Here is a 72,089-nt window from a genome sequence, read left to right as displayed (position 1 = left end):
ATAGAGATAGCTTTGGATTTTCATGGAGAAGAAGATAACTTGATAGAGATTGATATTTCTTCCATTAAGGTTTAGGGTTTCCTAATGTATTACTGTTCCATTTATAAGCTGTGATTAGATGTTTGCCAAACTTATTTTTATGTTTAAAAGAAGTGCATGAAATGCATACTTCAAAAAAAAAACAGATTTTACAATTAGATTATCAATTATCAATTAGATTGTTGATTCTATTTAACTAAATAAATTATTAAAAAATTTTCAAAAAATTTATAAATTTTGGTTAAACCAATTCGTATTAATTTATAAATTAATTGATTTTCATCTTTTTTTTGAACTTGTATTTTAATCGATTCAACGAATTAATCCAATCTAATTAATATTATTTAAAAAAGAGAAACTAAGACAAACTTAGTACACCTTTAGCTTTTTGTTGAATCAATAGTTAATATTCGCAAAAAAAGTTTACTCTAAAAAATAACTTATACTAGAAATACTATCACATGCATATAGTAATCACAAATTTAGAACACAAACATGTATGTAAAAATAACATATAATAAATAGTGAAATTTATGGTTTTAGAATCAATTATTAATAACATATAAAATGTGTAGGTTATTAAAATGATAAAAATTAGATTAAATTGTTTATCATGTTGTAAACAACAATATTGAATTGATGTCGAGTTAATTTATGATACCAATTCAATCAAATTATTATTAATACTAAAAATTCTATCATACTCGTATGCGTATTAAACTACAAATTTAAAACACAAATGCTTGTTTAAAAGTAACATACAATAAACAATAAAACATATGGTTTAAAATTAATTATACAACTGATGGAGATAATAAATCGTCAAGGGTTTCATTAATAGTATAGATATACAACAGGTGGAGATAATAAAACGTGAATATTAAAAAATATATAAAAATATCAAAATAAAACTTTGGTTGAGTGATAAATTTAAGATTTTATTAATCAAATTGTCGCGGTTTGAATCCTACAATATGTATATTTTCTTGGTTTTTGTTAATACGAAAGGATTAAAATACTATCAAATAATATGACTTATTTTAGTTATAAGAGAGTATTTTTTTGTAATTTTCTAACCAAGTTGATATCTAATTAAACCGTAACACCAACTCAATAATTAATTTTTAAAAAAAAATAAAAAAAAATATTCTCAAATATCAAATGTTTGAAACGAACCAAAATATACTGAAAAAGCTCAAACTTTTTGTTAATTTTTTCCCAATTTCCAAATCTGGATTTTTTATTCGTTTTGGTTGGTTCTTCAATTTTTAGATTCAATTTAGTAACTTTTTTATTCGAAATTGATAGTACAGGTAACTCAATTTTAAAATTAGGTAAATTATTTTTAAAAAATTAGAATACTTTAATTTATGTTAATTTCAAAAGTAAGTAATTAAAGACCATTAATTATAGTATTAATGTCTTCTATCAACCGTACATAATTTTAATTGGCATAATAACAAATTTAATCTTCAATGTTGATATATATATATTTTTCAATGTTGATATATATATTTTTCATTTTAAAATTTATTCTAAAAATTTCAATAAATTATGCCTCAACATTTACACATATGTAGAAATGTTGTGGGATAAATTTGTTAAATTAAGACCAAATTGATAAAATATGTAAACTTTTAGCTCTAAATTTTTTAATATACCAATCAAAATTATGTATAATGGATGAAAAAATTAATATCGTGATTAATTGTCTTTAGTTACTTTCAAATTTTACATAAATTAAATTGTGCTGATTTTTTTTTAGAAAAATTAATTTATTCAATTTTAAAATTGAAAAGTACTCAAGAAATCTTATTACCTAAAATATTAAACCACAATGAAAAAATTTTTAGGGAGATGAAAAAATCACGACAAAATAAAACAAAAACCTAATAGTTGACCATGAGTTTCAATATTAAATTGAGTTTTTGTTATAGAAGCAAAGTTTATGTTTTTTCTTACCTTGTTTGCAATGGCCAGCCAACATCATGCCAAAGCAAGCCTATTTTGAAGAATAAATTAAAAAAATTAACCTTATATTTAACTTAATTATTTCATATTAATAAATAATAATTTTTTAAAAATAATTGTGATATATTTTTAAAATAAAATTGTTATACTTACACTGCGCACCCCAACACCCCAACACGTGTCTTCCAATGAAGTTGATCCTTTAGCAAACCATGTATATATGGCAGACCAAATTAAGCTACTATACCTTTCACTTTTTACCGCAGGCAAACCCAAACCTGGCAAACCTCACGCAACATCATACCTTCATTGGACTTATATGGGATGCACGTGGGAAGTTCAAAACTATTGATTACCCAGTTATCATGGTCAGGAAACTAAATCAAATCTCAATTTCAATAGCATCTAAACACGTAGGTAATCTTGTCCCCCACTATAAAAAGGCTTATGCAACAACTCACAGGACACTTCCTACATACACACGCACACACACTACATCTTCTTCTTTCTCTCAACTCAACCCTCCAAAAGACTACCTCGTTTTCAATGGCTTTATAACAGTCCATTTTTAGTGGTACGAAAATGACGATTTTGGAACCTCATTTTTCGATGACCGTGTCAGTAAATATTATTATTTAATATTTATGAGTCTATATTAATGTCATATTGAATTTCAGTACAGTAACTTTGTTGATTGAATGATTAATTAAGGTATAAGACTAAATCGTAAAAAATGTAAAGATTAATCACTATTGATTTTTATTTGTTAAAAGGGTTAATTAGTATTAAGCCAATGACCAAAGTGGGAATTTGGCCAATATTATTGATGGTGGACGGTTAGTGATGATACTTTTATTATAAAACATGCTAAGTTATATTTATATTGTTATATGTATAATAGTTAACAAAAAAAAAAGACACAAAAGCTTAAACATTTCATTTATCTTTATCTATCATCTTCTTCTCACGAAAAAAAAAAAGGGAGTTAGGGTTTGGTTTCAAAACTTTCGGTCCTTGATTGGTAAACTTAACTTAGTAAATTTCTTATAATTTTTATGTTTTTTAGATCTTAAGAGCTAGATTTAGCTAGCCTAGGGACTATTTCGTGAAACTGTTAAAGTTTATAAAAGTTATCATTGATGTGTTCTTGAAGCTTTTGTGGTTATTTGGTTAGATTTCAAGCTTAGATATGTAAAAGAACTAGTTTGTAAAGTAAAAGTTTTTAGTTTTGAACATAGAGACTAAAGTGAAATAATTTTGAATTTGGCATGAAATTTTTGTGAACATAAGTTTAATGGACTATAGAAGGATGGAATTGAGATGAATTCAAAATCAAAGCTCAAATTTGAAAGCTATGACATTTTTTTGTTTTAGGGACTAAATTGAAACAAATGTAAAACTTGATAAATTATTTCATAGATGAAATTGAATTGCCACACAACTGTATTATGCTGTTAAATGATGTTTGCAATAGATAATTAAGTTAAATTATGGTTTATATCGAGATTTACAACAACCAATATATTATGCATAACTTCTTCACGGTCTAAGAACTAGCTAAACTATGTTCTGATTCCAAACTTATAATGCCCTCAACCCGATCCGATTAATCGAATCCGAATACTAGATATTACTACACAAATAAAGACACAAGCTTAATCTACTTATACAATTTACAGATAATTACATCTTAATTACAAAATTTCAAACTAAAACACATAAGTATATACAAAGAGTAAATACAACTACAAGACATGGTAATTAAATTACAATGATAGCTAAACTAAAATCCTAATCAATTATAGATACCTCAAAGTATGAACCTCTAAGTAACATTTCAATCTTTGGACATGCCGCCAAGCTCGCTCTGTATGCATAATAGCCTGATATGCCACTTCTTGGCGTAGCCCTAGCATCGTCACTTTTGGCGTAATCCCACATCAACTCATCTATAACATACAACACACAGATAAGTTTATAAGAAATTAGTGAAGAAAACATCATTTACCTGAGTCATAGCTGCACATTGCAACTAATAATTTATATAAACAATTCCATCATTCTTAACCTTCAACTTTGTCTCTTGAGAATGCTTCCTCAAGTTTTATCCCTTTATACGCGTTAGATACCATACTTCACTATGAAACTATTTCCTTCTTATTCAATGTCTTCGATACATCACTTACATCCTTCAAACTCTGAGTTGGCACCTCATCATGATTCAAGAAGTAACACATACACAAATGACAAGTACTTCATTTGAACATACCAAGTTCACATCTTTATTAAGCATACATTTTCAATATTAACCTATTACTTCTCTATATCCCTTCAATTTGTCATTTTTAACTGTGTTTTAGTCTTATGAAATACTTTACCATATAGTCAATAAATATATTTCATCCTTATTGATTTCAGTAATTATATTTAGGAGCCATACAGAACTCACCACAATTCGCCATGAAGGCCTTATCATGGTACGCCATAAAGAACATCCTTCAAAGTTCTTTATTGAGAATCCTATTAAGACACGCCACAAGGGCATTCCATCTGGAGTATGCCAAAAGGGTTATCCATTCATAATTCGCCATTAAGGCTATTCTCTTATAGTGTAACACCCTAAGCTCGACCTAGACGTTATGGTCGAATCTAGCGATGTCGCATGGAAGGGATTTTGAAAAAAAAAACTGTTGTTGTTAAGTTAAAACCATATCAGTTCTTTAGCCCTTATCGCTATTATCAATTTCAAAACTCTCATTCTTTTAATTACTTAGAGGTAAAAAGTACTTGTAGCGAAAGCTTTAAGAAAAACGTTGTGTTTAGAAAATCGTTCTAGATTCTACAAAACCCTTGCTTTCGATAAAATCCAAGTTATATCGCGTTTTTGCAGTTAAAAATCATATAATCGTAGTTTAACCCAAATTAAAGTAAAAACAGTCCGAATTACATAAAAACCAGAATATACCAGAATATAAAAGTTTAAAACGTATCTATAACCAATTCTAACATGTGGTCCCCGAGGGCTCCTCCTCTACACCGATCCGCCTAACTCTGTGGATTACCTTTACAGAATAAACAGAGAAAAGTGAGTTTACGTAAACTCAATGTGTAACCCTATAGAATTAAGCATGCAAACAACCGTACAATCAAAATCAATCAGATACAAATTCGGGCTTAAGCTCATCACAGATACAGTTACATGTATGCATATCAGAATCAGAAATCAGATCCTACCCTTATCCTCTACACACCATCTCCGACCATCCCTACACATCATGTGGGGCTTAAAACACCCACCTAGCCCTACACACCATATAGTATTGATGCGGCACATAACATATATAATGCAGCAATGCTGCCAGATAATAGGCAAAAACTGCCTTTCAAAACACTTCCTATAGTACAAATCATCCCACCCCAAAACAGTAATAGAAACAAAACATACATACAGAATTACAGATAGTATATGCTTAACATGCTTATAATAATAGATAGCAGATACACATGGCACAGACATGCTCAAATCAGTACAACAGTCTAACAAAACACATAGTTTTAGGGTTTAGTAAGCCTTTACCGACCCTAAGATAGGTCCACAGTCGATTAGGACGACCCATGCGACCCTACAAAAAATTTCAGTATAATGGGTCTGGGCCTACACGCCCAGATTGCCCTTGTCCGTGTGGATCACACGACGTGGCCCAGTTACCACATGCCCGTGTGGAGTGCCCGTGTGGGCCTACATGCCTGTATGGCCCACACGCCCAATTTGGCCTAACCCGTATGGCCCACACGACTACACTCAAGCCACCACAGAGCCGTGTCTTGAGCACGGCCATGCCTTTGTCGACCACACAGTCGTGTCGTCTCACACGGCCTACCACACAACCGTGTGGCATCAATAGATTGTAATTTCGGCTATTGTTGAATCCTTTTATTCTATGTTTTAGGCACACACCTGTTATCGGTTTGATGTGAAACCACTTCTAAGCCTCCTGAAACCTAAAAATAGCATATCCAAATGCCCAATTTCAGTATCATCTTTGAAAACTAAACGGAACTATACTACAACGGAAACTCCCTATATCCAACAATGTATCCATATACTTACCTGTGACAGAAAGAAACCCTTAACGCTTAAAACGCTGTAGGAGTTCTAACAGAATCTTGCTCTTTCCCTACACAAATGCAAACCCAAAATCCCCGTTAAAACACTAGCCCAAAACCCTTAAGATTGAAATCACACTAAAGTTACTGAACGGCGTAATCAAAATATGTATAGAAGGGAGATAATTTGAGACAAAAATCAAAATGAAGAGGGAAAAGGGGAGACAGAATTTTGGAAGAAAGAGGAGAAGAGAACAAACGTCTAAAAAAAATTTGAGAGAAAAATTCTAAAAGAAAAGAAAATCAAGATGTAACTAAAATCCTTTGATTTTCTCCCACTAGCCCTACTACTTACAACTACCTCAGAAGTTAGGCTCCATTGAAACTCTTCCTATTAACCGAGTAAAAATAAACTCCCTTACTCACGCAAGGATTCAAACACAGGACCTCCAACAACCTAACTCCCTTATCACTCGAACCAGCAGGCTCATTTTGATATGAATTTACAGATAATTAAATATAAGCCCACTGAACAGAGACAGGCTTAATTCAAAAAAAATAACAAAATTTGCCAAGGGTAAACCTTAAACCTAGGTCCTCTCAGACACATCCAGAACACTTAACCACTAAAGCAGAGTTTGTGTTAAAATTTTACAGAAACAAAAATATATTATTTGGGGTGTTACAACTCTACCCTCTGAAAAGAAATTTCAACCTCGAAATTTACCTGATCAGAACAAATGAGGATACTGCTGACACATCGAGTCCTCAGGTTCCCATATGGCCTCTTCGGTACCATGATTCTACCACAGAACCTTCACTAAAGGGATAGACTTCCTTCTCAGCACCTTAATATCGCGATCCAGAATCTGAATCGGCTCTTCCTTAAAAGTCAAGTCTGATCTAACCTCGATTTCCTCAACAGAGACAATGTGAGATGGGCCAGATCGGTACCGCCTCAACATCGAGACATGAAACACATCATGAATACGGTCCAATTCAAGGGTAACTCCAACTGATAGGCAATTAGTCCTACACGTTTCAGAATCCGGTACGGCCCAATAAATTTAGGGCTTAGCTTGCCCTTACGACCGAACCTCAATATCTTCTTCCATGGAGAAACCTTAAGAAACACGAAGTCCCCCCAGAATACTCAATCTCATGCCTCTTTAGATCTGCATATGATTTCTGTTTGTAAGAAGCCACTTTCAGATGATCACGAATCAGTCTAACCTTATCCTTAGTCTCGGAAACCAATTCAGGACCCAAAACCTGACTTTCACCCATCTTAGTCCAACATAGAGGTGTATGACACTTAAGTCTATATAAAGCTTCATAAGGTGACATCTGAATGCTAGACTAGAAACTCTTATTGTAGGCGAATTCAGCTAAAGGCAGATAATTCTCTCAACTACCTCAGAAGTCGATTACACAACTCTGAAGTTTATCCTCCCGTATCTGAATCACCCTCTCGGATTAACTATCGGTCTGAGGATGGAACACATTATTGAAGTCCAATCTCGACCCTAGAGTTTCATGTAACTTATTCTAGAACTGCGATGTAAAACGAGGATCTCTGTTAGAAATAATTGACACTGGAACCCCGTGCAATCTAACTATCTCAGAGATGTATAGTTTCGCCAACTTCTGAAGAGAAAAGTCCATCCTAATCGGAATGAAGTGAGCAGACTTGGTCAACCAATCCACAATGACCCAAACAGAATTCTTCTCAATGGGTGTCAAGGGCAACCCACTAACGAAGTCCATCATCACTCGTTCCCATTTCTATAAAGGAATCTTGACTGGCTGCAACAAACTAGAAGGCAACTGGTGCTCAACCTTAACCTGCTGGCACGTCAGATATCGAGCCACAAAATTTGTAACCCCTCACTTCAAACCCAGCCACCAGTACAACTCACGAAGATCGTGATACATCTTACTACTGCCGGGATATATAGCATAAAGGCTACTATACGCCTCCCTCAGAATAGACTGTCTCAAATCAGAATCGTTCGGCACACAGATCTGCCCTCAGAAACATAATACACCATCACTATTTTTCCCAAAATTAGAAGTCGTACTACTCTCAACCTGTCGAAAATGCAAGCTCAAAGACTCATCCCTTAACTGTTTATCCCGAATCTGATCAATCCAAGTCGGCTTAACCTGCAACTTGGCTAACAAACTCCCACCATCGAACAAACTAAGACGACCCTCAGATCAATCATCGCTCTTCAGCTTAGAGCATCGGCTACCATATTATCCTTACCAGGATGATACTCAATGGTGCAGTCATAATCTTTGAGCAGTTCAATCCATCTACGTTGTCTAAGATTCAACTTCTTCTAAGTAACGAGATAATTGAGACTCTTGTGATCGGTATAGATGATACACCTCTCACCATACAGATAATGTTTCCAAATTTTTAACGCAAATACTACTGCAGCCAACTCGAGATCATGCGTCGGGTAATTTGCCTCATGCGTTTTAAGCTGACTAAATACATAGGCCACAACTTTCTCCTCTTGCATCAACACACATCCCAAACCAATATGTGATGCATCACTGTATACCACAAACTCCTTATCAGATTTAGGCTGTATGAGAACAAGAGCCTGAGTCAGAACAGTTTTGAGCTTCTCAAAGCTCGGTTACTGCGCACCAGTCCAAACAAACGAAACACCTTTACACAGAAGCTTGGTCAACGGGACAGCAATCAAGGAGAACCCCTTAACCAAAAGTTGATAGTATCCCGCCAGATCCAAAAACTGCAGATTTCAAACATATTCTTGGGTTGTTTCCAATCCAACAGAGTCTCAATCTTCCTAAGATCGACTCAAATCCCTTCAGCAAAAACTACCCCCCAAAAAAGTCACTTCACGTAGCCAGAACTCACACTTGCTGAATTTAGCATAGAGTTTTTTTTCTCACAAAGTCTAAAGTACCACCCTATGATGTTCATCATAATCATCCTCGGCCTTAGAATATACCAATATATCATCAACAAAAACCATGACGAATTGATCAAGATATGGCTGAAAAACTCGATTCATCAGATCCATAAATGCGGCTGAAGCATTAATCAAACCAAAAGGCATTACTAGGAACTCGTAGTGTCCATAACGAGTCCTAAATGTATTCTTATACACATCCACCTCCTTAACCATCAACTGAAGATACCCTGAATGAAAATAGATCTTAGAGAACACAAAAGCCCCTCAGAACTGATCGAATAAGTCGTCAACCCTCGGAAGTGGATACTTATTCTTGATAGCCAGCTTGTTCAACTGTCGATAGTCTATGCATATCTTCATCGTCCCATTTTTCTTCTTAACAAATAGTACTGGTGCTTCCCAAGGAGACACACTAGAACGGATGAAAGCACGGTCCAGAAGTTTTTACAATTGAGCCTTAAGCTCGGTAAGCTCTTTCAGTACCATACGGTATGGGGCAATAGACACCAGAGCTGTACCCGGTAGAAGCTCAATTCTGAACTCGACTTCTCGATTCGAAGGTAAACCTAGTAACTCCTTATGAAAAATGTTTGAAAAATCCTTTACTATTCTAATATTCCCAACAAAAGAATCCCCAGAATCAGAAACATTTACATAAGCCAAGTACACCTCACACCCTTTCCGTACCAGTTTCTCAGTTACTAATGCAGAGATCACATACGACAAATAGTCTCGACGCTCACTAATCATAAGCACCTCCACATCATCCTTGTTTCTCAAAACAACCCTCTTAGATACGCAGTTCAAACTGACTTGATGCTTCACCAACCAGTCCATACCAAGAATCAGGTCGAACTTCCTAAACGGAAGCTGCATTAAATTAGCCTGAAATATCTCCCATTGCACCTCTAATAGAATATCTTTATATAGTTTACTAACCCGAACAGACTGCCCCAACAAACTTATCACAGTAACCTTGCTAGAAATACTATCAACCGACAACCCTAGATTTTCAGAAACAGAACAAGCTATATAGGAATAAGTAGATCCTATGTCTATCAGAGCAACGTAAGGTACATCAAATATAAAGAACATACCGGTGATGACATCAGGAGCATCTTTTTCCTTTCAACACCATGCAGCATAAATCAAAACAGGTTACGTCGCTTCGGTCTGCCCTGCATCTCTACCCAGTGCTCTCTGTCCACGACCCAAACTGTTACCACCCCTAGCCAATCAACAACCTCTAAGTGGTTGTGGAACTTCTCTCTAAGGCTATATAGTACCTGAAGCTGAAGCTTGCATCTGATCTGTACGCTGTGGACACTCTCTAATATGAAGCACAAGAGAACCACACCTCAAACATGCCCCAGTCCTTCTCTAACACTCTCCCGAATAGCGTCTCCTACAATCTCCATAAGGCAGCATCCCAGCTGAAGTAGCAGAAGCCCCTACTCTCACTAGGGCATCAGATTTAGTCTTTTTCTTAGGCCTCTGCATAGAACTCGAGGGCTCTGAATCCCTCTTAGTCCCACCTCTCTCTCTCTCTCTCTCTCTCTCTCTCTACTCTGGCACTCCACGAGCTTAACATCTTCGGTGATCTTCGCCTTCTAACCCAGAACAGAGAACTCGCGCTCCCTCTGCAGTGCTATCAAGACTCTCAGATTATCTTTCACCCCATCCTCAAAATGAACACACCTCTCATATTCTGACGCCACCATACCTCGAGCATAGCGGCTCAGCCCTAGAAATCCAGCCTCATACTTGGCCATAGATCAGTTACCTCACGTGAGATTCAAGAACTCACTCCTGTGGGCATCAATGTAACTGGCCCCCCACATATTTGCTCTTAAACGTAGTCTTAATGAGCTTCCAAGTCAGGCGTTCAGGCTGAGTGCCCTCCTTAACCTCGTCAACCATCACTGGTAAGCCTTATCGCGAAACAAGGAGACTGCACCATTTAATTTCTGCTCAGGGTATAGTCCAGATCATCCATAATTCTTTTTATGGCCTTCAACCAATACTCAGCCACATTAGGGGCAACTTTTGTGGTACCTCTAAATAATTTAGCTCTATTAGACCGGAGTCGTTCAGTCACCGACCCTCGGCCCCCTGATCCAGAATTGAGTCCAACAACCCTCTCTAATATCCTCAACATGGCTTAGGACAGTGCGTCGTCCCCAGCTGAACGACTCTGAGACCTAGTCTCAGTAGCAGGTGACACAGGTGTCTCACTAGTGTCCAAATTCGGCATGTTGCCCAGAGATGAAGACTCAGATCGAGCCCCCTATGGCCTCTACCACGGCCTAGAGTACCACGTCCGCGAATACCTCATGCGCTTATTGTCTAGTTCGGGTTTATCTACATTAAGAGTTTTACGCATCAGTTCAATATTTATTAATGGATATTTTATGCAAAAAGTTTCAGAAGTTCAGAGTGTTTCAGATGTTTTAGTCTCTAAATGTTTCACTACAGTTTCAGAGATTACTAACTAATAGTGTTTTTAAAGTACCTATATACAGTATTTCAGAATACTCTATCTAACTTTCAGAATACTTACAGGATAGATGCTAGAGACTCGGTGTACTACACACTTAATCAGAGTGTTTAAAATCATTTGAAAACCAATTCTTTAAAACCAAATTTTGGAACCTAAAATCCACAGTCGAGTTTTGTAACCCTGCTTTGATACCACTAAATGTAACACCCCAAACCTGGCCTAGATGTTATGGTCGAATCTAGCGGTGTCGTATGGAAGAGATTTTGGAAAAAAACCGTTGTCATTAAGTTAAAACCATACCAGTTCTTTAGCCCTTATCGCTGTTATTAATTTCAAAATTCTCATTATTTTAATTACTTAGAGGTAAAACGTAATTGTTGCGGAAGCTTTAAGAAAAACATTGTGTTTAGAAAATCGTTCTAGATTCTAGAAAACCCTTGCTTTTGATAAAATCCAAGTTATATCACGTTTTACAATTAAAAATCATATAATCGCAGTTTAACCCAAATTAAAATAAAAATAGTCTGAATTATATAAAAACTAGAATATACCAGAATATAAAAGTTTAAAACGTATCTATAACTAATTCTAACATGTGGTCACTGAGGGCTCCTCCGCTACACCAATCCGCCTAACTCTGTGGATTACTTAAACAGAATAAACAGTGAAGAGTGAGTTTACGTAAACTCAGTGTGTAACCCCACAGAATTAAGCATGCAAACAACCGTACAATCAAAATCGATTAGATACAGATTCGGGCTTAAGCCCATCACAGATACAGTTACAGATATGTATATTAGAATTAGAAATCAGAATCCTACCCCCATCCTCTATACACTATTTTCGACCATCCCTACACACCATATGGGGTTTAAAACACCCACCCAACCCTACACATCATATGGTACTGATGCGGCACATAACAGATATAATGCAGCCATGCCGCCAGATAATAGACAGAAAATGCCTTTCAGAACACTTCCTCTAGTACAAATTATCTCACCTTAATAACAATAATAGAAACAAAACATACATACAGAATTACAGATAGTACATGCTTAACATGCTTATAATAATAGATAGCAGATACACATGGCATAGAGATGCTCAGATCAGTACAACAGTTTAATAGAACACATAGTTTTAGGGTTTAATAAGCTTTTACCTACCCGATGATAAGTCCACAATCGATTAAGATGACCTATGCAACCCTACGAAAAATTTCAATATAATGGACCCATATGCTCGTGTGGACCCATACGCTCATGTGGCCGACATACCCAGATTAGCCTTACCCGTGTGGATCGTACGACTTGGCCCAATTACCATACGCTTGTGTGGCATGCTCATGTGGGCCCACATGCTCGTGTGGCCTACACAACTATACTCAAACAACCACACGGTCGTGTCTTGTGCATAGCCATACTTTCATCGACCACAGAGCCGTGTTGTTTCATACAGCCTACCACACAGCCTGCCACACACCCGTGTGACGTCGATAGATTGCAATTTCGGCTTTCACCGAAGCTCATTTTTTTACTTTTCGGGTACACACCTATTATCAATTTGATGCGAAACCACTCCCAAGCCTCTTGAAACCTAAAAACAGCGTGTCCAAATGCCCAATTTCAGTATCATCTTCGAAAACTAAACGGAACTACACTACAACGGAAACTCCCTACATCCAACAATGTCCATATACTTACCGGTGACATAACGAAACTCTTAATGCTTAAAATACTATAGGAGTACCAACAGAATCCTGCTCTTTCCCTACACAAATGCAAATCCAAAATCCCCATTAAAATACTAGCCCAAAACCCTTAAAATTGAAATCACACTAAACTTACCGAACAGCGTAATAAAAAGATGCACAAAAGGGAGATAATTTGAGACATAAATCAAAACGAAGAGGGAAAAGGGGAGATAGAATTTCAGCAGAAAAAGGAGAAGAGAACAGACGTCCAAAAAAAATTGAAAGAAAAATTTTAAAAAGAAAAGAAAATTAAGATGTGACAGAAAATCCCATGATTTTCTCCCACTAACCCACTACATACAACTACCTCAGAAGTTAGGCTCTACCGAAACTCTTCCAGTTAACCGAGCAAAAATAAACTCCATTGCTCGCACAGGGATTCGAACACAGGACCTCCAACAACCTAACTCCCTTAGCACTCGAACCAACAGGCTCATTCTGATATGAATTTACAGATAATTAAATATAATCTCACTAAATAGAGACAGGGCTTAATTCCAAAAAAATAACAAAATTTTCCAAATGTAGGCCTTGAACCTAGGACCTCTCAAGCACACCCAGAACACTTAACCACTGAAACAGATACACATCTTGTGTTAAAAATTTACAGAAACAAAAATATGTTATTTTGGGGTATTACACAGAGTTCACTACAAAGGCTATTCTTTCATAGTTCACCACAAAGGCTTTTTTTTCCTGATGTGCTTACGATATAGATTTTCCTAAACTCATATTTTGTGAGGTTTGTCTATCATCGTCCTGGGACACACAAAGAACCTCATTGGGTAATCACTTTCCTTTAGTTCCTTTTTAGAAGGAGTCATTGTCATGTCTTAGTATACATGTAAGATTACCAGTCCAGGCTAAACCTTTAAAATGACAACAAATTACCAGTACAAGCTAAATCTGTGTCACATGTATCTTCGAGTCCGAAACAAATTTTAAAGCTCGGTTTTAAAACATATTTACTTGTAGACACTTCATACATCAAAACAAACTAAGCTTAATCTTTTTAATCCATAATAAGCAACCAATCTAACACAAATCTCATAATTTGCATTTTAAATATTCAGTACAACCATGCTTCACCTTACATTACTCATGCATTATTCAACACTTGCTTGAACTTATCAGACTCTGTACCAGATTTACACTTTATTCTCAAAAATATTCAGTCAATGATAGATATCATTTAGATCACTTAACTTACCTACTATACCTTTCATGACCTTGGCATCACATTTTGATTTGTTCCACAGGCATCAAGGTATGAACAGTACCACTCAAGAGCCAATTTAGAGACTCACTTGACAATCATAGGTAGCAGCTTGAGCCTCCAATCCAACATCCAACAAGGAACTGTAGCAACTACTGCTTATGAAAGATAAGAACACCATTAAAACTCACTCGTTTAACCTTTACCATCATTTCAAACCTAGATAACCCTCATACAAAGCCTTACTTCTTTATTTTACTATTCATGCACCCTTACAGACTTAATCTTTCATAACTTTAATATGTAGAGTCATAAAACTTACAATGTTATGGAGTAATCATTGATAAAACCTAGAATTTCAACTTCAGTGTAAAGGAGAAAGAAATATTGTTGGATCCTTAATATTCAAATAGTAGCACTTTCGAAGAAGGAAGAAGAAAACTCCCCCTTTTTCTTTAGCTTGAATATATATAACCTAAGTTCCCATTGGAACCTGACATGTGTCACAAATTTTTAATACTACCTTTATAAATGGTTTGTAACTATGAAATTCCAATATATATTTATATATTTTTTCTTGGTTCGTCCATTCATTTCATTCCCAACCAGCTCGTTAGAGCATAATTAGCATAGTAACTAAATGAATTATGCGTACGATACTTTTGACGATAATCCCAACTTACAAATTTCTTAGTACTCTTACCAATATCATCTTCTTTACAACTTAATACATTCTGAGAAAAATCCTTGCACAATATTTTGGTATCTACTATGCACCTGATCTATATGCCAAAACAACAATTTGGGCTGATAGATTGCATCTTACAGATTACTCACTCTACTCACCAGAACTTAAGACCCATCAAAACTGGGTGATACATGTCAATTCACCTAAAGAGGCGGAGAGTTAGAACAAGAATAAATTGGTAGGCTGAGTTTTTGAGGAAGTAATTGTTGAAAGTAACCTTAGGGTGCTAAAAGTTGATCTCATTTTCATTGTTGATAAAGGTATTTATAAGACAAACCTTTTTATCCATTAGTGTGATGTGGCAAATAATTATGAAGGAAGTTATCATCATCTTATATGTGAAGGGCATGCATCATAGGACCCAATCCATTATACATTTGATCACTACAAGGTTGTTATACTTACGTAGGTCCTGCATAGATTCATGGGCGTTTTCACACTTGATGGAGTGCTTGCATTTAGGAAGTGAATGTTTGGCCATTCTGAGGAGAACGGAGGGCTAGGAGCCTTCTTGGTACAATGGGTGGTTGAAAATACGAGGAAGATAATGTGTCCTTGTTTAAATATGGTAGTTAAGTAAGGCACCTTTTCAAGTGAGGCCAATAGATGGTCAACGCTATTTATGCCACCGACACGTGCTTAGGAGGTGGGGGTATAACAAAAAAATTTACCAATACCCCTATGGTATTATAATCCTCTAACCCAACCTAATGTTAGAGCTTCAACAATACAATAACATGCAAGAGAGAATGAAAGCTATAGAAGACCAAATATATTTGCAACAAATAAGATACAAAGAGCAAAAAAAATTTATCCAATAGCAGATAGATAGAAAGAGACAAGGAGACGAGAGAAATGCAATGAATGATAAGTTTATTGAAGCGTTGAGAGCAAATAAAGTTACTTAAAGGCAGGATTCGTTACAGATAGAAGCTAGAAATTGTCCATTCTACATACAGACATCAACATACAACAAGATGTAATGATGATGTTGATGATATTTTAGAAGTTTTAGAAGTTTGAGTCATCAGGGTTAGTTAAGAAGTATAAAATTGAACCTCTATTTGAGCAGGTACTATATCATTGCGTACCACTAACTTTTAAATTTCCAAAAGTGATGTATAATGGAAGAGTTGACCCTTAGGATCACCTAGCACATTATGTAAACCACATGAAAATCTTGGGTGCTTCAGATTAAGGGATACGAACTTGGTTTGATGATGATTCGAGTCATTTTAGTTGCCTAATCGTGAAATTAAGTAAGCATTAAATTAAATCGAAATAAGTTGGAAAAATGGAAAGATAAATTTGAAAAGGCTGGAAGCTAGGTTCAAATAAAGGTCTCAAAGATAGTTTAAAAGATGGATGGAAAGTGTTCGATTAAGGCAAAGGTTGAACCAACAATGTATAGGATTGTTGACCCAAGTCTTAAAAACACTTAGATGGGTAATGGTAGGTGAAAATGGAAAATAAAACCTTGACCGGCTATCTATCAAGATAGGAACCAAAGGTATAACAAACGCCACACTTTCGTAAGTGATAAGTTCAGATAACAAGAAAAAAGAATAACGCCACAAGTTGAGCTTGATAAGTCATTTCAGTCCAAGAGAGAACAATGAGAGTTGAATTCTCACAAAGAACAAAAGTTAATATACTTAGCAAAAAAAAGTCTTCTTAAATAATTACAAAAACAAACTATTTATAGGCTAAACATGTTTCAACTGAATGGACTCAAACTAATCAGCTTAAATGAGTTATTGATAAACTTAATTAAGCTAATTAAAACTAAAAGACCTTTGAGAAACTTTAACATATGTAACGGCTATGAACAGTATATTTAATCTTCCCAATCAGCTAATAATTAGCTCTAATGAGCTGAATGAATTTGATTCAATACTTGATCAGCTAAAAAGGTTATAACAGCCTTTTATTTCTTCTTGGGCAGCCGAATGGACAGCAACAACAATTGGCTTAAATTTGGCACACGAACAGCCTCTTTGCATGAATGATAAACCATAATATATATATTTTACCCCATGCTTGCCATATTTTTAGAAGGTTTATCATAAGATTTAATGAATTTGATGCTCCTAATCCTTTAATTTCATGTTTTATACTCAGGAGAGTTTAGGATAGCAAAAAGAGCAAGAAACGGGCCAAAAACGGATAAAATGAGCCTAATTTAGTGTTTCATACTGCCTAAGCAGTTCCACACAGGTAATCCATACGCCCGTGTGTGACTCACGGGTAGGACACACACCCATGTAATGACCGTGCTGACTAAAAACCAACCCAGAATTACACACGACTTGAGCACCTTCACACGGGCGTGGCACAGGGTCGTGTCCCTATCGAACCCAAGTCTAGTTCTACTCGAAAAAGGCTAATTTTTAGGGTTTTAAAGCATTCCAAAGTCTATATAAACAACCTAGAAGAGGATCAAAGGGGACACACAGAGTAGAAAGCAGGAAATACTCGAAGACAGCCATCGGAATCAGCTCAGGAGCAGGATATACTTCAAGACTGAAGATCTCCATTCAATTTCCTTAAAAGTTCTTTGGGTTTCTTTATGTTTTAGTTGTTTTCCCAATTTTGAGATGTTTTCCCCTATCATTATGAACTAAACTCCTTAAATACCTGAGGGAGATAAAACCTAAGACAAATCTTATTTCTATTTGAATTATATGATAAATACTTATTCTTATTCTTAATTATGTGTTCTTAATTCTTGCTTTAATATTTTAGGATATTAGTTCAAGTCTGATGTGCTTATTCATGGAGCAAAAGTCCCTGTTTAAGAGTATATATTCCATAATTAAGCGGAGTTGCATGCAATCCTAGAGGTAGGACGACATAAATCTGCCGGATTAGAGTCAAATCTAATAAGCGAGTCCATAGATTGAATTAATGTGACAATAGGGGTTTTAATTAGAAAGAGATTTCGATTAATCAACCTAGAGTCAGTTGTTTTTAGTCTCGAGAGAGATATTAACATAAATCAGGGATTTTTACAGATTAAGTCAAGTGAATAAATCGTCTAATTCTGAGGTAATAAGTGAAGTCTAGGTGGATTCTTACTTGGGTATTGTGTTCTCCATCGGTTTTCCAACAGTATTTTCTAACTTTTATTCTGTTGTAATCTTAGTCAATTAAATAATTAGTCTTAGTTTAAAACATGCCTTAATTCTTAGGCTAGATAATAAAGAGATAGTAATTACTAGTACTTTTAGTCCTTGTAGATACGATATTTCTGGTCTCACATAACTATACTACTGTTCGATAGGTGCGCTTGCCTTAGTCAAATTTTTAGTTAGTTTAGCAATCATCAAGTTTTTGGCGCCGTTGCTGGGGACTGAGATATTAGGAACGATTGATTTTTATTACTGTAGTCGTTTTTGCTTTTATTGCGATTTACTTTTTACGTTTAGTTTAATTTTTCTTTACTAATCTTTCTTTTGTTTGCTTTTGGCAAGTGTCTCTAGTTTATGACTAGAAGGAATCCGTCAGGACCTTTTCTTTTTAACAGTGAGATCGAGAGCATAGCCCGCAGAAACCAAAGAGAAATAAGACGAATCCTACAATAAATAGAGGAAGAGCGAGAGGACGATCTCCATACTACAACCGAGGAGATGGCTAATAATCAGAATAATTCAATACCTCCTATAGTTGCTGCAAATCCAGTAAATCAGAATCCTGCTCCTCATATTATGTATGATTATGCTAAACCTACTTTAACAGGAACTGAATCGAGTATTGTTCGACCTGTTGTTGCTGCAAATAATTTTAAACTAGAACCTAACATTATTCTAATGATACAATAGTTTGTTCAGTTTGATGGTTTGCAGGATGATACGTGATATTCGCGACATGTTTTAAAAATTTATAATTAATCGTTCTTGAAACTAACTATTATCACGATGAAGGCAAGTGTACCTATCGAATAGTAGTGTAGCCTTAGCAAGACCGGATTGTCAAACCCAAAGGAACCAAGAGTACTAGTAATTACTTCTTTTTTATTATCTAGCCTAAAAATTAAGGGATTTGTTTATCTAAACTATCTAACTAAATTAAGGGTGCATAGAAAGAAAATTGGGAAAAAGCTTTTAGGAAAATTCGATTGATTAAGACAATACCCAAGGAAAAATCCACCTAGACTTCACTTGATATTTGACTCTAAACCAGACGATTTATTCATTTGACTTGATCCGTAGAAATCTCTAAGTTATATTATTATCTCTCTCGAGACTAATAACATCTAAACCTAGGTTGATTAATTGAAATCTCTTTCTAATTAACGCCCTAGTGTTACATTCACTCGATCTATGGATCCCCTTATTAGGTTTCACCCTAATCCGGCAAAATTTTATCACCCTATCTCTAGGCGTGTAATCAACTCCGCTTAATTATGAAAAATTTACTCTTAGATAGGGTCTCTTCCTCCTCTGAATAAGAGCATTAACTAGAATCAATATCCTGGAATATTAAAACAAGAATTAAGAACACATAATTAAGAACAAGTCAAATATTTATCATACAATTCAGATAATAATAACAAGATCCGTCTTAGGTTTCATTCCCCTTAGGTATTTAAGGGGTTTAGTTCATAATTATAAAAGAAAACATCTCAAAAGAATAATGAATACAAAACATAAAGAAAACCCAAAACCCCTGAATGGAAATTGAAGGGAGATCTTCAGTTTTGATAATGAATCTGGCTTTTGAGACGGACCAATCGGCTTCCCTTGAGAAATTCCTTGCCTCCTACTCCGCGTCGCTCTTCTAAGTGCCTCATCAGGTGTTTAAATAGGCTTTAGAATGCCTAAGAGCCCTCAAAATTGGCCTTTTCTGTTAGGACTATACTTGGGCTCGGCAGGGACACACCCGTATGACACGCCCGTGTGCGATTACTTCAGCCCGTGGTCAAGGCTGTTGAATAGGCACGGGCATTTAGTCTACCCGTGTAAGTCATGCTTCAATCCTGCCAAATGGACACGGCCGTGTGACACGCCCGTGTGAGGAAGTCCAGGTTGTGTTGATTTCCCACATGGGTCCATTTTCTCTGTTTTCGGCCCGTTTCTCACTCTTTTTACTCTCCTATGCTCACCTAAGTATAAAACATGAAATTAAAGAATTAGGAGCATCAAATTCACCAAATCTAAGGAGAAATCATCAATAAATTTGTTAAGCATGGGATAAAAATATATATAAATCACGATTTATCACTGGACGAGGATCCAAACACTCATTTAGCAAATTTTCTGGAATTCTGCGACACCTTTAAGATTAATGGAGTTTCTGACGATGCCATTTACCTTAATGGTGTTTTTGACAATGCCATTTACCTTCGGTTGTCTCCCTTTTCATTAAGGAATAAGGCTAAACAGTGGATAAGCTGGTTACCACGAGGGTCAATCACTACTTGGGAACAAATGACCGAAAAAAATTTACTTAAATATTTTCCGCCGGCTAAAACAGCTAAATTGAGGAATGTTATCTTTTTTTTTTGTGCAGATGGATTTAGAAACTCTTTATGATGCATGGGAGAGATACAAGGACTTATTGAGAAGGTGCCCTCACCATGGGTTACCTCTATGGCTACAGGTTTAAACTTTTTACCATTGTGTGAACCTCTCAACAAGGCAACTGATCGATGCAGCTGTCGGTGGTACTTTGAACAACAAAACACCAGACGAGGCTTATGAATTTATTGAAGAGATTTCACTGAATAACTATCAGTGGCAAGTCATGAGAACAAAACCAACAAAATTAGCTGGTGTTTTCAACCTAGATGCAGTCACTATGTTATCAAATCAGGTAGAACTCTTAAATAAAAAGATTAATGGTTTGTATGGTTCTACTCAGGTACATCCAGTGATGAGGTGTGATTCAATTGGAGGAGGATTGCACAACACAGATTATCCATCCTTCAACCCTGGCACAGATTGTCTGGGGCCGTGTGACGAATAGCCATAAAATTTTCACGACAAACACGGGCTAACCATGAGCTACACGGGCATGTGACACGACCGTGTAGCCCAACACGGGCCTCACATGACCGTGTCCTATTTAACCCCCACAAAACCTAATTTTTCTTTTTACTTTTGTCTTCTTTCTCCTCACACCCTCCCAACCAGCTGTCGTCGTAGCTCCCTCCCCCTCTATCTCCGACCAACCACCGGTCATATGACAGCTCGATTTAGACCCTAATTGAAATGGTGGTTTCAGGACCACTAATCTGAGTCATAAAAATATTTAAAAATTACTTTCAGTGTTTATTATGTGTGAATAAATATCTGTGAAATTTTCGTGATTTAATTTTGTAGTTTGAATGCCCGATTAAATAAAAGGACTTAATCGCGTAAAATGAAAATTTGATGGTTAATTGTAAAAAGGCCAAATTGTTGTTGTTCCTTTAATATGGAGGCTTTATGTTGCAAATAGACCATAATATTGGTGTTGGACAGTTGTAGACAACCATTATAAGGAATCCATATTATTTATTTAAGGTTAAATAAGTAATTAAATAATACGATAATATAAGTTATAATATAACATAATTAAAAAGCCATGGTTCATGCTTTTCTCTTTGACCGAAAATGAAAATAGAAATAAAAAGAAAAATAAGCTAGGTTTCGATTGTATTCAAACTTGATTAAGGCATGAGTTTAGCTCGATTTTTGATAATTTTTACGTTTTTTGAGATTGTTGCTTCGAATACTATCCGACCCATGCTAGAATTTCTGATTTTGATGCATATTTTGAGTTATTCCATTGATGAATATTTGTGTTTTGTGATGTTCGATGATAAATTATGAAAGATATGTTTTGGATTAATATGTTTTGTATTGAAATTTTTGATGAATTTGAGTAATTAGGGCTAAATTGCAAAAATAATAAATTGAATGACTAAAATGCAAAATAAATGAAATGTGAGGACTTTTTTGGGTATGAGGAGTGTTCGGCCTAAGTATTGTATGAACAAATTATGCTTGTTTTGTGTTTTATGCAATTAGGACTAATTTGTAAAAATATGAAATATCATGGGTAAAATGGTAATTTGTTACGAATTTGGGAGCTATGTTAACGAATTTGTTACGATTGAGTTATAACATTTGAAAGTCAGTATGAACTATATGGAATATTTGGAATTTTCGATATAAGAATTGTTTATGAGACAGCTTTATAATAGTGACATTCGGGCTTTAAGCCTAGCAAGCCTTGTGCTGGTGAATTAAATCGGGCTTTATGTCTAGTAGGCTTATTGCCGGTGTATAAAATTAGACTTTGAGTCTAGCAGGCCTTGTGCCGGTGTGTGATACAGGCTTAGGCCTAGTAGGCTTTATGCCGGGAAATTATTATAAGTTTATGCCTAAAAGACTTTATGCTGATGTGGTAATTGAATACGTTAAATGAGCTAAAACGATCAAGTACATGATAGTTGGTTATCTATTCGTAAATAAGGTGAATTGATTTCTTGATATGTAATGAAAAAGGATACATGAGGTTGAGGCAGTATATGTGGTAATATGAAAAACATATTTGGTCTTATAGTTGTATATGGATGTAATGTTAAACTTTGAGTGATGAATATATGTCTTTAAATATATATGTATATTCGAATATATAAGATAATATGACTTCGAAATTTAAAAATATATTGATGTTATATACCTGCATATTCGGCCATAGAGAATTTGTCTTATGAAAGTATATGCTATACATATATATATGGAATTAACAGTTTGGAAATAAATGTGATTACAAATGCATAAGTTAATTTATTTATTGAAATGATTAGTAATTGAGATGTTATTATGCATTAATTGTTTAATTTGCTTAAGGCTTACTAAGCTAAGTTAGCTTACTCTGGGTGTATTTGTTTACTCTATTTTATAGATTTTGAAGCAATTTACGAGCTCGGGGATCGTCAGCAAAGTTCACCACACTATCCACAGCTTTGGTATTTAAATCATCGAACTTAAATTATGGCATGTATAGGCTGAATTGTGTTATGATGTGATGAGCTTTGGTTTTGTATAAAAGCCATGCGAAAATGGCTTATTTAAATGTTCGATTTTAGTTTTGGTTTGATCATGGAATAAGTCCACTTTAGTTATTATGATATCTGACATGATTGAATGACGTTTGTGATGCTTATTTTGTACGCATAAGTTGGTTGGTGATTTCGGTTATATCCATATAATTGATTTTGTTATGTCTTAAATTTGTTTTAAAATGTTTGTTACATGGCATGAGAGATTTATGTTTTAAATATGTCTATAGTTGGTTAATGTCTTGTAATGATAGCTATAAAAATATTTAATTGATAAAAATTTTTGGTTATATGTTAGAATGAGATAAAGAATATGGCTGTTCTATGGTTCCGCATTTATACACATATTCATGAGATTTATAGTTGGGTATAATATTTATGGTTGTGCATATGTGAGATTTTGGTTTGAGCATATGTCAAGAACGTAACCCAAATATATGATGTATGTATAGTTGCTATGTGTTTTGGCCTTATGATATATGATAGTTGTTAATTAGATCATGTGTTAGTTAAGTAAGAATCAGGACATATGCATGGCAAGTATTCGGTGTTCACTTATAGACCAAATTAATGATATGAATGACATTTGATTTGGTTATCATCGTAATTTAATTAAATTGGGTATTAGATTCATATGAGAAAATTGAATTGATGAAAAAGAACATGTGTACCTAACATTCGGTTATGACATGTTAGTTGAGCTCTTATAAGTTGTTATATATATATATATTATGGTTGATAAGTATGCGCACGGTCAATACAAAATAAGTCTAATAATCCAATAATGAAACTATTATTGTATACATGTTATGTATTGTATAAATTGTTTTGATATATTTTGGATTATGTTAAATTAAGTTGTGTTGTGATTGATATGATTATTTAAGATTTGGTATTTGATTATGTTATAAGCATTGACGTGATAAAAACTTTGAGTTGTAATTTATAACGCATATTTATTTGAATCATAAAATAGTCGGTAATGCCTCATAACCCTAATTCAGCGACGAATATGGGTTAGGGGTGTTACTGGTCACCCCCTCTCCCTTCCACCCCCACTTTCTTCCTTTCCTTCCTACCCCTCCCCTTTCTTTCCCTTTTTCTTTATTTCTTTCCTTTTTATTTCCCTTTCTCCCCTCTCCTCTTTCTTTCCCTTTTTTCTCTTACCTGCACAGCCACCAGCCCGCCTTCCTCCCCACCACAGCCCCCGCCGTCAGACCCTTCGCCCGTCGACACTGCCGTCCATCCAAAGGCCGGTCATCAACCATCACCATCGGCTCCCCTTGTTACTCATTACTCTTTTATTCCTATTATTTATTTATTTATTTATTTACTTTATGATCCTTTATTTACTTCATAAATATTATTATTAGTTATTTTATCAATTATTAGCTTTATTGATTTGCCCTCTAATTATTTTGGGTACTGTTTTAGACTAGTCTACCAAATACTCATTGGCTGAATTCATTGTTCCCTATTCTATTCCAATTTGTTCCTACCATTAGGTTTATTCCGTCATTTAGGTTTTGTCGCTTATTTCTGTTAAAATTAGCTTATTACGGTTCCTTGTTTTTTTTCCTTAACTATTATTATGTCGTGACTAGTTTTGTTCCTTATTATTTTATCCCGTTATCCCATACCAATACCACCATATTATTTTTGCATAATTGGATTTGCATACACATTATTTAGACATGAATTATTATTTAGGATTACTTAAACTTTGCGTTATCAGCTTTTATTTACAGAATTAGTGATAATTTACTGATAGTCTCTTTTACTTTTATAGGCACACTATGACGAACACACGTGGAAAGTCCAAAGTTGTTGTCCCCGTTTCCAAAAAGCGGAAAAGTCCCAGTGGAACCTCCTCATCTAGTGCTTCGGCCGCAACTTGCCACCCTTTGCTCCAATTTCCATCGAGCAACCAGGAGGATTTATATCAGCTTGTCAGCATACGACCCCTCGATGTGGGTCGTTACATTGATTGGGTCGCGCTAGAGCAGGTCCGTTTGGCTGATGATGTGCGCGCGATTATTACCAAAACCCTGTGGGATAAGTTCTTCACCATCATCGAGCCCACCTACTCAGAACTCACCTTAGAGTTCGGCGCCACATTTTCAGTCCAGCAGGTCATGTCAGTCCATGACGAGCCCGCACCATCACCTTTCGCTTTGGCGGGATGGTGCGACACATGAGTGTCCTAGAGTTTGGTGCTGCTTTGGGACTTTACACAAAGGACTTCGTGAGCGCCGATGACTTTCTTCAACTTCATAGACATATTCATTACTCGCCTTCACGATGTTGGACTGAGCTCACGTGCGGCCTAACTAACTATGACGCGAGTCACTCGAAGGCAACGCACCTCTCTCCGGCCCTACGGTATATTCACACCCTACTAGCTCACACTTTGACAGGTCGGAGAGAGAGCACATGAGTGGTTAGTACTTATGATGCATATTTCCTGTGGTGCATGACTACTGGACATGTGTTTGATTTAGCATATTTCATTGCACTCGCTTGCCGCAACCAAACTAAACGCCATAAGAAGGGCCCCATCTTTCTCGACCCTTACGTGACTCGTCTCGCTCGACACTTCGGCCTCTTCGACACTCCAGAGATGTCATCGACACTCACACTAGTAGGCCAGATGTCTCATCAAGGAATTTCTAGTATGATCCACATGAGGATTATAGAACGACGCTATGGATTCGACCCCCCTAAGTATAGACTCGTCCACTCTGATGATTAGGATGATCCAGAGGACATTACTGATGATGTCCCTCCCCTTCATGAGGACCCACCTCCACCACCATCACAGAGTCACTGCCCCACTGCTGCTACTTTGACAGAATATCTGAGCGACTCACTCACTTTGAGTAGCGGAGCAGTTCGAAAGCATCGATGCCACTCTTCGACAGATCACCACCTCCACATCTCTCATTCGGCACCATCGACCCATGAGGTATCCGATGATGAGGAACTTTGAGTCCATTTATTTTCTTATTACTACTTTTAATTTTAATTTTAATTTTATTTCTCTTTTATTTATTTTTGAAGACTTATGTTTTATATTTTGAACTATGTTTATCTTTATTGTTATTATCGAGTAATATCTTAGTTCTTTTCCATAGTTGTGTTTATTTTCTTATTAGTAATTCTGAATCATACCATTCATTGGCCTCATCTACAATTCTAGCCTTTGCTATTCCAAAGATTTCATCCAAAAATTCAGGGCAGTTTTGTTTCTCTCCCTCTCTTCTAATATTATACTTATATTATTATTATCTATCTTTGTACATTGAGGAAAATGTACACTTTGAGCGTGGAGAGGTTATTTATATGATTATCAGAAAATCCCTGATTTTTTATCTCGTTCTCAAATAATTTTCTCATATTATTATTAGAGTGAATTCTGATTGATTTATAATTTTTATTGATATGTTTTGAATTAAATCATAGGCAATTGTGCATTGATTGTTTAAACTTTAAGACATTAGAGAAGCAAGCATGATAAGTTGACTTTTAAGAATTAAAATTACTAGGTTGTTTCCCTAAATTGAGGTATTATCTTGAAGTTTTGAATTTACAGGATTGACATCAAATACCTATAATTTTCGTGAGATTTTGAGCCTTTTAGAGCATATAACTTTCTTTCTCACTTATTTTATTGGTTATAAGTGTGTCAACATTGATTTTTTATTCTAGAACTTGCTTCGATTATTCATGTCAAGACCACACATTTGATTTGATATACTGAAATGATAAAGGCACTTAGGTTTTAACCCATTTACCCCATAAAAGCCTACCTACATAATTGACCCTAGGTGAACCCCTTTGAGCCTTAACCATTGTTTCTTAATTTTCCCCCTAATGTTAACCCACAACTTAACCCTTTTTGATTAGTTAAGAATTTCTCCCTTTTTATTGACTCTCTTTTTATCGAGATTTGATTTGATTAGTTACCTAACTATGTTTGTTCATTTCAGTGCTGAATTATTTCTTATTATGTACTTTCCATTATTGTACTTGTTCTTATTCTTAAAAAAATGTATAATTACATATTGTTAGAAAAAGCTCGGATAAAGTGAAGTTATATTATTGAAGAAAAGCTCACTTCATTAGTTTGGGCACTTGTTTGTAATTCAGTAACTAGCTTTATTTTTCTAAGTTTGGAATTTATTAAATTAATCTCGATTCTAACCCTCTTTTTCAGCCTTTATCCACACCTCTGACCCAAGCCCCATTACAACCCTGTTAAAGACCTCTCTATTTGTGCATCGTCTCATTTGTAGTGGTGGAGATTTGATTTTCATGCAAGCCTATGGTAATAATTTCTCATGTTTGACTATTGAGTGCTTAATTATTGGACCTTAAACACTATGAGTGATTTGAGTGAATCTTTAGTGAGGATGTCAACCCTTGTCAATTTGAAATTAAAGGTAATTACTTAGATAAAGGGGGATACCTATGATTTTATGATTAAAATGCTCAACTTGGATTGTTTGAAACTTTGATATTCTTTTAGTTGAATTCTCAATGTATGATTATCTGTGGATTACTTCAAAACATTATTGATGAGAATTATAAGTTAAGAAGAATTAATTTTAATTGTGAGTTGAGAATTTTCCTTGAGGATAAGTAAATGCTTAAGTGTGGGATATTTGATAAACCATAATATATACATATTTTTACCCCATGCTTGGCATATTTTCAGAAGGTTTAGCATAAGATTTAATGAATTTGATGCTCCTAATCCTTTAATTTCATGTTTTATACTCAGGAGAGCTTAGGATAGCAAAAAGAGCAAGAAACGTGCCAAAAACGGACAAAGTGGGCCTAATTCAGTATTTCACATGTCCTAGGCAGTTCCACACGGGTAATCCACACGCCCGTGTGTGACACACGGGTAGACCACACACCCGTGTAATGACCGTGTCAACTAAAAACCAACTCAGAATTACACACGGCTTGAGCACCTTTACACGGGCATGGCACATGGTCGTGTCCCTGTCGAACCCAAGTCTAATTCTACTCCAAAAAGGCTAATTTTTAGGGTTTTGAAGCATTCTAAAGTCTATATAAACACCCTAGAAGAGAATCAAATGGGACACGTAGAGTAGAAAGTAGGAAATACTCGAAGGTAGCCATCGGAATCAGCTCGGAAGTAGGATCTACTTCAAGATTGAAGATCTCCATTCAATTTCCTTAAAAGTTCTTTGGGTTTCTTTATGTTTTGTTGTTTTCCCAATTTTGAGATGTTTTCCCCTATCATTATGAACTAAACTCCTTAAATACTTGAGGGAGATGAAACCTAAGATAGATCTTGTTACTATTTGAATTATATGATAAATACTTGTTCTTATTCTTAATTATGTGTTCTTAATTTTTACTTTAATATTTCAGGATATTAATTCAAGTCTAATATGCTTATTCAGTGGAGTAAAAGTCCCTGTTTAAGAGTAGATCTTCCATAATTAAGTGGAGTTGCATGCAATCCTAGAGATAGGACGACATAAATCTACTAGATTAGAGTCAAATCTAATAAGGGGGTCCATAGATCGAATTAATGCGACAATAAGGGTTTTAATTAGAAAGAGATTTCAATTAATCAACTTAGAGTCAGTTGTTTTTAGTCTCGAGAGAGATATTAACATAAATCAGGTATTTCTATGGATTAAGTCAAGTAAATAAATCGTCTAATTCTGAGGTAATAAGTCAAGTCTAGGTGGATTCTTCCTTAGGTATTGTCTTCTCCATCAGTTTTCCAACAGTATTTTCCAACTTTTATCTCTGTCGTAATCTTAGTCAATTAAATAATTAGTCTTAGTTTAAAACAACCCTTAATTCTTAGGCTAGATAATTAAGAGGTAGTAATTACTAGTACTTTTAATCCTTGCGGATACGATATTTTTGGTCTTACCATAACTATACTACTGTTCGATAAGTGCGCTTGCCTTTGTCGAATTTTTAGTTAGTTTAGCGATCATCAATGAATGATTGAAGAAAATTGATTCAAGGTGTAAATGGATGAATTGGAACAACCGTTAACACATAAAAATGTTTGAAAGCAGAATGGCTTGTGTAATCAACTCATTGTCCATTCAAATCTTCAAACGATTTCTTTAATAAGCTCATAACAGCTACTGGCATTTAATTCATCTTCATAACAGCTGCTGGTCTTTAATTCATTTCTCCCTTTAATGCCAATCCATGTAACAGCTGGTTCAATGATTAATTCACCTATAAGCACAATTAAACAAGTTAAATGTTTAAATAAGTTAAATGGCTGTAGCAAATTTAATTAAGCTGGAACATATTAATTGCCGAAATTATTTAAGCAACTAAAGAGAATTAAAAACAACTTGATTAATTAAACTAATACTTAAACAACTAAAGACAATTAAAACAATTTAATTAATTAAACTAAAATAACTAAACACATTAAAAGTTTATTCCAGCAACTTTTAAGCTAAAAAACGCATAAATTAAATAAAGCTAAATTTGAGTTGAAATCGAATTAAATATTCTAGCAAGTTGATGCTCAAGCTAAAATTGATTATTGTTAAGCTCAATGAGCTTGGATGAACTATGAACGAACTGAATGAGCTTGTAGCAAATTGCATGGGACACTTGAATCGAACTTCTTTGATTGTTCGATTATTCTGGCAATGGTTTCCACCCCAAATTCTATCAATTAAAACCTGCACACAAATTAACAAACTAAAATTAGATTTCATTTTGCACTTGGGCCCTTCACGTTTAAGCCAATCTGGATGGCGTCGAGTTGCTTCGTAACATGATGCGACCGGGTTCACATCATACCCTCCCTCTCGAAGACAATTTGTCCTCAAATCGGGCCATTTGCTCAAAAAACAATTTATCGTCACAAACCTAGAAACTACACAAGACTCGAAAATGAAACAGATTAGTTGCTTGCTCTCCCTCTTTAGGAGGAATCCAATTTAAAGTGTCACCTTCACAAAAATGAAAGAGGTTAGTAACAACATGGATGATGAACTCGAAGAAACTTTCTAAAACGTTATGCACAAATTGAACATATGTCCCTATGCCGGGGTCAAAAACACGAGTTGGCCTTACCTTTTCAAGATGAATAAAAAATTTCATGTACAGCCACATAGAAGAAACAAGAATCAATTCAAAGCTGTAATCAGGATGTATAAGTTTCATTTTCTTATTTAAAGTCCAAACAACAATTCAGCACACATTGTGCTCACACTTATCTTCACAAAATTTGCAAGGGTCAATCCCTCTCAATGTCGAACCAGAATGATAAACTCTCGGTTTGAACACACGAGATTGTTCACTCGTTCCAAAATACGGCACGAATTTCTTAATCACCAACAATTTACACAAGTGAAACAAAGAGAATTTGGGTATGTACATATTCAAACAATTATACATCGTAAATCTCATTCGAACAGACTTGCTCAAACATGGGGATTTTGCACAACAAATTAAGGAATTCTCATTATCAACACAAACGAGCAGATTAGGCACTTTAGGTGTCAATTCCTTACCAAATGAAATCTAATTTTGTTTGTGCCAATTCATTCTTACTACATCAACAAACTTGTCAACGTAATTGTCATCAATAGTAACACTCTTCATACCACTTTTAAAAACAAAATCACTAACAACAACCAGAGAATGACCATTAACCAATTTAAGGTGAGGAGATCTTTTGAAAATGAATTCATCGGTAATTTTATCAACAACATTCAAATGTGATTAACATGATTCAATGGCTAAAAACTCCTTACCTTGCTTACCTTTAAGTACTTGTGGTTTGATTTCACTTTCAATCTTACCTTTTTTGATCAAATGGAATCGTCTCGTATCGGGAAGGTAATGAAGTTGAAACTTGTTATTTGAATTTCTAGGCACCTGAAAAAAAAGAAACAATACGAGGACAACTCGCAGGTTGGTTAGTAAAAACATTCCTCACTTTTTCTTGTTCACTTTCATCTTTTCTACTCGTTTCTTTTTCAGGCTTTCTTTCTTTTTCTGTAATCTCCTTCATTGATGAAATCTTACTTTCACACATCAATTCTCTTTCATTTTCAACAACACTTGTTTCTCGTACTCTTTCTTTTCTTTCTTCAATCTTTTTTTCTTTTTCAATTTTCTTTTCTTTTTCACATTCTTTTTCTTTTTCTTTCTCTTTTCTTTCAAGCTCTATTTTTCTTTCAATTTCTTTTCTAATCATTTCTTTTTTTCTTCTATCAATTTCTTTTTCTCGCTTCCTTTCGTTATAGGAAGAAGTTAACATAAAAGATTCAGAAAGAGTAGACTTTCGTTGGGTAGAAATGGATGGAGTTACATTTGAAACACGATCACCTCTTCGTGATTGACTTTCTATAGATGAGTACTTTGATGCATACGAAGAATGACTTGTGTTTTCTCACTCATCACCTTGATAGGCTTCAAACTTGAAGCTTGCTTTGTTTCGTCTCGAATTACTCATCATATAAGAATCACAGTATGGATCTCTTCTCAAATAACCATTGGATATTTGTCTTCGTGATGATCTTATTTCCGTCTCTCGTCTTGAAGAAACTCATTCCTGTTGGTCTCGTTCCTTGACTCGGTCTAATCATTCCTTGATGGGTTTGAGCCTTTGATCAAATAGACGCTCTATTTCGTGCGTGAAGGCTTGGAGTGTAAAATCTGGCATGCCTCCACCAACATTCCTTATAGGTTGAAAACCACTTCCCTCGTTTGGGTTTATTTTCGGACTTCTTGGCATCTTAAGTTCACACAAACAAAAACCTCACTATTTCTCTCCAAAGAAAATTCACTCACTTGGCTTTTTTTCACTCGAATAGACTCACCACTTTCTTGCCTTTTTCCACTCAATCTGCCTCTCTATGTTCACAATGGACTACTTTGACTTAACAACAGTCGATGTGGTTTAGTTTACAAAAGTGATGTTCGGTTATGGGTAGATAATGATGTTAGGATGAAGGGTTGGCTAGAAACAAAAAGGAAATGATGTAAGTGTGGCTGAATGGTAGGAAAGATAGAGTAATGAATTCTGGCAGCAAATGAATTACAAACCTTCAAACCCTTTTTTTTAATATCCTCACGAATTTGTACTTACAAATACTGATACTCACACCTTGAATTTGTAATTGATTTTTTTGTAAAAAATTTTTTTTGATCTCTTACAATCCCATAATGCTACGAATGTTGATACTCACTTCAATTTCACCAGCTTTGATACCAAATGATACGAATCCGATTCGATGATGATTCAGTCGTTTTAGTTGCCCAATCATGAAATTAAGTAAACGTTGAATTAAATCGAAATAGGTTGGAAAAATAGAAAGATAAATTTGAAAAGGCTGAAAGTTAGGTTCGAATAAAGGTCTCAAATATAGTTTAAAAGATGGATTAAAATTATTCCGCTAAGGCAAAGGGTGAACCAACAATATATAAGATTGTTGACCCAAGTCTTAAAATCACTTAGATGGATAATGGTAGGTGAAAATAGCAAATAAAACCTTGACCCGCTATCTATCAAGATAGGAACTAATGGTATAATGAATGCTACACTTTGGTAAGTGATAAGTTCGGATAACAAGGAAAGAATGATGCCACAAGTTGAGCTAGATAAGTCGTTTCAATCCAAGAGAGAACAATGAGACTTGAATTCTCACAAAGAACAAAAGTTCATATACTTATAAAAAAAGTCTTCTTAAATAATTACAAAAACAAACATTTATAGGTTGAACATGTTCCATTCGAATAGACACAAACTAATCAGCTTAAATATGTTATTGATGAACTTAATTAAGCTAATTAAAACTAAAAGACCTTTGAGAAACTCGAACATATGTAACGGCTATGAACAACCTATTTAGTCTTCCCAATCAGCTAATAATTAGCTTTAATGAGCTGAATGAATTTGATTCAATGCTTGATCAGCTAAAAAGGTTATAACAACCTTTTATTTCTTCTTGGGCAGCAGAATGGACAGCAACAACAATTGGCTTAAATTTGGTACACGAACAGCCTCTTTGCATGAATGCTTGAAGAAAATTGATTCAAGGTGTAAATGGATGAATTGGAACAACCATTAACACATAAAAACATTTGGAAGCTAAATGGCTTGTGTAATCAACTCCTTGTCCATTAAAATCTTCAAACGGTTACTTGAATAAGCTCATAACAGCTGTTGGCCTTTAATTCATCTTCATAACAGCTGAATTCATTTCTCCCTTTAACGCCAATCCATGTAACAGCTGGTTCAATGATTAATTCACCTATAAGCACAATTAAACAGTTAAATGTTTAAACAAGTTAAATGGCTGTAGCAAATTTAATTAAGCTGGAACATATTAATTGCCGAAATTATTTAAGCAACTAAAGAGAACTAAAAACAACTTAGTTAGTTCAACTAATTATTTAAATAACTAAAGACTATTAAAACAACTTAATTAATTAAACTAAAATAACTAAACACATTAAAAGTTTATTCCAGTAACTTTTAAGCTCAAAAACACAAATTAAATAAAGCTAAATTTGAGCTGAAACCGAATTAGATATTCCAGCAAGTTGATGCTCAAGCTAAAACTGATTATTGTTAAGCTCAATGAGCTTGGATGAACTATGAACGAACTGAATGAGCTTGTAGCAAATTGGATGGGACACTTGAATCTGACTTTTTTGATTGTTTGATTATTCCAGCAATTGTTTCCACCCCAAAATTTATCAATTAAAACCTGCACACAAATTAACAAACTAAAATTAGATTTCATTTTGGACTTGGGTCCCTCGTGTTTAGGCCAATCTTGATGGCGTCGAGTACCGTCGTAACATGATGGGATCGGGTTCGCATCATTAAGGTTTCATTTGTTTCACTAATAATGGCTTTTGGAAAATGATTTCTGAAAAATTACTTACTTTTTTGGAAAAGCTAATATTTTCTGGTGTTTGATGAATCTGTGTAAAATATTTTCTATTATTTAACAGATTTCCTAAAAAATATTTCATAAAAGTTGTTTTCAATGAAACAAACATACAATTGAGATTTATGATAAGTAGTGAATTAATTACAAAGTGATTTAAGGTGAAATTATAGTAAACAATGAATCTCCATAATGTTAAGGATTAAATTGTAAAATGTGAAATGTATAATTGAAACAAGAGAAGAAATATGCATGAAATTTTTTTATGTGAAATAAGATATTATAATGAATTATTTGATTAAAGTGCTTATATGGTGAAAAATAAATTACATGGCAATAGAGACTAAATTGAAAAATGTATAAAATTTAATTGTGAAACAATTTAATATGTGAATAAGGAAATTATGTATATGTTTTATTTCAATTCCCAATTCTCAATTTTTTACTAATTGTTTTTTTTTTAAAATTTCCATTCAGCTTATAAAATTGAATTGTCAATTTTTACAAGCATGATGAAATGTTAAATCAGCATGAAAAGAATTCTTAGGGACATATGAAAAAAACAAAGACAAAATGAAAACAAAAACATAATAATTCATGATGAATTTCAGTATGAGTAGAGTTTTGGGTATAGAAGCAAAGTTTGATGACCAACCCAACATTAGGCCAAAGCAAAGACTATTTTGGAGGAAAAAAATAAAAGAGAAAGTAGCCTAAGAAGGCGACAACTATAGTTCGAATTAGTGCATGCATTCACTTTTAATAAGCCATTTTTCTTTTCTTAAATTGCAACTTCTTTTAAAAAAATAAAAATAAAACTTGAGATACAAGTGCAAGTTAGGAAACAGTTATGTCTTCAACTTTCTTCTCAAGTAAAAAGAGCTCTTTAATACCTTTTAATTTTGATGTAGATATCGAGAAAAAAAAATTAAGTAATTTTGTTTCTTTTAATTTAATTTTGAAAGTGAGTAATTAAAGATAAATAATAACGATCTTTATTTTTTCTGATAATTTATTTTACTTTTAATTTGTATAGTAACCGTTAATATTATACATTTTAATAAATTTTTTAATAAATTTAATCCTCAACATTTACAAATCCTATCAATTTGGTTTTAATTCTAAATTTGTTGATATTCAACGAGAGCTAAATTTTTTGTATTGTTTAAAATCAAGATCAAAGTTATAAAATTTTGTAAACTTTGAAGGTTAAATTTATTATTATACATATCAAAAGTAAAATAAATTTATTGAAAAAGTAAACGCTACAATTAATTAACCTTAATTGCTTCTGTTCGAAATTAATAACAACTAAAGTGTTTTTATATATATATATTTTAAAGAAATATTGATATTGAAAAAAAGGAGGAAGTTAAATAATTAATTAAAAATGGAAATGAAGTTTGAAAAAAAAAGGAGAAATTGACTTTTATACTAACAAGCTATCATTTCAATCTTAAAAATCTTTTTGAGGTTAAATGCTTTGAATATAGCTAAAGTTCATCCACCCAGTTATTGTTGGATTTCAGATTAATTGTGGATTATGTCAACTCTAACCAAGCTTTTCTCAAAAAATCTACTATGCTATAAAATTATTGGTTCTTACATGATTTAAATCAACTGGATTTCAGATTAATTGTGGATTATGTCAACTCTAACCAATTTTTTCTCAAAAAATTTATTGGTCCAATTATATTTACATATGTCTTAACCAATAACACAACAATTATGTTTTTGTTGGATTTTTTAATTAAATTCAATTGTTTAAATATTGAAAATTCCCTTATTTTTCTCTTCCAACGTCTTAATATATCCCAATTTTTTTCCGTGAAAAATCTTAAAATTATTCATAATTTTTAATTTAATGTATAAACTTTAGTTTAATTTAATTGTACACATTGAATTTTGATTATGGTTTAAATGTATACATAAAACTTTAATTTTTTCGATAAAAAAAAAACAACTTTAAGCAATTACATAAAACATTAATCTTAATTAAATCATAAATATTCAAAGAAATAAGTATATCTATTTACTTTTTATATTGGATAAAATATAATTATATGTGTATGTAATATATAAACATAAAATGAAGTTACATGAATAATTGTTTTAATAATTTTTGAAAATTGGATCAAATCAAAATTTCATGTATAAAAATGCACAAAATCAAAGTTCATATATAAAATTGCACATTAAACTAAAATTCAGGTATAACTTTGCAATTTATCCCAAATAATTCATATATAATTAAATATGTAAAACTTTGCAATTCTGCTTAAAATTGATGTATATATATAATTATAATCAGAATCAATCGTTACAATGCACAAATAAATTAATTAAATTTTTTAATAATGTAAAATTTTAATTATGTAAATTACATGATACATAAAATAAAGAATATATCGTTAAAAGTATTATGGAGTCCTTGTACTAGGATTCAGATTGCATTTTGTCATTCTTCTAATAAAAGAACAAAATAATCCTTGTATATTAGATTGAAGAGTAAACTGATCTTTTTATTAAAAATTTCATCCATTTCTACTATATTTCAGAATAAGGTACACAAGACATGTTACCTGTAACTATCTAGTTATTTTGTTAGGTACACCAAATTTTAACAATAGAAATGGATGGAATTTTTAACAGAAAGGACCAATTTACTTTTTGATCTAACGTACAATAATTAATTTATCTATTTTTTAAATAAATGGGGCGAAATGCAATTTAACTCATAATATAAGGGTGTCCATGATATTTTTGCCAAAATGTATCATAAAACTAAAAATGTATCAGGTTAAATTCTAGAATGTTGGACTTATATTATCAAGCTAGATTTTTAAACCAATCTACTTTTAAAAAACCAAATTTAAATAAGATGGTCACTCAAAATGAAATCCTTACAATTTCGTCACTTAACTTTTAGGATGCTTTCATTAAGTCACCCAATCATTAAATTTCTGACGACAGTTAAGTACACACACCACATCATGTTCACACTTTCATTTTGGTCACCCAAAAAATATTATTTTTAAAGTATTGATTAGGGTAAAAATATCAACGATTAAAGTGAAAATGCGGTAGAAACTAAAATAATACTTTAAAAATTGTCAAATTGTACTTCTTTACCCCATTGTCGAAAATCTAAATTTCTTTTTTTTTCAATATTGAAATTTTAAATTTCAAAACATCAAAATCAATTAAATAAGTTATTGAATTTTTTTTTGGTGAGAAAAGACAACACTAAATAATTACAAAATTAATGCTTGAGCGAAAGTAACGCCTATAAACTTATCCCTATCAATAAAAGTACGAGCCATCTCGGGTGGAACTTCGAGAACTTGCAAGTTTGCTTTCTCGATCAAGGCTTGCTTAGCTAAACAATTTGCAACCTGATTTTGTTCCATCGGAATATACCTCAAAAACCATTGATTTTCTTGAGACAAAATATTATGGATTCACCTAATCAAAGCGAAATTTGAGACAATGGAAGAACTTCTGAGAATGCCTTTAACAACTTCCAAGCTGTTAGAATGAATAGTAACATGATCATAACCCCTTTGTTGAATAAGTTTGAGGCCATTAAGAATGCCCAAAGCTCCGCATAAAAAACCGAACATTTAACAAGAAATCGATGATATCCAACAATCTAATTTCCCTTTTTATCACAAACAACTCCCCCAGCTGCAGCAAGTCCAGAATCCAGTTGCACTGCCCCATCAGTATTAAGATAAACTCGTTCCTCAGAGGTATGAACTTCAACAAAGTGCTCAAGACATCCTAATTGAATCTCTTGAGATGAAGAGAAGAAATGGATCGCCCAACTATAAGATCCTTGAACTATTTTTATTGAGCTCCAAGGTTTGCCTTGAAAGATGTATAAATTTTTATTTTTCCATATGCGCCAAATAAGCAATCCAAAAAAACAGGCCCAACTAGCCCCCTCATGAATCAACTTATTCACCTGCATATTAAGAAGAAACCAATCCTGAGAAAGAATGGAGAAAAAAAATGGAATGTACTTATTTGGATTAACCTGAGCCCAAACATCCTTAGCAGCTGGACAATCTCGTAAAATGTGCAAAATATCTTTCGAGTGAAACCCACAAATGAGACAAGAGGGATCATCTGAAAGAGCCCTCCTAACTCTTTCTACATTACTTAGAACTCTTCCCTGTAAAATTGTCCAAATAAAGATACAAACCCGTTGAGGACCAAGAAACTTCCAAACATTCTTCCATTTCTTATTTTCCAGATTCCAGTCTCCTTTCTAAGAGCCTTATAAGCAGATTTAACAGAAAAAGCACCACACAGAGTGTGACTCCAAGAAATTCTATCGGGATCTTCAGAAGGATGTGGAGGAGGGATACCCTTAATAGCCTGGATCACATCTTCTGATAGCCAAACTTGGAAGAGGTCTAAGTTCCACAAGCCTTCCTCAGTAATCATCTCGTGCAGTAGGCAATTAGAATTCAGATTAACATCAGGAGAAATATGCCTAAACAGAGGCCCAATATTGGGAATCCAATTATCCTTCCAGCACTGAATTTTGTGGCCATCCCCAACAGATTGATGTAAGTTTTCACGAAGTAACGCCTAAATTTTGGAAAGAGACTTCCAAAGAAAAGAACTCCTATCTCTATCAATACAAACTGGTAATTCATCCTTCATTTGATATTTCGATCTAAGTACACAAACCCAAAAAGCTTCCTTGTCAGACACCAATTTAAACCCCAACTTCATCAAAAAAGATATATTCTGATCTCGAAAATTCCTCAAACCAAGACCTCACACACTTTTGGTTGACAAATGGAATCCCAACTTACCAGAGCTATATTCTTTTTCCTCTCAGATGATCCCCAGATAAACTGTTTAACCAACCTTTCAATCTCATCGCGAATTTTCCTAGGTATCATCATGGACTGCATGAAATAACTAGGAATAGATAAGAGAACTGATTGGGCTAAAGTGATGCGCCCTGCTAAAGAGAGTTTTTTGGCTTCCCAACTTTGAAGCTTACCACACACTTTTTCCACCACGAACTGAAGAGTGCTACTAGTAACCCTTTGGTGAAAAAGAGGGACTCCAAGATAGTGTCAATTGATTAATTAAATTAATTAATTTTATCTTCCATGCTAAACAAGATATTAATTTAATTGATTGCAATGTTTTTCTTTGTTTTTAGCTAAGTGTGGAAGATTTGGGATTATATAACCAAAAGAAATTTAAGTTTCACGAAAAATTATTAAATTTAAATATGAGTTATCAAGTTGATTTCATTAAAAATAATATGGAACATAAAATAAAATTTTAATTTAGAAATAGATTAATTTAATTAATTTCAATATTACAATAACAAATCGGTTAACATTATCAAGGGATAAAAAAATTCAAAAATTTATTCAATTGATTTTTATGTTTTGAAATTTAAAATTTCAATATTGAAAAAAAATTAAAATTTTTTACAATGTTCAAATTTGATAATTTTTAATGCATTATTTTAGTTTTTACTATTTTTCACTTTAATTCTTTCTTTTTTTACCCCAATCAATTCTTTAAAAGGTGGTTTTTTTTTTGTGATCAAAATGAAAGTGTGAACATAATGTGAGTATATAATTAACAACCATTAGAAATTTAATAGTTGGGGGACTAAAATGAAAGTGTCCTAAAGGAGTTTACCCTTTTAATTATAATATCTACATTCAGACCTTCTAGGCCCTTCTAGAGACTTTAGCTTTTAATACAATTAAAGACAAGGCTGTACAAAATAACAGCAATGGCGTGAAGCCCAAACAAGAACCAATCAAAATTAGGTCCAAAAATACTCCACTTTACGTTTTCTTCAATCTTCTTACAAGCCCATTGAGGTTGTTGCCGCGATCTCTTCTTCTTCGTCCTTCTCTTCGCGCCGCTAGGTTTTACCAAATTCAAAGCAAAGTGAATGAAGGTTTTTCGGGCAAATATGAAAACGCGTGCCACCTTTGACTGTTAATTAGAAAGGGATACATCCATGAGAAAATGCATTCAACAGCTTCTTCTTCTTCCTCTTCGTCGTCTTCCTATTCTATTATTCAGCGTCTTCGCTCTTTAGCGTCTTCAAAGCTACGTTTCTTTACCTTTATTTCTCTATATCTCCATGTCCAGGTTCATCTCTTTTCCCTTTCCAATTTTTTAGCTTTCTTTAATTAAAAGATTCTGGGTTTCTTTTCTTGCCTGGGTTACTTTGCCTGGGTTCAGTTATTTTTTTTTCTGGGATTGATTTCTGTGGGAGTTTAGGGTTTATGTGTTTTGAAGCTTTTTCTACGATCGTTTTCTCTGGGAGTTTAGGGTTTATGTGATGATCACCTTAATGAATGGATTTCACAATGAATTATTACATCGAGGGTTTGAACTTCTTGCAAAATCTGTTTTCAATAGCTTGGTATGTTGAATTTAAAGAATTAAATTAAGAAAGATTAATTCTTGGTGCCATGTTGTCTGAAATTTGACAATTGGAGTTTGAATACTTACCCTTTCTGATTAAGAATTTAGAATTGCTTCCAGGGTTTATAGAATTTACTTGTTAAATGATGAGAGAATTGTTGGGATGCAGATTTTTGACATTTGCCAATATTAGGAAAGCTGCGCAATATGCTATTTCGAATCCAACAACGAGCCATTCGGAATTTAGGAAGTATGGAACAGTTGTTACTATCGGGTTGCGGTTGCCGCAGTATAGAGTGTACTCCCACTATAGGTTCAACATTGGAGGAAAGGCTCCATGGGTATTGCAGAATACCAAGGAAGGGATATCCCGAGGTTATTTTGCCTGGAACCATTCATTCCTTTCCGCGAGTAGTGCAGTGACTCATCATGCACAAGTTGCTTGGAAAAAGTTCACCCGTAAATGTTCTTTGAGTTGTCATCCATTCCCTTACATAAGGATGGCTCAAGCAGTAAGCTTAGCATTGTCCCGCTCTCACTTGATAGTTCCTGGTATTTTTGGCTTGGGAGGTGGACGACTGGCATTGTCGCAGAGGAAGGTAGCAGAGACAAATTATTACCCATCACCAAATTCTTTGTATAGTCGTGCTCAAGATGGTCATGCTTTTGTTTCTTCTATACTACTTTCAGTGATAGAAGGTGTTATCTTGCTAGTGAGGGCTATCTATCTTACAATTTTGTTCTCTCCGAGTATAATAATGGCACCATTTGCCGACTCTTGTGGCCTCAAATTCAGGAAAATATGGCTTGAAGTCGTGCATCGCACACTTGAAACGGCAGGTCCAGCATTCATAAAATGGGGTCAATGGGCAGCAACGCGACCAGATCTCTTCCCTAAAGATTTATGCACCAAGCTTTCAGAGCTTCACAGCAGGGCTCCTGAACACAGCTTTGCTTTCACAAAGAAAACTATTGAAAGAGCATTTGGCCGTAAGCTTTCTGAAATATTTCACAGTTTCGAAGAGGAACCGGTGGCTTCTGGAAGTATAGCTCAGGTGCACCGGGCTTCTTTGAGATTCCGTTACCCTGGTAAACGGGTCAAGCCCATGTTAGTTGCAGTAAAGGTTAGACATCCTGGTGTTGGTGAATCAATTAGGAGAGATTTTATGATTATCAACTTGGCGGCGAAATTATCAAAGTTCATTCCAACTCTTAACTGGTTGAGATTGGATGAGAGTGTCCAGCAATTTGCTGTTTTCATGATGTCTCAAGTTGATCTTGCCAGGGAAGCTGCCAATTTGAACCGTTTTATATATAATTTCCGAAGCTGGAAAGACGTTTCTTTTCCTAAGCCTGTCTATCCACTTGTGCACCCTGCTGTTTTAGTGGAAACATATGAACAAGGGGAAAGTGTTGCACGCTATGTTGATGAATTTGAAGGATATGATATGGTTAAGGCCAAACTTGCTCATATTGGAACTCATGCGCTTTTAAAGATGCTTTTGGTAACTGCTTTGAATCGGTTTTCTTATGCTTCTGTAAAATTTTAATTAATGATTATTGGTTCCCATTGTCTTGTTTATTTGAAAAGTAAGAGTCTGGTACGATACTGGTAACCAAAAGATTACTTCTTTTCTTCCAGGTTGACAACTTCATTCATGCTGACATGCATCCTGGAAATATCCTTGTTCGGGTGTCTCATAGCAAGGCTTCTCGAAAACGGCTCTTTAAGTCAAAGCCTCATATCATTTTCCTTGATGTAGGCATGACAGCTGAACTTTCTAAAAGTGATCGTATAAATTTATTGGAATTTTTTAAGGCTGTTGCTCGAAGAGATGGTCAGACTGCTGCTGAGTGTACACTTAGATTATCACAGCGACAAAACTGCCCGAACCCAAAGGCTTTTATTGAGGTGATGTAAATAACGTAATCTGAGTTGTCCTAAAGGCTTTTAGGACATTGAGGAGTTTGGAAAATGCTTTCTTTGTTATCTTCTTATTTTCCCATATAGTCTACCCGTTTCAAATGCTTTCTTTTATGCCCCCTATCTATACTGGTTTGTCAGTTTAGATGAATTCTGAACGATCTATCATCTATAGTCTTAAGTTACATCTTTATTCTACCATCCAACCTCCCTTTGTTTTCCATATAATTTGTTCATCTCTATATCTGTGTTATTGCTGCTCGGTTTTCTAATATCTTATTTTAACAGGAAGTAGATGAAGCATTCACTTTTTGGGGTACCCCGGAGGGTGATCTAGTCCATCCGGCTGAATGCATGGAACAACTGCTCGAGAAAGTAAGGCGTCATAAAGTCAATATTGATGGCAACGTATGCACTGTTTTGGTCACCATGTTGGTTCTTGAGGTAACTCCATTTCATGCAAGTCCAAAATTTTCATTTAGAGCCTTTGACCAACCAATTGAGATGTCTTTTTCAACTCCGTTTCCCCTTGTGAGAATTCCTTGTCTGCATGTTATGTATTGTGCTTTATGTCTTTTTGAGGGAAACAAAATAAATCATGACTAGTTGAGCCTGGAAGTTAAGAATGGGAACGTATTCCCATATCGGGATTGTTTCCTAATGTTCCTAGGTTTGACTTGTTGAAATGCCTGTATGATAATTAATTCCATTATATCATGTTTCGATGCTCGTTTAAATTTGTAGGGTTGGCAAAGGAAACTTGATCCAGGATATGATGTAATGGAAACACTACAGACGCTGCTACTCAAAGCAGACTGGGCAAAATCTCTTTCCTACACCATTGATGGGCTGATGGCTCCATGAAAGAAATCTTTAGGTTCATATGTTTCTATTTCTATAAAACAATTTTGATAGAGCTAAGACAATATTATCTAGTGTTGAAAATCAAATTTTTGAGCTAATCTGAAATGTCATCCTCTTCTGTAATTATTTGTTACTTTCAACAATTCATTGCTGTTATATTTATATCTTAGTCTCCCATAACAGAGAACAGTGGAAGGAAGGGCTAAACCAGAGAAAATGAAGTGTAGAAAGCTATTCTTTTTCTTCAAATTATTTGTTTAATCACATTGAAGCACATTATCTTTCTCCTTGAATAAAAATGGATCACCATTCTGGTAGGATTCAACGGCTGAAGCTGGTAATGCTCTGCTCTTCCATCTCCTTATCTACTATCCCTCCATTGATGACTGAATTTTCCGGGACGTGTTGTAATTCACAATTGTAGCCAGTACATGATATGGCACAAGATCTTTGAATACACTAGCTTCTCATGTTCAAGTATTACCATCATGGTTTAAACAATTTTGCAGGCTGCAGGGTTGAGGAGTCTTCACGATATACTGAGGGGGGTGGAGCTCCGCGATCACTTTGCTGCTCAGCGTTGGAAAAATGAAAAGAAATATATTTTCACTTTGATTCAATGGTACTGGAAGTTGGAATATCGTTCCAACGGCACCGTCAAACGCCATGCATCAAAATCTAACAGCCTTTGCTATTGCTCTTCTTCTTCCTCTTTGCCCCCATTAACAGCCACAAAGATTTGGCTGATAATCAAAACCCAAATAATGAAAGTTTTTCAGATTTTTTTGGTTGAAATCAGTGAATCTACCGTCAACAACAATAACTAATCTTCATTGTCACCGGTACTCTTTAAAGAAGTAAATGGACATACATAATTGACACAGTGATGATTAATACCATCAGCGGCCAAAGATCCCACCAGCGTAATACTTGGCTTTGTAAATTCTACTAGGAAGACAATCGGAATTAGAAACAAGTCGCAAACATTGTTGCATAACTAAACCCATACTTATTTTTTCGAAATACATACCTTGTCCCAAGACGCCTAATAATACCCTTTCTTGTACCAAAATGAGTTCATCATTTTTCGGAGTGCCTTGCAAGTATCCAATGGAATTAGGAAAACACTCCTGCAATACACTGGTAAAGCTTGGGCCACAGTTTCTATAACAACTTATTCTTCCAACTAAAGATCCGTTTACTGAGGTGTTCATGGATGAAAGAGAGAAGCCTTGCTATGAGACACCAGAACATAGTTGTCTGCTGAGTGTTGTAGTGAATAGGATAAGTAAGGTTGATTTCACATAAAGTTTGGAGATGTAAGTAAAATAATAGAGAAGCTTGTGATGAGATGAAGCGCTCTAAAGAAGTAGGGTGCTTTCGTTTTACATAGGATGAAAAAGGTTTTTAAGCATCTATACTAACATAATTTCATCCACTTTTGATTAACCAAACATTAATTCAATTAAAAAAATATAATTTCCTTTTTGTTTTGAAGAAAAAATGAGATGAAGAATGTAGATATTATTTAACATAAAATTTTAAATATTTTTATTAATAGTATTTAAAATTTATGGTTATATAAATTATAAATTCAGTTCGAATAATTATTTTAAAATAAAAAATTACAGAAATAGATTTAAGATGCTACTATGTATATGTATACATATATATCTTTATGAAAAGATATGAGAAATCTTAAATCCACTTATAAAAATTGTTTTATTCCAGTAACCGTATATAAAATAATTGCCCACCCACTTCACTTATAACTTCGTATTTTTCTTATTTCTAATTCACATAATTTTTCTTTTTCCATTTTCAATTTCTCCCCTATTGATTTATAATTACTTTACTCTTTAGAAAACGCGTTCATCTATTATCTCTCATATAATTTGTTTCGGATAAATTACAAGAATAGTCATCTAATTATACATTTAATTCCATCTTAGATTATTTTTTTTCGATTTAGTCATCTAATTTTTTAAATTTAAATATTTTAGTCACTCTCCTATTATGTAATGATCTGATTTTAGTGGTATCGAAAAATTCAATTTTGAAACCTCATTTCCATAAACTCAGTCCATAAATATTAAATATGATCATTTACGAGGATAATATAAAAATATATTAAGTTTGGTTGAGTAATTTTTTCAAATAATGGTTAATTAAGCTTTAGGGACTAAATTGTAAAAGTTTAATTATTATAGGTTTTTAATTGGCCAAAGATTTAAGGAGTTAAATAGCAATTAGTCAAAGGTTTAAAATGATAATTAAACCATTTCCAATAGGAGTTAGTGGATAATGATGGAAGATTCCACTAAACTTAATTAAATATGGATTAAGTTTATTAAAACATGATTAAATTAAGCAATGAAGTATTAATTATGGTATCAAAAACAAATGACAGTGGAATGTTATCGTCTTCTTCACTTCTCTTAACCGCACAAGCATAGAAAACCTAAGGAAGAAACCATTTTGAAGCTTCCGTATTCGGCCATTAATTAGTAAGTGAATTCAAGTCATTTTCTTGTAATTTTTATGAATTTGAGGTCATGGGAGATTCATTTAGCTAGCTCACGTACTAATTTGTGAGATTGTTAAAGTTTTAAAAAGTTTCCATTGTTGATTTCTTGAAGAATTAAGCTTGAAATTGATAGATTTTAAGCTTAGATTATAAAAAATGGCTAGATTGTAAAGTTAATTTAGCTTTTTGTTAATCTTGTTACATTAGGGACCAAATTGAATAAATGTAAAATTTGTCATGAAATTATGTTAAAAGTAGAAAGTATAAGGTCTTTAATGATAATATATGAGATCAAGTTTTAATCTGAAGCTTGAATAAAAAATTATGCTTATCCCGTTTAAGGACTAAATTAAATAAAATATAAAATTTGAGAGAAATCAAAAAGTAAATTTCTATAGGATCATACATATCATAGCTTAGTATGAAAATGTTTGCTATTGATTAGTAATATGGCACAATTGTATAGATTAAGATTTGGATCAAAGTGAAGTTAATTAAGGAAAAGCTAAAATTGTTTATTAGTCCGTAAAGAATCAACTTGTTTTGGTGTTTTGAATAGGTAAGTTCATATGGAACTTACTATCTTATTAAATGTTATGTGTGATTTTTTGTGTTTGATTTTATATATATGCTTAAATATAATTAGAACACTAGTGAATTTGGCATGTATAACTAGTAACGGACCAAATTGAAAAGTTATGCGGTCATCGAATATTATGTAATAGTACAGGGTACAAATGTGAAAGTTGATTGATTATAGGACAAGTAAATGAAATATGTGACGATATGAATTATGTATGATTACAAAGGTTGGTAATGAGATATATATATACAACAATGATGTCTGTGTGAACTTAGTAAAAGGTTAAGATACGATTAGCATGCCAATAAGGTTATATGTGCGCTTGACGAGATGTAGCATTTTTTGTATATTCTCGAGTTATATGTGATATAGGTTTAGCCCGGATGGGTAACCTAATGTCATTTTAGCTTGTATGAGCAACGTGATTCACTCGCGTATCTGAGCCTGTTTTACTATAGTTCCATCAAGCGACGTTCATTTTAATTGAAATGGAAAAACTTGAAAATGTATTAAATATAAAATGGTATATGTTTATAACTTGTTATGTGATATGAAATGGCTTTGGTATTAAGTGATGTTATTCATGATATGTAAGTATTTCTAACCTAATTGGATGTTAATGTTGGCATGTGACTAGCCAATACATATGTGCCAAGGATAGCCTATAAGTTTGTCGAATTGATTGTTAGTTACCATATTTTAAACGACCAAAGTAAGTATAGTATTTCCAGTTGAACTTGTTAAGCATTCTTAATGCTTACTTTAGTTGTTTTGTTTCCCTTGTAGATTGTCACATTGTGGATCGAACCAGATTGACACAAAGCTAACACTATCACCGAGACGGTAGAATTATGTCTATTTTGAGTTTAGACATTTTGACATGTATATAAGGGTATCTTGTTGAGTAAATTGTCATTTCTAATTTAATTGTTATATGGTAAATGTAGGAGTGGTTAAATTTGAATGTTTAACATGGTGTTTAACTTATAGTTGCATGATTTGAGTCAATGTTGATGCCTTACGAAGGAATATCATAAATTTTGTATGGTTTAATATGTTAAAAATTATAAGCTAGCTAGTTGAAATAACTAGTTGGATGAATGAACTTAAAAATGGCAAGTTGTAAATTAGCTATTTTTATAGGTTTATAACACCCTTAATCCATCTCCGTTTTCAGATTAGGGTTACGGAATATTACAGTACAATTATAAACATTTAACATTAAATAGATATAATTATTCAATATAATTACAATAATAAAAAACACAATTTGATCTATATTAAAAATGCACTTATGGACCTGTAACCAAGCATATGGGACCTTAAAAGTAGTTTTGGAACATTCTGGGATCGATTTGAAACAAATTAGAACATTTAGGAAAAAAGTTGAAAATTTTGGAAACAGGTCACACATCCGTGTGGACAATCGAATTTTGTACACACAACTGTGTCCCAGCCCGTGTGGATATTCGAAATAGGGTCACATGGCCGTGTCGTAGACTATGCTATAGACTGTTTTAGATCACACGGCCATGTCGCAGGCCGTGTACCAGACCATGTGAAACCTTGTAACACCCCAAACCCGGCCTAGACGTTATGGCTGAATCTGGTGATGTCACTGTCAAAACCATTTTTTTGAAAAAAACGAGAATCGACTTTATTTGAAAATGAAAATTAAAACAGGAGTCACCACCGATCTTTATTAGGTGTGATCGGATCACCTAGAAATTTGGTCATTTTAATAAAATACTTTGATTTACTAAAACAACGATGTTGGTCTACGAAATTCGAGAAAAATGGTTCGGGAGTCGGTTACGTACGTGGAAGGGTTAACACCCTTGTAACGCCCTAATTGGTACCTAATTGATTGATTAATATCCTAATGTCGAATATTGAAAATTTTGAAAAGAATTAAAAATACAATCCATTTTGTTAATGTTTGTTTTGAAGAATGCTTGAATTAAGTTGAAACAAGCATCAAAAGCCTACTCGTCCCGAGATAGCAAAATGCCACATTCCGTAAGTTAGGATGCGACGTTGGAATACTCGAGAACAAGTTTGCCCTTAAGATGTATTGAAAAACTTCACGTATTTTGAAACTCAAAAGGATATTTGGCTTTTTAGGTTTAACAAGAAAATCGAAACCCAGTGAGTTAAGGTACGATTTCTTGAATTCCCGAAACGCAAAATATTGCCTTACTTTGAATAAAAAAATGCGACATTTAGCAATGTGCGTTTATTTTGTTTGGAATAAAACAGTCCATATTTAGATAAATACTTTTGAGGTTAATGTGCAATATGATTTAAACGAAATGAAACAAAAAGGAATATAGAGCACAACAAAAAAAAATACATGAATTAAATGCTGGGTCAATGAATGTCAACAACATGAATATATTAACAAATAATTTATAGAGCACATAATGGACATGTTCACATAATGCACTATTTTAAGAGATTAAAATTAATAATCACAAAAGAATGAAATGAAATAATATATGAAAAATTTTGAAGTGAGTAAAACGATTTAAAATAAATAACAAATGAAACAAGTATAACTAAAGAATATAAAAAGGGGGTTTCAAATGGACAATATACATAGATAAAATAATATACAAATAAATGGCAATAATATAAGAGATACAAATCTATAAATCGAAATACACTCAATGTCAATAATCTCATAACATGCTCTATTCAAATACCAACGTTTATAATTTAAGATTAAGGATAGATGATTAAAAAATAAAGCAAATAAAAATGTATCAAGCTTTTAAATGAATATGAATAATGTAAAAAAATGTAGAAGAAAAGGAATTTGAGATTGATAATATATAAAACATTTAAAGATAAATTATATATATAAACTTTAAAGTAATTCATACATATAAAAATTTGAAATAAATCATAAGAATAACAATAACAATAAATCACATAGAATAATAATATATAAATTAGTTTTATAAACAAGTATTACGCAAGCAAAGAATTAAAGTAATATATAAAACAATATATATATCTAAATAAATAATGTACATAAATTAAATTAAATAATAGTTTAATATAAATAATATGTATGAAAATAATAATGTATAAGGGTATTTAAAATAAACATCATTTTTAAACTTTAAAACAAAGAAATATAAAAGAGAATTTTAAAGTAAATCAACTATATAATAAAGCAATTAAAAATATACAAATGAAAGTTAAAAAAAACGAACTAAACTAATGTAAAATCAATGAAATAGTTTAAAATAATATGTTAAATTTTTTAAAAAAAAAGAACAAAAGAATTACGTAAACTAAAAAAAACTCAATTGAAACAAAATCAAAGTCAAGAGGATAATTTATAAACAAACCAAATTATTAAGACAAAGTTAAGGACCGGAATGAAATATGCACAAACAAACGAGGATTAAAAATGTAAATAACCCAAATCCCCAAAACACGGTGCTTCAATGCGGACTAAAATGCAACAGATACAAAATTCTTTGGCAAAATGTTTAAAAAGTAAAAAAAGGGATAAACAGGGTCTAAATAAACAACAGCACAAATGAGGAGGGTTGACCGCGCAAATTACCCACTTTAGCCTGGAATGCATAGACCCTACCCCTTTTACCCAAACGGCGCCGTTTAAACAAGCTTATGTAAACCAGATTTTTTTTCTAAAACTCATTTCTGCACCCTTTTTTTAAAAAAAAAATCAGAGTGCTTTTTGCTCTCTCCCTTCCTCTTTCTATTTCCTTTGCTTGGCCGACTCAAGGGCCTCATCAGCGTCCCACGTGCCTCCACGCATCGTGGCTCATGGCTCTGGAACGACGAGAACGAAAGGCGTCCCTTGGCCCGATATGCACGCCGGAGAAAGGGGCTCCGATGGTCGAAACCGTAGGTGGGTTCCCTCGCTTCTCTCTTTTATTTGTTTTTTTAAAGGAATTTTTAAAAGAAAAATAAAAAAAATCAATAGAATATGAATCGTAAAATCACCTTTTGAAACTGATTTTCTTTTTTGATTTCCTTTTTTTGTATTCAATACAATTTTTTATTCGAAAAAAACCCCTAATATAATCAGTTTTTTTCTTATTTATCTTACTACCCTCCTCTATTTGTTGCTTGCTGTTTTCTTTCTTTACTTTGCGTGTCTCTTTGCTATTCCTCTTTCGTTTTCTTGTTGTTTTGGTTTTGCAGGTGCTGTCAGAAGAGGCCGGTGGCAGCGTTGCAGGAAGGTCAGAGGCTAGGGTTTGCTTTTTGAAAAATTTGTTTATGTTGTGGGCTAGGGTTGTTTGGTTTTGGGTCGGGCAAATTTGGGCCTGTACAGTCATATGGAATGGGTTTGAAAACAAAGCTAACTCGATAAAAACCTTAAGCTTATAAACCCTTATTTGCTTCCATTTATTTCAAAACATTTATTCTTTTGCCTTAAAATCCTTTAGTGCGAAAACTTGTTAAAAACTGTGATGTTTAAGCAATACAGTTCGTGATTTAGAAAACCTTGTTTAAGTAACCCGCCGTTTTAAGAGAAATCATTTCGTTAAAGCATGCATAAAACAAGCAACAAAACCAAAACCACAGTTAAAGTCCATACAGACAAACTCTCCAAAAAAAATACCAAAACTTAAATAAAATCATAAAGCAAAATAAAACAGTTCTATGGCGAGTGATCACCTTCGAGTCATCCGCTGCACCGATCTGCCTATCTATGTGCATTACCTGTACAGAACAGATAGATGAGTGGTGAGTTTACGTAAACTCAGTGTGTAACCCAGCAGAATTAAGCATGTACAAACACAGAATATCAAAAATCAAACAGATTCAGATTTGGACCGGGGCCCATATTAGATACAGATACAGATTCGAGCCAAAGCCCATTTCAGATACAAGTACAGATACAGATATGCAAATCAGATATCAAAATCCTACCCCCATCCTTGACACACCATCTTTGACAATCCCTACACACCATGTGGGATTTAAAACACTCATCCAACCCTACATACCACATTGTACCCATGCGGCACATATCAGATTAAGTGCAGCCAAGCTGCCAGAATATAGGCGATAAACGTCTTTCAGAACACTTCCTCCATATATATATCATCCCAACCCCAATATCATATACAAAATATTCAGTTTCAGATATACAGATTAACCATGCTCACATGCTTACGTATGGATACAACATGCACATACAGATACATTCAACAGATAAGTCAGTTATGCCTATGTACACAGGACAGAACAACAGATCTTCAGTTTTCAGGGTTTAGATAGGCCTTATCGATCTACAGTAGGCCCACAGTTGTTTAGGATAACCCGTGAGACCCTATGTAAAATCTTAGTATAATGGGCCTACACGACCGTGTGGCCCACACGTCCAGCTTGGCCTTGCCCGTATGGCTCACACGGCCTAACCCAATAATCGACACGCCCGTGTGTCATGTCCGTGTGGGCCCATACGCCCAGCTTAGTTTAGCCCATGTGGCCCATACAGCCACACTCGAGCCACCACATGGCCGCGCGCTACGCACGGTCATGCCTTCATCGATCACACGGGCATGTCCTCTTACACGGCCTACCACACAAGTGACCATACGCTCATGTGGCGTCAACAGTAGCCTTTTTTGGCTTTTGTCAAAAACTCATTTTCTGCGTTTCGGGTACACAACGGTAACGTTTTGATACGAAACTACTCCCAAGCCTTCCGAAACCTAAACACAACATACCAAACACTGATTTAGCGACTACATTCACTAATTTGTCAACAATAATCTGGTTAAAAACTCGACTTATTGACAATGAAAGACACCGCTAACATCTATCAAAAACCGAATTGGAAATCACAGTTCGACGACTTCCCCTACACCACAAAAATTACAACGTCTTAGCCTTCAGAAAAATAGCGATAAGAGGAATACAAACGAAAGTCCAACTTATCGATTACATGACAACCACCAGCTCGAAACACCCAAAACGAATATTAGAGACAGAAGTAAACAAAGGGAAGGGTTTAATTCCGATGGAAATTTGGGAAAACAAAAATAGCAAAAATGGAATTTTTCTAGAAATAAAAGGAACATCAAATAGCAGAGAGAAATTTTGGGAAAAGATTCTGAAAAAGAAAATAATCCCAAAATTAAATCTAATTAGATATTCCCCTACCTTCCACTATCTACACAACCACAACTACTTCAAAATCCCAAGACCACTCAAACACTCTCACATACTCGAGCAAAATTAATACCCACGCTCATGCAAGGATTCGAACACAGGTCCTCCAACACCCTAGTTCCCTTGTCACTCAAACCAGTAGGCTCATTCTGATGTGATCTAACAGAGAAATTTATATAAGCCTACTGAACCAGAGTGAAACTTGGGTAAAAAATAAAAAAATTAACAAAGTGAGACTTGAACCCAAGACCTCATACACACACTCAAAACACTTAGCCACTGAAATAGATACACAGTCACATTTTCTTAGAAACAGAAATATAATATTCAGGGCGTTACAAACCTGCACCTAAAAACAATAAGATACATAGCTTTGTTTGACACACGACCGTGTGACAGCCTGTGTGCACTAAAATTTACTTCTAAAACAAGGCAATTTTTACACCTATCTTATTATCAAGCCAAGCCTAAAACCACCCTTTAAACATCATCAAATACACCTCAAAACAATTCAAATAATGTCAATTTCATACAACCTAATTGCCTAACTAATGTACCCTAATTGACACCATAATTCAATCATTACATACAAAGGCATTCAACCATAACCAAATCATACATTTATCTTACTCAAACATTAAGAACCATAAACCTTATCAACCACATCATTACATATATCAACCCAAACAAAATAATTTATGACCTACACTTCTCAAAGGAACCAAATCCATAAGACATATATCATTCATATATATATACAAGTATTTTACAACTAATATAAAACATAACCAATGTTCATATAAAAACAAATCCTATATACGTAACCTTTATAAGTACTAGCTATACACAAAATGACCATTTCTAGAATATTAACATCTTAGGTACATACATAATTTATGAGACCAACCAAAAGCAAAATACCATTAACTAAAAAGTATCCTAGGTACATGTCAGAACCCAAAAGAGATATTCACCAAAAAAGAAGTCAAGATTTGAAGTTGGATGTTGAGTTGAAACTTAAACTGATTTATGTTGTACCTAACCTGGGAACAGTCTCAAGTTTAAATACTGAGTGAGTTTCAATTGCAATTTAAATAACTTGGATACTTAATTCTAGTACATGTCAATGGTGTTTAAAATTAACAAGAGCATTATACGCTAATTAAGCTTCACAAATCCATTCATTAAGACACTAAAGATGCATTCTTTCCATTTTAATGCCAAATATATTGAACTGATCATATAATGTTCTTTATAATGTACCACCTTTGCCCCAGTGCCTGACAGATAATTCCGTAATAATGATATGTGCCCAGCGCTGATCAATAGAACCTACAAATATATGTCCCACATTGTTCGGTAAAACTGACAATTGTATGTGTGCTCAGCATTGGTCGGTATATCCAATGAATATATGTGTGCCCTGCACTAGTTGGTGAATTCGACAAATGTATGTGTGTGCCCAGCACTGGTCATATATCCAATGAATATATGTGTGCCCTGCACTAGTTGGTGAATCCGAAAAATGTATGTGTGCCCAGCACTAGCCCGTGAATCCAACAATAATTACTATAAACTGCATAATATAAATTCCATCATACCATAATTCAATTCTTACATTAATCACCAATGTTCAATTCTATGAACTATTGTATAAAAGTGAAAATATTCTAGAACGACATATTTTATGTGCTAATTGCATGCTTATTTTGAGTATGATCCTACTAATTTGGATTATTTTGTGGTCTTTTATTTTTTTTAGGGACTAAATTGGAGGCAAGAGGAAATTTAAAGGCAAAAAGTACGAATTTGAAGATATAATGGGCCAACATGCAAAGAAAGAGAGAAGTGGTGCCAAAAATGCAAACACGGAAGACCCAATGACTAAAATGCAAAAGAAGAGATTTTATAGCACAATACTCTATTTTAATTTCAATTATATTAGGATAATTATTAAGGATTTTTATTTAGATTTAATTCTAGGATTCATTTTCATTTATCTTTATTTATCTTTATTTATCTTTAATTATCTTTATTTATTTGTATTTATCTTTTAGAATTTCATTAGGAATAGACTAGGTTTTCTAGTACTATAAATAGGGGATGAAGTGGAACATATTTGACATTATTTTTTTCTGCAATCACTCCCTTTTCCAAAAACTCTGTCTTTTGTTCTCTCCATATTTTCTTCAATAAAAATCCCATATCTATTTTATTTCTTTCTTTCCCAAAAATCATGAGCCACTAAACCAATGTAGCACCCCAAACCCGGCTCAGACGTTATGGCCGGATCCGACATGCCACATCGAAGCATTCAAAACATTTTATATTGTTGATCCAGAAAAACTTACTTAGTGTTTTAAAAGATAATTTCAGTATAGGTTAAAGTGAATGGAAGCTGTGCACCAGGTAGGAAATCGGAAAAGAGGAAGTGAGTCTATCGGACTACTTAAGTACCAAGCTCCCTTCAAATCCAATCCTAGACATGCACACCGCCATTGCCACACCTTAACGTCATGTATATTTCTAGGAAACCGATTTGATTAAGTCATTTTTAGGAAAAGTGATTAATTTTGAAAAATACTTTCATTGCGGAAGCTTTGCTTGTCGTCGTGTTATTTTGAAATCAATTGTTGTTTTTTTTTTGAAAACGCGCCCTAAAGCTATCCAATTTCAACAGTTAAAATAAGTAATACTTATCTTAGTAACACATATTAAAACCATCAAGAATAATTAAGCGGCCTTATTACATTTAAAAAAAACCCAAAACCTCAAACGTAAATAAAAGGATATCCAGTTCACCAGAAGAAAATCAAACTTTCAAAACAGGTGGCCACTCCGAATTCCCTCACAGCTCCAAGCCCACTATGGTTGGGGATTACCTGCGTGGATGGAAATAAAAGGGGTGAGTTTGGGGAAACTCAGTGTGTAAATTAACCCAAGCATAGCCTATATCAGCCAAACCACAGAAACAGAATAAGTTGGCCTTAGCCCAGAACAGAAATTCAGAATAAAGCCCATAGGACCATAACAGAACAGAACAGATATTACATGTTTATGCAGAAACCCAACCATATCCAACCGTATACACCCCCGTACCAACCTTACACCGTGTGGGGAGACAACTCGACCCACCCAACCGCTACACACCACAGAATTTGCAGCATGGCTGCCAGAACAGATAATGTGATAGAGTCACCAGATACAGATAATCGTGGCAGAGCCACCAGAACAGATATATGTGGCAGAGCCACCGGATCAGATATTTGTGGCAAAGCCACCAGGACGTTTCTTCCATAATATAACCCATGTCCCCATGCATCATAAATAATATGTCATGGCATACGTATACAGAAATAGAACATCATGCTTTTCAAAAAAAATAACCCTAGGGGTATAACGGTAATTTTGCATACATAGGGGTGTTCAAGTAATTTCACTATTCTTAAGGTTTTCATACATAACATAGCCATTTACGTACAATCGGAAACACTTACTGCGTTTTCTTACCAACTTGGACCCGTTGGCCCATTATCCCGTTTTTGGCCCATTAAGCCCAAAAATATCGAAATGCACAGAATCGCGCACTCTGCAGTCTTATCACTTTAATTTACCATATACATCAAACTATTAATCTCATGAGCATTCACACACTCGCAAGATCTCAAAATACCGGCTTTTCAGCATTTCGGCTTTTTGGCTTGTGTCGATCTAGTCTATAAGAGGGTGTTAGTTACACACCTGTTTGCGACGATATGCTGACGAGATCCACACATGAACCGCTAACAATTGGATTACTAACACGTTAATCTAACTATTCAAATACAAACTACGTATTAACCCCTTACAATATTCGGCCAACCACACCTACAGATCATAGTAAGCTTATAAGAAAACAATAAGCAACTCATTAACAAATTTTTGTCAATGTTTACCACATAATCATAATTTCACTGCAAGCTGTCTTCCTGAGCAACAATCACTAAATTATTTATAACTAGAGCTATGAAACTCCAAATCAAGTGCCATTAATTTTCCCTGAAAATAGACTCATATATATTCTATAAATAAAATTTTCAGAATTTTTGGTATGGCCAATCAATACCATATTTTTCTTAAAGTTTCCCATGTTTCACTGTTTGACTAATCTGACCACTCTTCATTACGAATCGAATTTCTCATTGTACAGAATTCAAAATATGTTCTTGTTTATTCCATTTGAAACTAGACTCATTAAGATTTAATTACATAATTTATACAGCTTCTAACTCATCTCCCACAATTTATGGTGATTTTTCAAAGTCACATTACTGCTGCTGTCCCAAGCAGATTTATTACCAAATCACTCTTTCACACCTAACTTGCATGCTTGTTATTTAAACATGTATATCACCAATCAATCATCACATATCTATGATTTTACTTAAGTATAATCTCCATTTCATTATTTTAAAGCACAACATGTTAGCCGATTTTCCCCTTAGCATCTAAGGCTCATGCATGCTCATTTATTTGGCTCAACTTCACCTATCTTCCATTTTTCATCAAAAGAACATGAAACAACAACTATTTCCTTCATTTTAATTCATCATTAAATGCTCACAACACAGCTAAAAACCAAAATATGCTTCAAGAGTTAAGGTAGAATCAAGAAGAACTCATGAACATCAAGATAGAAGCAAACTACCATGAACTTACCTTCAATTTTCTTCTCCAAGTGACCGAACATTCAAGAGCTTTCTCCTCTCCTTTCTCTTCTCTAACTTTCGGCTATGATGAACAAAGATGGACAAAACTTTGTTCTTTTCACCCCTTTTTCTTTTAATAAAATTTCATATTTCATCCATTTAATTCTTTAATACAAAAGACATGAAATGCCCATCATGGAACATTTACCTAAACCATTATCATGGAACATTTACCTAACCCATTATCATGGAATATTTACCTAATCCATTATCATGGAATATTTACCTAACCCATTATCAATTTGTACCATGAATTATGGATATCAAGTGCTCATATTGTCTACAACAACATGATGGCTGGCCACTTCATGTAAAATGGGAGGTTTGTCATGCAAATCCTCCTATTTTGCACTCCTATTTATTTGGCCACTTCAATTTAGCCTATAGCATTTTCAAACATTTTCACATAGGTTCTATTTCATAATTTCACTCACAAATGACAAAATCAAAGCATGAAATTTTGCCAACATTCACAGAATTCCCGAAAATTGGGGCGTTACAACCAATCTACCCGAAGGTTGTCAAAATTCCCCAAAAAGGTTCATGAGGCTTAGAACCCGCGCTTAGCCTTCTCAACAAGGTATTCATCACTTCTCCGCATTACTGGGCTGACGCTTCCGTCCATGTCCCTTAATAGATGATCTTTTCAACTTGTGCAAGGAACGGCCGCTTTGTACGTTTTGGGAAGATTGTACAGTCAGTTCGTGGGCTTTCTGCGTCAGAGGTTGGCAAATCCAAGAGACAAAACGGTGTGGTATTCGCCGCTGGGAAGTGATGATCTAGCAGAAGATAGTCCCACAAAAGCGGTTATTGGTTAGAGTCAGGCTTCGACAAATTTTAAGTCTAAATCCTTGGAGCTGGTGGTCGTAGGCGTCCTCTTCCACTATAACTGGCTTATCCTACTCGAGAAGGTTTACTTAAAAGCCAAGGATTGAACCCAAGGTGGAACGAGACAACCGGAGGCTGGAATCTCGCCACATAAGAAACTTTCTTTTCCCCAAACTCTGTTTATTTTTATATTCTTCATTTTATCTGTAATTTATATAATTTCATAATTTCAACTCTCTTTAAATTCTATTTTTATTTTATTTTTCCAAATCGAAATTCTTAATTCTATTTTTTTTATTTTTTAGGAACACAGGTTTTCTTGGCCAAGAAATTGTCTAGGATTTCAAGAAACGAGCATTTGTACAATCCGATCCCTGAGGATTCGACCCCACTTCCCCTTTATTGTTATTTTTACTATTTTAAAGGGAATAGGATATTTTTTGTGCTCTCAACGACGCATAAAAGTATACATATTGTTTCCATACTATTTCATTCAAGCTATTAATCATTTACACATATATTAAATGGATATCAAAGTAATTTGAGAAATTTATGTAGTATGAATTTAAGGAATAATAACTTACCTTCGCAACAACTACCAGTATTCGATGATGATTATTCAACAACTTTTTGTTTGAAAATATGGACATCACATATATAATAAGGGTAATTACATGTTATTATTTACTATCATGATAGGTTAGCCCAAATTAAAAGTGATCTAATTTGGTTAAAATTTTATTGGGCTTTAATTATTAAATAAAGTATGGGTCAAATATGTGTAGATACTCTAGTAATTGAGTTCTAATCAAATTCTAATTAATGATGGGCTAATTAGAATTTGATTAGAACTAATATACCAAGGTTATAAATATTAGGGTTATGGTCCCCAAATTATCCACAAGATATTTTTCTAATATCCCATCATTAGGAAAGAGACAGCAGATATTCTATGAATTTCTTGTGTGCTAATTTGGAAGATCAAATCCCCAAGATCCGGTAAAACTTCAAGGAATTCATGGATTCAGGTACGCTTCCGCGTCTAGTTTTATTTTTGATTTATTCTTGATGATTTGGCATGATAGATCCTGGTTTATTTAGTTTTATTTTAGATTTATTTTATAAATCTAACAAGTGGCATATGAGCCGCGTCATGTTAAATCATTGGGAATTGATTAAAGTTTCTTCTTTAAATGATTTACTCATAAAATTTTATGGGTTTTATATTTCAGATATATATTGATCTTTGAAGGCTTATATTAAAGTATATTTTTTTGAAATTATAAAAATAAAAATAATAAAAATAATTTGAAATTCTTACTTCGTAAAATTGGTCTACAATTCAATTTATGTCTATACTCTTGCATTTGTTTTTATAATAAATAAATAAAGAAGCATGAAAGTTTAATTTGAAGTCGGCCAACGATAATGTTTTGTTTTTTATTTTTATTCTTTATCTCACAGCACACTAATAATGCATGCCATTAAAATTTTAAGATTTTCCTTTCCTTCTCTTTTTTTATTTTTTTCGATGAATTAAAAAAAAGTTAACAGTAAATAGGCATAACTTAATTCATATATATATTGATTATATACATATATAATAAATGCATGTTGTTTTGGAAATTTATATAAATATATATAATTATCTTTTAATTTGATTGAAAGATGAAATTAAGGTAAATATTTTGAAACAAATAAATTTAGATTTTGGCTTTTAATTAAGGATATCTAATATTTTAAATAAATTAGTTGAAACAAAATACCGCCAAAGTAACCTCTTTTGTGTAAATTAGTTTATTTGAAATATTAAGATAACTATATATTTTTGTGATTCATGCATTTATTAATTGATCCAAAGGTAAGTTAATATTTGACAGAATTTCAATAACATCTGTGGTGATAAATGTGTGACAATTGTAAAGTATTTTATGTGAGCAATAAGTTAGTCTAAAGATTAATTCATTGTTTGACATAATTTATTGTCAATGTTTGATTGCTACAACAAGAGTACCGCTTATTGTTAATATTACTGTCCAAAGACTTGATATTAATGTTGTGTTTGGTATCTTGAGACGGGATTAACCATTATCTTGAATTTATTGTTTACTTATGAATATTGGTTTAAGCTTGCTTTTGTTCTATATTCAGCTAATTCATCTTCTGCTGCCACAATATTTGCTAATATAAATTCTACACCCATGCTTAATGGGACTAATTTTAAGGAATGGAAAATGCACTTACTTATAATGCTTAGCTGTATGGACATGGACCTTACACTAAGGGAAGAACAACCTGCACCTCACACTGCGGAAAACACCCTGATGTTAAAAGGGATTGTGAGAGGTGGGATCGTTTAAATCGCATGAGTCTAATGATTATGAAACATAGCATTCCAGAAGCCTTTAGGGACACAGAATCTGAAGAGATTACTTAGGTCAAGGGTTTCCTTGATGAAATTGAGAAATGTTTTGCTAAAAACGATAACGTTGAGATGACATCACTTCTGACTTCTTTGATGTCTATGAAGTATAAAGGTCAAGGAAACTTAAAGGAGTACATTGTGAAGATGTTCCATACTGCTTCAAGGCTTCAAGCACTTAAGATCGAGCTTTCTAAGGAATTGCTTGTTCTTATGGTTTTGATATCACTTCCTGCACAGTTTAATCAATTTAAAATTAGCTATAATTGTCAAAAGGAGAAATGGACCCTAAATGAGTTCATTTCTCATTGTGTGCAAGAGGAAGAAAGGTTGAAGCGTGATAAGTCTAAAAGTGCTCATTTGGCCAATGCCTCTAAAGAAAAGGGCAAGAAAAGAAAATATTAGAATGAAGTTGCTAAGGGTCCAGCTCAAAAGAAATAACAACAAGCTACAGAGAATTGTTTCTTTTGTAAAAAGTCTGGACACGTAAAGAAAGATTGTACCAAATATAATGCTCGGCATGCAAAGAAAGGTATAATTCTTAATTTGGTTTGTTCTGAGATTAATTTAGCTTCAGTACCTAGAAATACTTGGTGGATAGATTCTGGTGCTACTATTTACATAAGTGTTTCTATACAGGGTTGCCTGAGTTACCGAAAGCCAAGTGATGGTGAAAGACATATCTTTGTGGGCTATGGAAAATGGGTAGAGGTGGAAGTGATTGGGCATTTTAGGTTGTTATTAGAAATTGGTTTTTATTTGGATTTAAAAGACATTTTTATTGTACCGTCATTTAGACGAAATTTAGTTTCTGTTTCTTCTTTGGACAAATTTGGATATTATTGTTCATTCGAAAACCATCAATTTAATTTGTCTTTAAATTCAAATGTTATTGGAACTGGTTATTTAAATACTTATGACAACATTTATTTGCTAGAAACAATTGCATCTTATAATTAAACCTTACATGTGGAATCACGTGATATTAAACGCAAATTAAATAAGGAAAATTCAGTATCATTATGGCATAGGCACTTAGGTCAAATCTCAAAAGGTAGAGTTGAACGCCTTGTGTCTGATGGGATTTTAGAATCCCTTGACTTCATAGACTTTGATGTCTGTGTCAATTACATTAGGGGAAAACAGACCAAAACCAAGAGATTGGGTGCCAACAGATCCATTGTCAACTAATACTCTTGGCAATGTATATCCTTTGCAGCGGGTAGTGATGTGTAGAGCCTTCATAGATCACATGCCCCTTGCAGGTATTTCATCATCATTAAAGAAGATGAAATTGTCGGCACTTATATTATTGGCCAAACTATCTAGCTTGTTCACAAAGATGTTATCAGCAACATAAGTCTCATTTAACACATTCATCAATGCATTGTGGTGTGTCTCTGAGCTCAGAAGCAAGTCTAATACTAATATACGAGTCGGTTATTTGTTTAGCTGCTCTACTACAATGTACTCGTCATGTTTCAATAGCTTCAAGAATTTCTCACCCTCGTTCTCGGTTACGGACTCATTGATAGGTGATTCAAGTCTAGTTGTTTTCTCTTTCTTTTGCTCAACTACCAAGGTTTTTTCCTTAAGGGGTTCGGTTCTTGCATTTGCAGGGTCATAGCGTTTCCTGCTATATGTGACGAAACCAATATCCTGGACCCCTTTTGAAGTGCCAACTGAGTTCTCTCCTCCTAGAATCATCATATTGCAATTATAATTCCATGGAACCCTTTTGCTCTCCTTGTAAGGAAAAGCCACAGGTTTCTGAATTATGATTCTTGGCGTAGCTTGTGCTCCTATTTCATTACTTCTCGGCTGGGAAATAATCACCATCAGGTGGTTGACCATGTAAATTTTCTCTAATGATCCCTCTTCAGAGGCACAAACATCTTTTCCTCCTCAGCTCTTGATGTCTTCAAAGAATTCTAAATCTTTGTTATCTATCAGACTTTGCACTACAGCCCTGAATCTGGTGCACTCTTGGATCTCATGGCCTTCTGTAGCATGGAACTCATAGTAGTTCCTCATTCCTTTGGGTATCTCATTTGAATATTGAATGATCAATCTGACGTCTATCATTTTTTGACAAACCTATTTTAGAAGGGATTTCACCTCCGTAACATCAATTTTGGTCTTCTTGCCCCCACTCTCAATTTTCGTGTTTACCCCTTAGTCAAGATGATTGGGTAATAGATTTTCTACCATATTAGGCTCTGAGGGATCATTGAACCTTACAATTCTCATCTTGATGAACCTCTCGATCAACTTCTTGAATACAGTGCAATTCTCAATCGAGTGTCCCGTTATTCCTGCGTGGTACTCGCGTTGAGCATTTGCATCATACCACTTTGGGAATAAAAGTTGCACGAGCGTTAAGTAAAATAGGGATATTAAATGTACGTTGAATAGATTCTTGCCTTAAAGGGTCTTGATGACTGGTTATCATGGTCCCTGGTTGACCCACAGTGACCAATTTTGAGTAGCTCTTACTGTACACACTTGCGGTATTTACTTCATTTTCTTTCTTTCTCGGGGCCGACCTTTTAACACTTTCCCATGCTTCTATTTTTCCACTTTTTATTGCATTCTTAATCATTTCTCTGGACATAACTATATCTGAGAAGCTCTTGATAGCATTACCAACATATGATTAATGAATAGGGCTTTTAAAGTGTTTATAAAAAGTATTGTCGTCTCATTTTCTAGAAAAGGTGGTTAAACTTGTGTTGCCACCTCCCTCCATCTATGAGCATATTGCCTAAAGCTTTTATTTTACTTATTCTCTATGTTTTGCAGTGTAATTCTATCGGGTGTCATATTGGTCACATGGTTGTATTGTTTCATGAAAGCCTGTGCCAAGTCTTTCCATGAATTGATCTTGGCACAGCTCAGCTAATTGTACCAATTTATAGTCGACCCGATCAAACTATCCGGGAAGCAATGGATTAAAAATTGGTCATTATTGACATATCTCGTCATTCTTCGGCAGAACATTGTGATATGGGCTTCAGGCAACTAATCTTATTGTATTTTCGAATTCTGAAGTTTTGAATTTTAGTGGAAGCACTAGATCTGGAACTAAACTCAATTCCTTGGCATCAACCCTACAAAAGTAGTAAACACTCTCCATAACTCTGAATTTCTCCTCCAACCACTTGTACTGACCTTCTAGTTGTTTTGGCAATCCTACTCTTGCTCTCTCTATTTCTACCATGTCGTCCAAATCTGAAACAACGGGGTTGGTTGGATTATCTCCAGGATTGGAACCTAAACCTATTGGGTAATTCACCGGTCCTGAGGTACTGGCCTGGTATTGTTATGGCCTTATGGTAACAGGTACTCTTCATGGATATGTATCCAGTTGGGCTTAGGCGTTCACTGGGTAAAGCCCGAGAGGTACGTAGGGTCTTCATTATCGTCCCCAGTGTTAATCACAGTACTCTTCCCTTTTTCAATCCCTTTGGCCAGTAACTGGGTCAACTGGCTTATTATGCTTCTTTGGGACTCTTGTATTTGGTCATTCATGTCTTATTGCAAGTTAGCTAATTGGTCTTGTAGCTGTGCTTGCAACTGGTCTTACATGTCTTTTTGAATTTGTTCTAGTCTTTCTAACCTTTGATCAATGGCTTTGGTTTTATCACAGGTACTGTAATGATATTCAGTTGGTAGATTCTTGTTGGTTTCTAGGGTAACTATCATAATTTCGATTAATTAGGGTTTTTTTATGAAATTCAATGCATGCAATGAAATGAAATGAAAATGAATGAAAAAAAATGCATTGATTCTGGTTCAACTCCATTAGAACAACTTTACTCGAAAATATTTTTTTTACATAAAACAAATATATTTTACATATACGGCATTGCCCTAATACTCAAAGCTTTGACTTTCCTAAGAAGCCAAGCTGATTCTTGGCCCCGATCTGATTCCGATTCGTATATCAAGCTCAGCATATCAGCTTGGACCTCTGGGGTTTGCAAATGGTTGGTTATTTCCCATACTTGAGTCAAAGTTTCGCCCATGACGTGACCTCTATCCCTGATTTGACCTTGAGAGCGTTGGAGTTGCTCTTTCCAATGTTCCTTGTTTATTTCAAGAAGCTCAATTCAAAGTTCACAACTTTGTAGTGCGGCCTAAAGCTCTTCTATCCTTCTTCTCAACTCCTCAATCTTAGTTAGGCTTGCTTTCAACTCAGCCACAGAGTTGCGACTATGATGTTGGTGCAAAGACCTTTCCGACTCCGTTACTCGGGCTTTCAATCCAACATTTTCATCTTGGCTTTCTAATAGTTTCCTTTTCAAGGCATCCTCTCGGACTCGAGTATCTCGAAATTTCTTTTCCCACTGATCGGCTCTAATCTTTTTTTCTTAGATTTCTTGTCTCCATTGTCCCGACGTTTTGCCTAACCCAACAGTCCTTATCGACAAGCGAAGTTTCTTATAATCTATTTTTAGACTATCCAAGTTTTCCTCAGCCTTGTTCTTTCCTTTTCTCATTTTTTCGGCTTCCAACTTTTGGACGTCAATGTCTAATCCTAGCTGAATCTTTTCCTCTTCAAACTTCTCTATCCTTTTCCCCAGTTTTGAACTCTTCTTTTCGAAGTTTTGCTTTACGATTTCTAATTCAGACAAGATCACTTACAAGTGTTCTTCTATCAGCCTAGTACTTTTTTGACTTGATGAAGGGATATTGTTGTTGATTCTTTTATCCCACCACAAATCGTATTTTGGGGCTGATATGGATTTGAAGAAAATCTTTTCATTTTGTGAGTTTGATTCCATGCGTTCGAAATTTCACGAAAATTCTTTTTGTAGGAAACCTTTTTTTAATCGCCTTTTTATTTTAAAAACGAAGATGGAGTCGCCAACAATCCTTTTTATTAGGTGTAATTGGGTCACTTAAAAATTTAATCATTTTTAATAAAAGGTTAATTTTACTGAAGCAATGATTTTCTGTCTACAAAAATTGAGAAATAGGTTCAGGAGTTGGTTACGTATGAGGAATGATTAACACCCTCATAACGCCCAAAATTGGTGCCTAATTGATTACTTGGTGTCTTAGCGTCAAAATTTTGAGAATTTAAAGAGGATTTAAAATGCGATCCCTCTCACACGATGTTATTTGATGGTATTGAAAATGTCTCTAACTAAATTGAATTTTTAATGAGTAGATTTTCTCGTTTTGAATCGATCAAGACAAAAAATCATGTCCTGTAAGTTGGAGTAAAAAATCTCGAATTTTCGAAAACACAAAAAATCATCATTTAATTATCACCTAAATCCTAGGCGTCTTGAGTTTTAAAAAAGATATTTGATTATTTAGGTTAAAAGAGAAAGTCGAAACCCATAAGTTAGGGTACAACTTCTTGAATCTCTAAATAAAGAACAATGCCTCGTTTTTTAAAAATTTCCTTTTTTATGCATCTGGTAAAAATGAATATAACATTTAAAGTGATGTGCATTTAACTTATTTAGGCATAGTATGAAAATAGATAAATATATTTAAACGCGATACATGGTACGGTGATAATAATGTAAAATAGCCACGTGGATAAAACAACAATATTAGAATAATAAATAATAAATAAATAGATAAATACCATACTAGTAAATAGTAATAATAATGCAACTATAATAGTAATAAAAACATTAATTCATAATACTAATAGAAATAGTTATACCATGATTACTATCATAATACCAAAATAAAAAAATAAATAAATGTGTAATAACCATCTAAAAAAAAGCATAGTAAAAAGGAATATAAATAACATAAATTTTAAGTGCTAAAAAATAAAAAAGGCAAGCAAAAGGGGTGGAATAAAATAAATGAATGATTAAATTAAAATTTAAATGTAATTTAAAGTATGGATCATGTAAAAAAAACAAAATAAAAGACTAAAATAGAAAACGCGAAAATAAATAGGGACCAAATGGTTAGTTATTCCAAACCTCATTACACATGCCTTTTTCGAAAATGGTCAATGGTCAGAGGACCAAAGTGAAACTAAAATAAAATAAAACGATAAAATTTGAAAGGAGAAAAGAAAAGTTAAATCAGGACAATATCAGAACATGCTCAAAAGCGAAAGGACTTGGGTAAAATTATCCCAACCCTTCAAAAACACACAAATCTAAAGGGGATCTGGGTCAGATTGTCAAATCGTGCTTAAAACGACGTCGTTTTGGGACTTTTGAAGCCAGGCCAAAAAAATGTCGTATCAATCCCCTATTTAAGTCAAAATTTATGAAAAGAATTTATTTCTCCCCTTGTTTTTTTTAAAAAAAATATTTCATTCTCTCTTTTTTTCTTTTAAACATCTCTATGTCTGGCTACAAGGCTGTCGTTGCTCCGCTGTGACCACCGATCATCTGCGACGGCGACCGTCGCCTTCAGTGGCTGGAGTTGTAAAAAAAATTACTTTTTTTTTAGCCTTTTTGACTCGCAAAAACTAGATCCGAAGGGCTAATGCCTTCTAAACTCAAAAAAAAAAGGAAGGGAAAATAATAATAAAAACCCTCAGCCTTGCCATGTTCGTTGAACCCTTGGCAGAACCCTAGTGGGTTCTGAGGTATTCGAGGGGCCGGTGATGGTCTCTAACGGTGATAGAAGGCTAAACAACAGGTAAAAAAAGATCTTTTATTTTTTATTTTTTATTTTTTTTGGCAAAAAAATAAAATAAAAAAGCGAAATGAACTACCTTTTTTTTCAACTTTTTGTATTCTATTTTGATTCTATTTTGTGTGTTTTTCATCAACAATACATGCTGTTGTTATGGTTTTTATAGCCGTATATTACATAATATTTTCTTTTCTTTTTCGTTGTTTCTGCCATTTCCGCTTTTTGTTTTTTTCTTTTTTGCAGATCTCTGTGGCAAGGGCCGAGTCAACACTGGTGGAGAAGCACGCCCTTTGCCATTTTGGTGAAATGGTTGCAAGGGAGGCAGACCTCGGGGTGTGAGCATGCCGACGTGGTGAGGCGCGATGCGAAAAGGGACTTAAGGTTTTAGGGTTTTCTAAAATTTTTAGGTTTTGGGCTTTTAGGCTTTAATATTATTGATTTAATAGATTTTGGTTATGATAGTTTAAGTTTGGGCTTGTAATTTGGGCCAATATATTTTTTTTGTAAATGGACTTTGTTATTATTTATTTATTTTTTGGTTTTTGTTTGTTTTATTTGGGCCAGACAGATTGGGGCCATTACGGTAATAATATTGAAATGTAAAAATATTAAAAATAATGCTTTGGTTGATGTTGTAAAAAAAAAGATTTTATAAGCGTTAATGACATGGGTTCAAATTTCACAATATGCAAATATTTTACTAATTTTATTAAAAATATAAAAGGAAAAAAATACCATAATACTATTATAACGCCTCAAATAATTTATTTCTGCTTTTGTAAAATGTAACATAACTATGTATCTGCTTCAGTGGTTAATTGTTCTGGGTGTGTGTGTGAGGTCTTGAGTTCAAGCTTTAGCTTTACCAAAATTTTAGTTATTTTTGGAATGAAGCCCTATCTTTGTTCAGTGGGCTTATATTAGATTGCTTGTAAATTCATATTAGAATGAGCTTGCTGGTTCGTGTGGTAAGGGTGTTGGGTGTGTTGGAGTTCCTATGTTTGAATCCCTACGTGAGCGAAGGAGTTTATTTTTGCTCGTTTGGCTGAAAGAGTTCCGATTGTATTGCAAGGCTGAGAGTGGGTGGTTAGGATGTGAATTAGTGGGAAGTTATCAGAATATCTCAAAAAAATTTGTTTCTCTCTCCCCAAGAACATCTGACGTTAGTTTTTTTCTCTGCTATTATTCCTTTTTTCCTCTTCCTCCCTTCGTTTCTATTTCTTCTTCTTCTTCTTCTTCTTCTTCTTCTTCTTCTTCTTTTGGATCGTGTTTCCGTTCCTCGTTAATTTGGTGTTTTCGCATTATTCTGGTAAGTGAGATTTTAGTATCTGAAGCATAGTTTTACAACTCGTTGGTGTTGGTGTTTTGATATGTAAGTTAAGGGACCGATTTTTGCATATTTACGGTGAAGTTTCGATTTGATAGCCTAAATCGCGTTGGGGTTTGTTTGAGTCATCAGAAAGTCTTGTGCATTATTACAGGTTATGTATCAATTTGTAATCGACTGTTAATTGGACGTTTGAATGCTAGGAGTGGTTTCGTAGCATAATCGTACCAGGTGTGTACCCGAAACGCAGAAAAATGAGCGTCGGAAAAAATTAAAAAACCATACTATTGATGCCACACAGGCGTGTGGTCACCCGTGTGGTAGGTCGTGTGTGAGAACACAACCGTATGGTGGCCGAAGTATGGTCATGTGGGCTATACGAGTTAGGCTAAGTAGGACGTATGGGCCACACGGGCATGTGGGCCCACACAAGCATGACACATGGGCATGTGAATTCTTGGGCCAGGCCGCGTGGGCCACATGGGCAAGGCCAATTTAAGCATGTGGGCCTAAATTTCTAAAATTTCTCTAAGGGTTACATGAGTCATTCCAATCAATTGTGGGCCTACCGTAGGGTCAGTAAGGGCTAACCAAACCCCAAATTTGTAGATCTGATAGACCGATAATCTGTTCTAAGTATGATTATGCCATGCATATCTGTTTATTTTGATATATGTACATAGCATGTTTAGCATGTCTAGTATATATTCTGTATCTATTCTGTATATGTTTGTGGGGTGGGTTTTGTATTGATGGAGGAAGTGTTCTGTACAGCGATCATCGCCTATTATCTGGCAGCTTGGCTGCACTATATCTAATACGTGTCGTAACGACACAATGTGGTGTGTAGGGACGGGTGTGTGACAGCCCAAAATTGACCCTAGTCGGGAAGTGGTTTCGGGACCGCTAAACCGAGTCACCGAAATATTTGAATGTGATATTTATTGTCTAGAATATGTAATTATGAATGTGTGAAAATTTCAAGCTTCGATTTAGTCGATTGCATGTGAATTCAGTTAGTAGGATTTGTGTGACACTTTTGAAATGTGATAGGCTAATCTATAAGGATCTAATAGTGCATGTAATAAAAAGGGAGGACTTGCATGTCAAATTTCCCCCCTAATTAGTAGTGGCCGGCCATGCTATGAGTGGAAACATGTCACAAACATGTTATGTTAGTGAGGTATGTTAGGAAAAATAAAATAAGGAGTATGGGTAATAAAGAAATGGAAAAAAAAGAATGTGTGTGAGTGTTCCCCCCCATTGCCGTGAGTTAAAGAAAAGAAAAAAAATTTGTTCATCCTTTTTCATTTCTTTTGGCCGAAAATTCTAAGGAAGGAGGAATTCATTTCTTTTGGCCGAAAATTCTAAGGAAGGAGGAATTCATTTCTTTTGGTCGAAAATTCTAAGGAAGGAGGAAGGAGTTCTTGCTTCATGTTTGGTTTGGAAGAGGATTAAGAGGAGGTTTGGCCATACTTGTATCTAGATTAAGGTATGTTTGAGGTTGTGCCATGAGATTCATGCATGTTTTTAGTTGCTAGCTTGAGTTCTAATTAGCCCATGGTTCAAATCTTTGCTATGTCATGGGGATGATATTCGGCCTAGGTGGATTTTGTGTTAATGCCATTGCATGCTAAATATGAAGCTTGTTAATGATACATGTGATGGTGGATTGATGACTCTTGGATTTTCTTTTTAGCATTTTTGAGTGAGACATTAAGTTCTTTGTTTAACCATGACAAAAATTGAAATGGTATGGTGTTGTGATGTATTCGGCCATGGTATATCCATAAGTATGATTTATGCTTATTGCATAGTAGGTAAGATTTGTGTTTTGGATTTATGTTCATGTTTAGTTATAATCAACTTTGAGATTCGGCTCTTGCACATATATATATATATGTTTGCACATGACGTATTGGTATGACATATACAATATCTCAAGGTATATATTTACATATGATGGTGTTTCAGTTATGGAGTACATGATGGATGCGTATTGAGTTATAATATGTAATGCATTAGTTAGTAAAAGGTATGCCATTTGTGTGTGGTATTGAGTATATAATTGGCCTCAACATAGACATGCATAATCGGCCACATGAATGATTACATAGGTTGATGTGTTGTTCGGCCATAGGTAAGCATATTGAAGGCTTTATCTTGACTTAGAAAATTCAGCTAAGGAGAGTATTAACTAATGTGTTGAGTTTGATTCATGATTCCGTACATATGTGACTTTAATGTCTAATGAATATATGTGGGCCAAGTACCTTGAGTTCCTCTTTTCGATGCTCAAATGATTAAATCAATTTATTTGTTAAATTAAGCTCAAGAGCAAAGGGGAACTAAATCCGATAAAGGGAAGGAAAAAGTGGTCGAATAGCCATCGGAATCGTTCGACAACATCCGAGGTAAGTTTTTGAGTAATGGGACTTAAATTATGATTCGATTAGATTATGTCTTAAGTAAATCAAAATCATGCTCTTATATGTGGCTATTGAGCCGAAATTGTAAATGTGATAAGTGTCTTGTGTTTGAGCTTTGGTAATGAAAATGAAATATGAATGTGTCATGATTTACTGATATATATGCATGGTTACTCGAATGATATCCGGGCTAAGTCCCGAAGGCTTTTGTGCTAAGCGACTACATCCGGACTAAGATCCGAAGGCATTTGTGCTAGCGACTATATCCGGGCTAAGTCCCGAAGGCATTTATGCTAGTGACCATATCCGGGTTAAGACCCGAAGGCCTTGTGCGAGTGGTTATATCCGGCTAAACCCCGAAGATGCTTGATTTGGGAACGAGCGATCTTGCTGTAAAAATTTAAATTAATACGCTCGTAAAATCCCAGCGATGAGGTATGTTTCGTGTGTGCTTTGAATTAGTTGATCCCTTACAAATCTGTATTCGCTCAGTCGATAAATGAGCTACCGGCCTTTGGCTAAGTTGATCTTTTGTGTATGAACATAAGGGTTGGTAATGTGAAGTAAGTATGATATTGAAAATTTGTGCATATGAAATTATCCGTTTAGCTATATGAATGCTATACTTTTGTTGTGCTGGAATCCCTTGCTCAAAACTTACTAAGCATAAATTGCTTACTCCGTTTCTTTGTTTCTCTGTTTTATAGATTTTGGCTCGTCAGCTATCGGACTCGGGATTTTTGGATGTCGAAGTCTCCCACACTATCAAAGCCCCCTTTTGGTACAATTTTGGTTGAACTTTGAAATGGCATGTATAGGACTACCCTTTTGTTGTTGGTCATGTACCCTTCGGTTTTGTGTAAATTTGGATAGCCATGCGAAAATGGCTTAAATATACTTTGATCATAGCATTATAATCGTTTTGTATGTTGTCCGTCGAG

At 34.2% G+C, this 72,089-nt stretch overlaps 3 protein-coding genes, 1 long non-coding RNA gene and 1 other non-coding gene across 5 annotated transcripts; 3 read left to right on the top strand and 2 right to left on the bottom strand.

The window, feature by feature from the left end:
* Nucleotides 1-6,920: 6,920 nt before the first annotated feature.
* Nucleotides 6,921-7,404, bottom strand: LOC121206015 (uncharacterized). Its single transcript, XM_041076172.1, has 2 exons — nt 7,241-7,404; nt 6,921-7,149 (listed from the first exon to the last, which is right to left on the bottom strand). Exons 1-2 carry the CDS (start codon nt 7,402-7,404, stop codon nt 6,921-6,923), a joined length of 393 nt encoding a protein of 130 aa, XP_040932106.1.
* A 13,364-nt stretch (nt 7,405-20,768) lies between these two features.
* On the bottom strand, nt 20,769-20,876 carry LOC121207365 (small nucleolar RNA R71). Its single transcript, XR_005902455.1, has one exon. It is a non-coding gene; the product is annotated as a small nucleolar RNA R71 (small nucleolar RNA).
* A 19,184-nt stretch (nt 20,877-40,060) lies between these two features.
* Nucleotides 40,061-43,817, top strand: LOC107888991 (uncharacterized aarF domain-containing protein kinase 2). The gene is made up of 6 exons (XM_016813271.2): nt 40,061-40,425; nt 40,874-42,209; nt 42,347-42,616; nt 42,917-43,072; nt 43,373-43,505; nt 43,676-43,817. Exons 1-5 carry the CDS (start codon nt 40,418-40,420, stop codon nt 43,490-43,492), a joined length of 1,890 nt encoding a protein of 629 aa, XP_016668760.2. The 5' UTR covers nt 40,061-40,417; the 3' UTR covers nt 43,493-43,505; nt 43,676-43,817.
* LOC121206074 (uncharacterized) lies at nt 43,688-44,927 on the top strand. The gene is made up of 2 exons (XM_041076263.1): nt 43,688-43,829; nt 44,002-44,927. The coding sequence occupies exons 1-2, from the start codon at nt 43,791-43,793 to the stop codon at nt 44,317-44,319; spliced, it is 357 nt and encodes a 118-aa protein (XP_040932197.1). The 5' UTR covers nt 43,688-43,790; the 3' UTR covers nt 44,320-44,927.
* A 5,135-nt stretch (nt 44,928-50,062) lies between these two features.
* Nucleotides 50,063-51,024, top strand: LOC107888990 (uncharacterized). Its single transcript, XR_001681612.2, has 2 exons — nt 50,063-50,491; nt 50,788-51,024. It is a non-coding gene; the product is annotated as an uncharacterized lncRNA (long non-coding RNA).
* Nucleotides 51,025-72,089: the final 21,065 nt, after the last annotated feature.

Source organism: Gossypium hirsutum, chromosome A09 (assembly GCF_007990345.1).
Source record: "Gossypium hirsutum isolate 1008001.06 chromosome A09, Gossypium_hirsutum_v2.1, whole genome shotgun sequence".
NCBI classification, from domain to species: Eukaryota; Viridiplantae; Streptophyta; class Magnoliopsida; order Malvales; family Malvaceae; genus Gossypium; species Gossypium hirsutum.
Note: the sequence above shows the minus strand (reverse complement) of the source record. Positions and strands in the feature narration are given on the sequence as shown.

Excerpts from the sequence above, each read along its gene's own strand:
- LOC121206015 (XM_041076172.1), bottom strand. The coding sequence starts at position 7,404 with ATGGGTGAAAGTCAGGTTTTGGGTCCTGAATTGGTTTCCGAGACTAAG. Across the intron at positions 7,150-7,240 it reads GGGACTTCGTGTTTCTTAAG|GACTAATTGCCTATCAGTTG; the intron begins GTTTCTCCATGG and ends TGAAACGTGTAG.
- LOC107888991 (XM_016813271.2), top strand. Across the intron at positions 42,210-42,346 it reads CGCTTTTAAAGATGCTTTTG|GTTGACAACTTCATTCATGC; the intron begins GTAACTGCTTTG and ends CTTTTCTTCCAG. Across the intron at positions 43,073-43,372 it reads TCACCATGTTGGTTCTTGAG|GGTTGGCAAAGGAAACTTGA; the intron begins GTAACTCCATTT and ends TTAAATTTGTAG.
- LOC121206074 (XM_041076263.1), top strand. The coding sequence starts at position 43,791 with ATGGATCACCATTCTGGTAGGATTCAACGGCTGAAGCTG. Across the intron at positions 43,830-44,001 it reads GGATTCAACGGCTGAAGCTG|GCTGCAGGGTTGAGGAGTCT; the intron begins GTAATGCTCTGC and ends ACAATTTTGCAG.